Source organism: Sander vitreus, chromosome 2, assembly GCF_031162955.1.
Source record: "Sander vitreus isolate 19-12246 chromosome 2, sanVit1, whole genome shotgun sequence".
NCBI lineage: Eukaryota > Metazoa > Chordata > Actinopteri > Perciformes > Percidae > Sander > Sander vitreus.
The window spans coordinates 28,934,583-29,006,671 of NC_135856.1; the positions used below are offsets into that span (position 1 = coordinate 28,934,583).

The 72,089-nt window shown below is 40.4% G+C and overlaps 1 protein-coding gene and 1 long non-coding RNA gene across 2 annotated transcripts; one reads left to right on the forward strand and one right to left on the reverse strand.

The window, feature by feature from the left end:
* Positions 1–26,205: 26,205 nt before the first annotated feature.
* On the reverse strand, positions 26,206–53,423 carry LOC144530454 (uncharacterized). Its single transcript, XR_013503111.1, has 3 exons — positions 53,347–53,423; positions 27,601–27,696; positions 26,206–26,593 (listed from the first exon to the last, which is right to left on the reverse strand). It is a non-coding gene; the product is annotated as an uncharacterized LOC144530454 (long non-coding RNA).
* A 4,106-nt stretch (positions 53,424–57,529) lies between these two features.
* On the forward strand, positions 57,530–60,064 carry adra2c (adrenoceptor alpha 2C). Its single transcript, XM_078270046.1, has 2 exons — positions 57,530–59,199; positions 59,958–60,064. Exons 1-2 carry the CDS (start codon positions 57,873–57,875, stop codon positions 60,062–60,064), a joined length of 1,434 nt encoding a protein of 477 aa, XP_078126172.1. The 5' UTR covers positions 57,530–57,872.
* Positions 60,065–72,089: the final 12,025 nt, after the last annotated feature.

Sequence of the window (72,089 nt, forward strand, 5' to 3'; positions counted from 1 at the left end):
TCTTTATCAAATACACAAGTGGCAGAGTTATTAGGGACTGCCAAAAGTTGTGTGTTTTGTCATTACAAATATACACAACTTATACAAAGTATTATCATACAAATAGTTTTCTCTTAACTTTAAAACATTTTGTATTTCCAAATCATTCTACAAATATTAGCTAAACTCCCTGTCCCTGATAATATACAGTGTATAGTTGTTACACTGGTTTACATAACTATATACAGTATGTGATACTATTGAGACAGACACACAGCAGTGAAATATTTGCAGAGGTCGGGACTACAATGAGAAACCATACAGCTGACAATGCAGTGTGTTCTCTTGTGCATTGTGACATTTTGATTGTGTGGAAAAAGAAACGCTTAGCCAAAGGATTAAGTGGAGAGTCTCATGATGCCAATGGCTGCTGGCGAAAAAGATGGGCTCACAAAATCAAAAGCATGTTCTGAAAATAGACAAAATGTGTCATCTTTGCCAGGGGAAAAACCTAGAGTTTCTTCATTATACATGTACAGCCTTATGTCCCCGAAGAGCTTGCATCCTACTGTAGATGCTGTTAATTAAAAGAGTCTCCAGCTGATTCCCCTTGGTGAGTGCTAACCTTGCAGCCTGTCCTCTTGACAGCCGTATCTGCAGCGCACACGCCATCTCATGCCAAAACGGTTCTTATGTGTATTTTGACCGTTCTGCATTTTGTCTTTGTGGTGACAAAAAGCTTTTACACATTCGGTAATCAAATGGGCAGTCAAATTCAACATATTATAAGCTGGTGTGTGTGTGTGTGTGTGTGTGTGTGTGTGTGTGTGTGTGTGTTTTCCCTAATGACCTGTGAGTAAGAGAAAGTTCATTCTAATGCTCTGGCTACACGATTACATTACATTACCTGTCTTTCTTTTCTTCCTTATCAAACATGCACACACATACACATAAATACACACACATACACACACATACACACACTGTGGAAAGGATAATCAAGTTTAATGACATTAGACCATGGAAAGATAATGTCTATGGGGGCGTACTGAACTTTTAACAATAAAGCTTCCAACAATGTGTTCCTGTGATTAGTTACTGTGTCATAGGGCTGCTGAGGGAAGGAAATAGTCTATGAAGGGCATGCATACACACATGCTTTTATAGAAGCGCACACACACACACACACACACACACACACACACACACACACACACACACACACACACGTCTGTGCCAGAATGAAGGCTATTATTTCAGCAGACTTATTCAAAGTGTAAACAAGTAAGAAATCAGCTCAGCCTTTCAATTCAGTTTAGATTGATTGTTTGCCAGCTCAGAAACCCTGACACACTCCTGAAGTAAAATACACTAAAAAAAAAAAAAAAAATGCTCCAGGTACCTACACAAGCAGTATTACAGGAAAAAGAAAAGTAATATAGTGGTTCCTTTGCTAGAAAAATGGTGTGAGTGTCTTTAGACAACACTGTTCATGTAGTTTTGATTCTAGTCTATCCTTGTGTTGTGATAACTTGTAGCATAATCATCAGCAGCAGCAGGTGGCAGCTATAGTATGCTACCAGATCATCACCAAATGGCAGACAGACAAAGTTAGCGACTAGCTAATGGTAAAGCACATTTAGCAACTAAACAGCCAGGTATTTCCCTTAGGAGTTGGTGGAGATAATTCCCCTTAAGTCACAATACATGTGCACATGTACTCTATGTATGTCAGACTCCTTTATGAGCAGTATTCTCTCAGCACTGGCAATACTGCAGTCCACAAAAACAAAGTGGGAGAGAATACATTTTCAATATTCATTTCTATGTAAAAGTGATCTCCTATTGTAGGTTTTAATCATTATGGCTTGAAAGCCATGGTCTTTAAAAATAAAATCTTTGACAGAAATATGGTTTATTTTACCACTGTATGCGTTTAAAAATGTAGATGCTATTTAAAATATAATAAATCATTAACAACATGTTAGGAAGGACACAACATGTTGGCTTCTATATCCCTGTAATTTGGCTTTGATCGTGAAAGCTGCAGAACATGTATGTATGTTATCATATAACAACTCAAACTTATTGGCTTCAGGTCATATTCATTCATTCTTCAAAAATGAAAATAGGTTGTGTGTGAAGAAAGTGCCATTGAACATCCGTTATCTAATTTTCAAACATGCACTGGCATCAGTCAGAGAATGAGGCTGTTTATCTTAACTCCGTTTTACATTTCATTGGGTTCCCCCCCCCCCCATAACCAAGATGAGTATAATAAAGAATCAAAATAATGTTATATTCTTCTGGGCCGTTATTATAATCAATCTCTATTTGAAAACGTGTGGGCAGTCTACCTCGTCTAGACTCTTAGCAGCTTCAGTACAGCAGCAACAAACAGAAAGTGGAGAAAGGATTGTGACTGCAGGCAGAAAAATAACCAGAACTGAATCCCGTAAGAGTGCACTTCATCTCGTTACGCTCAACGGTCCATTATGAACATCTATCTATTGTCTCAGAGTAAACAGCGTGGTCTCCAATCATTTCAACCCATCTTATAATAAACAATATGATGGCCAAGGTTAAGTCTGCCATGACCATAGATCATTGTTGTGAGGGGTATGAAAAATATGACTCGTGCTATCTAATGGTTTCGGCTTGATCGATCAATCAAGACACTGTTATGGTGAAAAGGGTACATGTGTAGCTTGTCCGTGTATATTTTCAGAATCTGAGATACAAATAGCGATACATTTAGCTGAGTGATGTTCAACCAGTGTTGTAGTCAAGACCACCTAAACCGAGACCAAGTCATCACCAAGACCAGAGTGTATGGAGACGGAGACAAGACCAAGACTTTGAGGGGTTGAGACAGAGTCAAGACCAAGACTAGACCAGTGCGAGTCCCAAACTACATGACATGATAAAATCTGGAAAATGCTAACCATAGGCACTCCTCAAATTGCTCTGAAAGATCCACACTCCCATAAAAAACACCCACAGAAAACAAAGTAGGTTCTTCTTCATTCACCTCTTGTATTGCCATAAGTGTATAATGAGAAATGCCTTGATAATGGGGTCGATTCATAGGCGAGTCCTTACAGTCCTAACAATAATTGATCTCTTATTAGTATGTTGAAATTATGATGTAGATCCAAGCACAGCAGAAAAATAAGCCCCAGTATGTCAACAATGTCTCCTTGCAAACATATAATTTCCAGCAATGTGTTGTATTTCCCCTAAAAGAACAGATGGTCAAACTGCAAAGGAAGAGAGGAGGCTGTGAGTTAAAACAGCTGTTGATGAGATGTCAGAACGGCACTTCCTATTTATTCAAAATAGGAAGTGCCGTTCGGACATTTTTGGACTCCTCGTCTCTTCAATGTTTTAAACATTTCTGAAGACACATCATAAAACCCACAACTACTGATAGTCCTTCCCTAAGTGCCCTTGTGTATGTTTTTCATATGCGTATACAGTAACTACTTTCAGAAAATACAGACATGGGTTCATTCATTATAAATGCCCATTTTAGTGGATTGTGTGTTGGTAAATCAAATCACAACAGTCAAACTATGACTCCAAAACAAATTCAAGGCCATAAAGCTAATTCAGGAGGCGTCCTTGAGGAGTGTGTTTGTGGCTGTGTCTGACACTTGCCAGTGAACATCTGGGTTTGATTACAACAGTATGAGCCTGTTACTAAGCTTCAATCTTCCCTGCTGCCCTGTGTTCGTGTCTGACTAAAAGTCTGACTGAAAGCTAATATTCATTTGAACATTAATGAGAAATGTGATTCTTACTGGATGGTTTTAGACAGAATAAGGATCTGGCTCAGAGGGCTTGCTCTACTCGCTGTACACAACTAATATCTTTAATTAGGCAGATTTTTTAATGTAAATTTAATTTGAAGCGATGCTAGAGGGATGGCTGTTGGAAAGTCAGTCTGTAGGTCGGTCAGTAGGTCTTTCTGTCAGTTGATCATTCATGGTTCACAGAGGATGAATTCTACAGACTGGTGTTTAGTTATTTATCAGCACTATGGACAAAGGAAAGGGCTTTTTAAACAAGGTACACGTGCACACGCGCACACACGCACACACACACACACACACACACACACACACACACCTGAGGTACTTAACTCTGCCACTTTCCATCTATCTTCACTGTCCTTCATTCCATTACTTTATCTCCACCATCTCGTAAATAGAAGTGGGTTGAGCGTTTTTATCCATTCCTCTTCCATTCCATATGCCTCTAAGTTGTTTCTGCCAAAATTCCCCGCTCATATCGAAGTCCATCTCCACCTACAGAACTCAAGAGGATCCTCTTTCTCTGTCTCTCTATTCCACCATCCCTCTACAACCACCACTCGATTTACCACAGGCTAATACTGGGAGAAAGATGATCCTTCTGTCTCGGTGCAATACCCTTGCTGTACCACCTCTGTGTTTGAGCTAATTCACTTGGTCTGGTGTCTCTCTTCCTGTATGAGACCTTATAGGGAACACCTTTCACTTTTCTATGACTCTTCCCCTTTTACTCAATCCCTCCACGTCTTTCTCCCTGAACATTCCATCCTTTGGCCTTCGCCTATCATATGCTCTGGTGGTCTATGCCCATTGATAACAACTGACGGATAAGGAAGGAATAGAAATATGCCAAACCCGGCTCTCCTTGCTTTGCTCTTTTCCTTGCATTTAGTCTTGTTTTCTCTCATTCCAGCTTATCAGTCGCTCTGATGGTCCATACTGCAGGACCAGAGGGACAGATGTGGTAATGCTGCAAGCCGCTGACATATATATATCTGTGTGTGTGTGTGTGTGTGTGTGTGTGTGTGTGTGTGTGTGTGTGTGTGTGTGTGTGTGAGCTACTCAGGTGAGCTCAGGCCATAAATTAACAACTCAGAATGCAGACGGAGCGGGGATGCAGCTCATCCTGATCCAGTGTTTCTGCTAGAGCAAGGTTAACCCTGTGATTTATGGCCATGTGTGCATGTGTGTGTCTGATGGGGATGGAGTGGACAGGGATGGCCATGCATGTGTGTTTGCTGTAAGAGACTGTGTGGTGGCTCGGTGTTTGTCTGCAATAAGTACAGCGATGGTTGATGGACTACTTTGTGATTGACAGGGAGAGCGAGGGGAGGCTGGGAGTCTGATGGCAGTGTTAAAAACATTGAGCCCTAACCAGCTCTCTGTCTCTTCTTCATCACTCAGCAAACCACCTCTTTCAACCCCTTTTATAAAAATTTCATTTACTTTCGCTTTCTCAGCCCTTGCCTTTGCTCTCTTTCTCTTCTGTCAGCCTGACATTTGGCTGAATAAAATCCAGCTATACTGTATATCAACTGTGCAAATGTGAAATCACTAGTAGACATGCTCTCACATGCATACTATAGTTCTACAAATGAGGAGAACAACAAACATTTCCTAAAAGTAGTCTGACCTAATATAGAAAGTAAAATACGATTTGGAGAGATGGAGGGTGGAAGCCAGAAAAAAAAGTGTGTGGGAAAGTGAAATAAAGAGATCTCTGTGGCTATGAGTGTTTCTACTTTAATCGTGTAAGGGGCAGAGAGAAGCTTGGGAGACACGAATGAACTAGGACAGAATGAGATGGAGAGATAGACAGATGTGGGTGGATGTTGGAGAAAAGACAATAGTAACTACATTAGAAGCCCGGCAGCCCTAGGCACTGGCAATATTGCATTTCCTGCTGAGAAAAACAACATGAAAACAGGCCCACAAAGAAGAGGGAATTCACAGCTCTACCAATACGGAGCTGGTATTCACCGTTAATACCGTTAATAAGACAAACATGCAGCCAAGCACACACGTTTGCAACCCCGCCATGGTTGCATGTGCAGAAACAGAGACAGACCAACACTCACACTGTTTACAAAAAGTAAATCTGCAAAACCCATATTTTCAAGGATTCCAATTGAAGTCATAATAAATGGCAACGCCATACTAACAGGTCTGTTTAGCTGCACCAGTCATTTAAAAGAAATCGATTTTTGGACATCAAGGAGAAGCACATGTAAAACTTATACGGAGGGTGGTGTCAAGGTAGATGGTAGATAAACATAGACAAAAACAGAAACAGTGTGAGGAGTGGTAATTGTGTGCCCTCATTTTTTGGACAGGACATCAAACTATTAGGGGTGGGGGAAAAAATTGATACAGCGTGAAAAGAAGGAAATGGTCAGGGGTACCGCCAGGAATTGGGCCCCCTCTGCGCAGCTGTTGTCACCACATCTCTAGGACCTAACTGTCCCATCAAAAGCTTTACATAACTCTAATTAAAGGCTTGCAACTGTTGCATCTTGTAGTTCAATACTAGTACTAGCACAATATTTACTGCCGGTGATTTGTACATGCATGCAAGTCTAGTATGCAGTTCATTATTTGATGCAAGATTAAAAGCAACCATAAAAAATGTGCTGAAGCCCATCTTTTACAGTCTCAATGTATTTTTATTGTAAAATTTGACAAAATGGAAAATTCTCTTAACAAAATTATTATTATTATTATTATTATTATTAATTATTATTATCATTATTAATGAAAGACAGAGAAATCCCCACAGACTCCCTGCAATGATGCTAACTGGCATGTCATTGAACACAATTTTGCTCACCTTCTTCACTGGGACAGGGAGGGACACAGTAAGGGGGAGACTGGGGTGCTGCTGACTCATCTGTTGTTAAGTCTGCTAAAAGGGGCAGGGACAATGATTTAATATGAATATCTTGCTAAACGTTTCCCTGCACTGATTAAATGGTGATTAAATGTAGGCTAACCCTAGTCTGTAGCTAGCTAGCTTATTTCACTATGGACATTAAGCCAACAGGTTAATACCACTCACAGACTATAGGCTACCTACCTTTCCTTAACTGGGTAACAGTTTGACACCCTTTCCTTTTCCTTTGTCTTTCCTCTCTCTCTTTTCTCTCTTTCCTTTTTTGAAAACCAGATTTTGATTTAACATTACATGGCAACATTGTGGTCACTGTAGTTCTGGCGCATCTACTGACTGTAACTAAACACCGTCACTGAGTGCGCTACGGTAGGACCAAACCATTTCATGCAGATACAGGGGGGTGGTCGGTCAATATGGATGTTTACTTTTTGGTCAATGGGGATATTTAACTTTTACTGCCAAAAACAAGTAAAAACAAAGAGATCATTAATTTTATATTTAATTTATTTTATTTCACGCTTAAGCACATAGTTGTACACTGAACAAGGACTGTGGATTTTGTCCCCCATTAATTACATTGGAATGATGGTTCCAAAGAAACATGAACCTACCCTTGAATTAAAAACAGCAGGGCAATGAGATACCACAAAACTGTTTCAAGACTGACGGTGGATCCAGCTGTGCAAATGTCATCAGTAACCAATTCTGCTTAAGATCTCACTTCTGAAGGATGGATGCTTTTTTTCCCAAAATAAATGAATAATGATAAATATTTTTATTATATATATATATATATATATATATATATATATATATATATATATATATATATATATATATATAATAAATGTTATAAACAATAATTCCTGCTCCTCTGCATCCTTTCCTTCCCCGTTAAAATGAAGTGGCTAAAGAAGCAAGTGAGATAAATGAGGAAACATTTGGGGAAATTGGCATTTAGGGGAACTGGATCAACTAATGGACGGATCAAATGAACCATCCACAACTTGCTAAAGCTTATACTAAAATGAGTATTAGCACAAACCCTAAAGTACAGCTGAGGCCAGTACCAAAGTGGTGGACAGATCAACTGAACTTGCCATGCTTAAAACCAAGCTACTAGCTTAGAAACATACAGTATGAAGAACACAATGACCCACTGAATGAATTAAGAGTTAAGCCGCCTACACATGATAGGCGGCAAAACTGCCTTGCGCTGTCCGTTTCATTGATTTCCTATGGGGAGAGCGGATTTGCGCTCAAAGTTAAAATTATTTCAACTTTGACCTAGTTGCCGCTGACCTTTCGAAAGCGCAACCAATGAGATAACTGCCGTTACCTAGCAACGGGAAATAGCTGCCTTGCCACCTTTGATAACTAGATTAGATTAGCTTTCAATATTTGAATAGTACTCTACAAAGGGTTGAGATAAAGTGTATATACATATGTTCCCACCCACATTTTTATGTACATGTGAGAGTTGTGTGCTGTAGAAGGCTGTGTCTATAATGAATATGACCTTTAACTACTGATTACACCAGTCTGTCTGCATGAGCTGTCTTTGAGTATTAATCCATCACAGTATGTTGGCATACTTGTGTGTTCGAGAGCACGTGTGATGTCGTGCACATCTTATTTTCTTTCACTTCATCGTAAGGAATTCATGAGGAACGTAATTGCAAATGACCCATATATATCATGTTGAGACTTATTTGGCAAAACGAGCAGCTCACATTGTGTTCTTCTTCCTACACATTCAGACCCATGGGGATAATGATTCCTTTTTTACCAGAGAGACAAATGTGTGACCATAGTACATTGTCTGACTTAAAGGCACAACCAGATATACAGCTGACTGCATGTAACGTGCAACACAGCTGCAATTAATGTTATCCAAGGGTTAGTTGGTTAGGAAGATTTATATTTTCTTTTCAGACAGCAGAAACCACAAAGGAATATCTGGCAGCCGGTTCTTTAGAAGAAATGCCTTCCATAAACGCTGATTTATTTACAACATTATGCACCATATTCCACACTTAATGATGGCCTTTGTGAAATATTTGAAAAACAACAGGATGCACTGCAACACTAATGATAGGACATATGCAGGATAGATGTATGATTAGGCACAATGGCTACTGTCATAGGGGATAAAATCACGAGCATGCATCATAAGTTAGGAACTGTCCCTCTAATACCGAGCCAGAACAGGTGCAGTAATTAACATTTGAGCATCTCACAGCACCGGTCACCATCATACACATACACTTTGAAAGGGTTGTTGGTCAATGCTAGTGACTCAATAAAAACTTAGCAAGGTGCTGCAAGTTCCGGTTTTCAAACTTCAACGTGTACTCTGTGTTGGCACAAAACCGCCTGCCCACTGTAATTTCAGGACACTCCAGTTCCCTCCCACTCGCATTTTTTGTAAAACATTTCAGGAAAATGCACATAACAGAGATGTGTTATTATGATGACACTGCTGCAGCTATTGCTGTGGCATCAGATAAAGCAGCTAGAGAGGCAGACCATCAACTTCATCAGCAACCCAAGAGGGTAAGGTTGGATGGACAGTTCAGGCAACCTAAAGCTGCACCTGCCTTGTGAAGACTGCATATGAGTATGAACAGAGGAAGTAAGAGAAAAGTAATAGAGAGAGAGAGAGAGAGAGTAAACATGCTCTGATCAGCAACTGCCCATGAAAGGCTGAAAGGCAAGGAGTTTTCCCACAGAGGAGAACAGTACACGTTTTGTAATGTAATTTATCCAAACTCTATAACATGCTTCTCCGGGCTGCACGTAGGCGAACATGCAGAGGGGTCATTCAGAGACGTACGTGTGTCTGTTTATTTTTATTTTTATAAAGTTTATGTTTTTTTCTTCTTCGTTTTGAAAAAGAATCTTGCTTTATGTGTAACTTAACACCCAAAGGACCACAATGGGCTTTATTGTATTTTTATTTTTCTTTTGACAAATGTACAAAGACATAATACCTTCGTTTCGGTTTTCATTTCGTTTATTTCACACGTCATCATTGTATCATTAAACACAATTTCAGAAGGTACAATGATTATATGTAGGCCTCGTGAAATGGGGAACCACAAATAAGCTACTAAAAGCTTTTCTTCTGCTATGGCTGTGTATATTAGTTCAATAAATGGATGAATCAATCAATCAATCAATCAATGAAGCTTAATACAGTGTTACAGGCATGAGCAGCAGAATTGGGTTCTGCATTTAAAGATAGCGCCTCATTCATTGACCATGATCCAATCTATGAACGTTGCTCATTGAGCCCACATGCCGAAAATGCCTCCGCAGGCTTCCTTACGATTCCATAATTTTGGGCCCATGCAGCATGCACACTAGAGCCCAGCCAAGCCGGTTGAGAGCCAACGGGTCCAAGCCTTCTGACTTCCTGTTCGCTCTACGCACACATGATAGGGATACAAATGATTTACTCTAGTAGATTTCCCAAATGCTATTGGACTGAACAGATTAAATTCTGATAAAACAAGTCATGTCGGGGGTTTTGTGACACAAACATTCTATATATTCCAATACCTACTGCAACAACTACGCCAAAACACAGCCCAGTGCTGCTGCAGACTTGCAGGTGCACATAACCCCCACTGGCTTAAAATAATTTTGTGGCTGTAAAATGAATACGTTTTTTTCTGAGCATCACAAACACCCTGAAAGACTCTTTGATCAAAAGGAAAATTGGAAATAGAAAAGCTGTATGACTTTTTATTTTTATTTTTCATATCCTTCGTTTGTGCAGGGAGCCGGCAGGAGGTCAGTTGGCTCTGCCAGAAACAGACTATAATGACCATGCTCTATGCGCACACAGCATACACACAGAACATACAGTTATCCAGGTCTCTTACAGCATTTTCACACCTATAGTTCGTTTGCTCTGGTCCGAATCAGTTGATGAGTTTGTAAACTTGGAGCGATATTCCCTTGGTTCGGTTTCGTCTCACACATAGAAAAATCCAAGCGTACGATAGTGCGTCATTACAAACCACACTAGAACGTTCACTCCGCTTATTGGTCAGATGTGTCTGGGGCGGGAGCAAGAATGTAAATACAGGAGAGGTCCTGTGTTCTGGACTAGTGATTATTTCTTGCATCTCCATGCACATGTGGCGCCAGGGAAGAGCTTGGGAGTGCTGTAGCTACCCCTAGAATTCCCATAGCACCCCCAAGAAATTGCTATGGTTTATTTATAAAAACATATTTTCGTTAATGTGTAAATACAACAATTTATATTTGAAAAATGAATAAAAACATTAATAAAACAAACCTATTATTTTTAGAATAAAAACATAAAGCCAACACAGGTGATCGTATTCGGCCAATGGGCACAGCCAGGGACGGTGGGGCTGAAAAACAGCCCTGGACTTTCTCCCAAATAGGCCCATCATGCGGCCATTCGTCCCTAGCTGTGCGCGACAGACACTAGCCAGGATACCCTGACACTATGCCACAATACTGTAGCCTATCAGACAAGGTATTCACAGCAAGTAACATCTCAAAACCAATGATGATAATTGGGGTTGTGTTTATTAATGAAGCCTCAGCCTTCAAATAAAAACAAAAAATTTACAATGCCATTACATCTGCATTGAAAATAAAATAGAAATAATGAAATGTCACTGGCTACAGAAACCCCAAATTACACAAACTTGTAATTATAAAACAGTAGAGTATTACTGACAACACTTTCAGAGATAAAGTAGGCTACATGCTGTACCTGAACAAAACAAAAACTGCACTCTGCATTTATGGAAGACAGACAGAAAGTGCAAGCTGGGATTTTTTTCTTAAACTTTTGGTTTAATTTGGTAAATTATTTAGCCCCATTTTAGCACGTTTAGAGTGTTACCAATGCATGCCTGATGTTTTCCCAGTTTAATTCAATACCATAGTCTTCATCCTAGCAGCAAAAGTGAGCTCACTTCAACCTCTTATATACAACAAAGTGAAATCGTGGTCAACCCGCGATTCATTTCTAACGCGTTTAATGTTTCAAATTAATCTAACAGAAATGATTAAACACGTTAAGTTTGACAGCACTAAATGGCATGATAATTTTCATAATCATGATGCACACCCATGTTGATAGCTGACTATGCAATTCGCTAAGATAGGGATAAAGGCAGCCTATTATAATGTGTCCTGCTCCTGGCACTTTCCAGTATTGCTGATGTGAAATGAACTCTGCTGTCTCATAAAGTCTGTGGATGCTCAGGCTCAGCTTCCACTCCAAAGCTCTGTGAGCTTTTTGCATTTTGCTGCATCAGACTCAAGAGACTTGGCCCTCTTTTCTTTGAATTTTTCCCATCCACCTTTCTCCTTACGTTTTCTACTAGCTATGGGCTGGTGATAGCCAGACAAGTAGGCCTACTCTTCTTCCTTAGTTTTTTTGTTTTTTACACGTAGTATATAAGTGATCGTATTAGCGCCCCCTGCTGTTGGCTGTAAATATCGCCGACGGCCATCGGTTGGACCACCGTTCTGGACTTTTCCCGAATGCACAGATTGTCAGTCACCCTGGGCGCAGCACACATTAAACTTTTGACCTTGACTTCCGCAGTAACGTATTTAGAAGAAGAAGAGCGCAATATTTGGTAGCCGTTAGGATTAGCAAAGTAAGTGTAACGTTAGAGGATTGTTTTTTACTCCCTAAATGTCAATGTGTGGAGACTTTACCAAAAACCTGTAAATGAGCCAGAGAGTAATGGTGAACCTGTCACCAACCAGGAAGAAGAAAAGCCGCTGAAGTAAGATAGAGATGAGGAAGGGGAGGCCCTGACCACGGCCCTGATTGCTGCTGAGGATGCTTAAGGCCACAGTGGGTGAGGAGTCATCTAATAGGGTTCCATGCAAGAACTTTACTCTTATCTCTTGTCTCATAGTAGAACATTACAGTGAACATGTGTTTTACAGAACTGTGAATAAATGGATCACTGAATCCAAAGTTATACAGCGCACTGGACATTGGTTTAGCCCAGAAAACGTGTTCGAAACAGGTTCAGCCGTTCGCCCTCAGTGGCTTATTTAGATAGTCACTACAGATATGACTACATCATTTTTACCATGTGTGCAAGTATGAATACTGTGTGAGGATGCGTGCGTGTGCGTTTATGTGTGGCCATATTTGGCCTGTTGCTTTACTTTTCTGTTCCACTGTATGAAAGCTGCAGAAAATGATTGTGTAAACCTGGCTTGTTGGCTGGTATTTAAAATATGTGCGCTGGGCTAATCAGAGTTTTATGGTGCTGTTGTATCGGCAACTTTAGTGCATAAAAAACAAAAATCAATCTCTATCCCTCTCGTTCGCTCGCATAGTAGCCTAAACCGCGGCGGACTTGGGTGCGTATCTGCGCATGTGTGTAGGCTACGTGTGTCAAGGGAAACTCTAAATTTTAGAGCACCCTCACTGAAACGTCACGCAACCCCATAGCACCAGCAAAAGAAAATCCCTGGCGCCGCCACTGTCTCCATGGTCAAACCAGCTCATTTAATTTAAAAAAAATGTCTCCAACTTTAGCAGCAGCTGGCTTGACCACGGAAATATGAGTGATGGTGAGCTTGACTGCTGTCTATATCTGTGAGCGAAACATTGCAAGCTGCTACAGATTGCAAAGCACACCTTATAGTATATAGTAGTATGGTATATAGTATATAGTTGGTGTGGTTCGAGGTTGGATCATGTTTTCACCACAAAGGAACTGCACCAGTTTGATTGAAAGCATACCAAGACCACCTCTTAAAGCAGGTCTTGGTATGCTTGTTCGGTGCGCTTTTGGTGCACACCCGAGTGCGATTGCCCAAACGAACCGCACCAAGGGGAAAAACCAACTCTAGTGCGATTCAACCAAACTAAATAAGGCAGGGGTGAAAGCGTCCTTAATACGTACATGGTCACAAGGTGTGTTATCTAAGTTTGTTGTGTTTTTCATTAATAGGTTAAGTGCTGATAAGATAAATCAAATGGTTAGTCGGTCAACAGAAAATGTAAAGGTCCCATGACATGGTGCTCTTTGGATGCTTTTATATAGACCTAAGTGGTCCCCTAATACTGTATCTGAAGTCTCTTTCCCGAAATTCAGCCTTGGTGCAGAATTACAGCCACTAGAGCCAGTCCCACAATGAGCTTTACTTAGGATGTGCCATTTCTGTGTCTGTAGCTATTGAGGAGGAGAGAGGGAGGAGCAAGGTGGAGGGTGGGGATGTGGCCTTGACCAACTGCCACTTTGCTCGTTTGAAAGCCATGAGCAAGCCTCTCTCATGGGTGGGCCAAATTCTCTGGGCGGGCAAAGCAGAGAAAGGAGAGGTAACCTTCCTCCTTATGACCTCATAAGGAGCAAGTTCCAGATCGGCCCATCTGAGCTTTTATTTTCTCAAAGGCAGAGCAGGATACCCAGGGCTCGGTTTACACCTATCGCCATTTCTAGCCACTGGGGGACCATAGGCAGGCTGGGGGAATGCATATTAATGTTAAAAAACCTCATAAAGTGACATTTTCATGCCATGGGACCTTTAAGAACAGCAATTTTGATAACTGATTAATCATTTAAGTACTTCAAGCAAAAATGGCAAACAGTAGCTTGTTCTAGCTTCTCAGATGTGAGGATATGTTACACTATATTTTATGGACACAGCTATTGATCAATTAATCCACAAAGTAAAAAGTATTTTTATTAATCTAAATAATCAGTTCCAGCCCTATTTCACAAGACATGTTGGATTGCTGGATCTCTTTAGCTTACTCATCCATAATGTGAAAATCTGACTTTTCGGTTTGTGTCAGTTACTGCAATGCTACTGCAAGCAGTGGCAGAAATCTGCCACAGTTGCAATTCCCTGGTTGCAAAGACAGTTTGATAAATGCTAAACTGTCACGATTCCCTTATACCCGTTTAAACATATTTCAGATGAGAGGTTTATTGGCAGGTTCCAGGTAGGTGTACTGCAGAGAGTAAGTTCAGTCCCTCTGTTTGTAAGAGGAATTGATGAAAGAGCATTGTAACAGAGGACCGAACCGAGACAAGGTGGGAGCAGAGAGAAGTTCATTCAGCTAATCAATAATTCCCAAGTGTTACTTCATAATCTTTTCCACTCCATACATCTAGATTGATTGTCTCACAAACACTAAGGGTAATACACAGATAAGGGCCTCCCGGCACACATACACACATGCATGCATGCACACACGCACACATGCTAGCAGGACTTTTTTTTCATGCAAATGGTTTAGAGAGAAGTAGCCGCATTATTGTTATCTTACTCAGCGTGCTCTTCACCTGCGAGGTTGGATAACATCTACTGCTCACGAGGTGCAGGAGTGAAAAACAGCAACTAACGCAGTATCCAATGAGAAGCTATCCATCTGGTTTCACACACTGCTGAGGGATGGTGCAACAGAGGTGTTAATGTTCCATGTCACTCTCAGAGCTTCTCCATGGGAGTCAGGAATAAGCGGCACAGACGGACAGTACAACAACAGAGTCATCAGTGTAGCTGGCTGAAACACAGTCAATTCCAGAAAGCCTCTCAGGGGAAAATATTGTCTGTGGGAATTATTTATTATGGTTAAAAGGAAAAAGTCCACAGTAAAATACTGTAACAAGACAGCTTCTATTGACATAACTCACAATTATTTACATATTACTTACAACGTCTATTTTGTTGACACCCAAATATTTCCAGATGGTAACTGACATATTAAGATCATAAAGATATTTAAATCAACTTGACAGAGTTTTAAAAGGTCACTACATTAAACATGTAAGCATAAACAAAAGGATTTAATAGGCAAAGAAAGTTCAAGAACATAAAACAAAAAAGTAAGTGTAAGGATTTGCTGTCAGGCCTAAAGCTCAAGGACATTTCCACTGGTATTCAGCAGTCATTCAGGGAGAATAATATACCAATTTCCCCACCAACAACAGACTCAACAGATCATTATGCAACTTTGCTCCAAGACATGTTGTTTTGTGAAGGATGGTCTGTGTGCACATTTTGCTTTCTCTCGTCTAGATCCTCACTTTCCTGCTCCTACTGTGGCTATTATTAATACTCCTTGAACCTGCATGTAAAAATCCATCTGGATACAAGTCCAGATAGGCTCCCCAGGGTTTGCTGAAAGTAACTTAGAAGAGACTGAAGTGGACGTAAACAAGGCTGGGTGAAGGACAGTGGAAACGACAAAGATAGATCACAATCTCCCAAAACTCCTGGAATGCAATACATACCACAGAATACCTACATGTAAAAGTATCTGTGGCTTAAACTGTTTTTAGCCACGCTGGAGACATGGCTCAGTCAGCCCACCACTTTGGTCCAGATTGAAATATCTCAGCAACAATTGGATGGATTTCCATGATGTTTTTATAGACATTCGTGGTGCTCAGAGGATGAATCCTAATAACATTGGTGATCCTCTGACTTTTCCTCGAACACTACCCGGAGGTGCACATTGTGGTTTTCGGTGAAATGTCTCAACTATAGGATGGATTGCCATGAAATTTAAAACATGGATTCATTGCAAAAACGTTAGTAATCCCTTAACCTTTCATTTTGCACCACCATCAGGTTACATTTTTGTATTTGTTCTCAATACTCTAAGTTTTTAACTACATACCTGCAAAAGTGAATGACATTCCCATCATCCTCAGCTGTACAAAGTCCCAATTAGCAAATGTTAGCATGCTATCACGCTAAACTCACACGGTGAACAATGTAAGCATACCTGCTTAACAACAGCATGTTAGCATTGTCATTAGCAGCATTTGGCTAAAAGCAAGTGAAGCCTCACAGAGCCGATAGCATGGCTGTAGACTCTTGTTACGTGTATTTTTCACAAATAATGGTAGTATTTCTATAAACGTCTTAGCCAGCCTGGTATCACCAAATAGCATATAAATAACAAGTCAATTTCTTAAAGGAACACACCGACTTATTGGGACTTTAGCTTATTCACCGTAACGCCCAGAGTTAGATAAGTCCATACATACCCTTCTCATCTCTGTGCGCGTTGTAGCTCTTTCCGATGGCTCCACCGGTAGCTTAGCCTAAGCCTACACGCTGTGACTATACAAATCACAACATGTAAATAGGAACATGTTGGTGTTATTTTGTCACTTATTGGGAACAGTAGGCTAGTTGGAACCAATTATCTTCAGGATCCGTGCTAAGCTAAGCTACCGGTGGAGCCATCGGAAAGAGCTACAACGCGCACGGAGATGAGAAGGGTATGTATGGACTAATCTAACTCTGGGGGTTACGGTGAATAAGCTAAAGTCCCAATAAGTTGGCGTGTTCCTTTAAGTCATTTTGCAGGTTATCACAAGGCATTTTTTGCTTTTCGCGTGTCATTTCAGGCCATTTAGTGTACTGACTTTTTTTGTGACATAGTGTAGAGAGCAACACAGTCCGAATAGGGAGGAGGGATGGATCTAACAAACACAGGAGTTTCACCCAGGAGATTGCTGTTTCTGTGCCGCGTCAAAAAACAAAAGTCAACGTTGACTTTTTTTATGCTGACTACTTAACTTTGGTGCGTAACTTAATGTAAGTACATAACAAATGTACTTATTTTAAACCAAACCATGATCTTTTTCTAAACCTGACCAAGTAGTTTTGTTAACATTAATGACGTGTTTAAAACTGACGTGTTGGGAATGAGATTGGGGTGTTAAATGACAAGTGAAAAGCTTAAAATGTGTGACATGACAAGCAAAATATCCAGTGCTATTTGTATGCCTTCCCATGAGATTACATTGTCTCAGCTGAGATTTAGTCCCCATAATAAACCAAAGGCTGTGGTGCTGATGTGCACTTGTTAAAATGGTGCCAGCCAGGGTTTAGTCTGCTCCAGGTAAGTGGAGACCAAACTGTGGTGTTGATGTAATCCTCAGCTTTACAGAATTATAACATCCATCTTCCTAAAAAATCGTTAATGTTGTTGTTTAGATAGAACTTATCTTTAAATTAGAAATATTAGAAAATAGAGGGGGAGCAAAGCACAAGTAAAGGTGCATCGCATTAATGAAAGTGCAGGGGCCTGTTTACAGAGCAAAAAGGTGCATATATGTTACTATATATTACTAAAACTATGATGGTAAAATCTAAACCTCTCTCAAATCTTAAAAACTTAATTAGCTGCACATAAACTTGCTGCACAGATGCGTTAAACTGCATGGTCCAAGGGTTTTACTGTATCTATCTAAGGTTGTGGCTGTTCGCCTGTTGCCATTAGCAACCTATTTCATCCTGCCGCTAAAGACCAAAAGGCAATAATGCTTTCAGAGCTGTAAACAAACTATGATTTTCCAACCCACCTGCTGAAACAATTCTCCCATGGCCACTATCCTGACAAACACACAGACACACACACACACACACACACACACACACACACACACACACACACCTCAGCGCTGACTGTAATGATTAATAGATTGCAATTGGTAAATTACTTGTTAAATGTGAAATCACACGCATGTGGTCAGATGGGAAGACAGAGCCAAAGACTCACTCACACATGGAACAGCCTGTTGGTTACAGTGGAGTGGTTATTTATGTGATGACCAAATCCCCCCCCAAAAAATGTTTTAATTGCAGTATCTTCTTATGCATTTCTTATTGTGGGGTTGTATTTAGTACATGGAGGTATGTTGACATTGCTTAAGACCTGTGCACCTTGCTGGATGTAAATGTTTCCATTTCTCTATGATTGTATGTCCTCGTTTAGCAGCTTTATCACAGTGGGGTTTGCCACAGACCAGTAACTGACACAGTCATTTTGATGTGACAAGAACATAAAACTGAACTGTATACCTGTCTGCCAAACACACCAACTCAGACAGACATATCCTGATCCATACACACACACACACACACACACACACACACACACACACACACACACACACACACACAGATGTGTGAAGCTGCAATAGCTGTGTTGTTCATATGGGACCTGGGTAACAAGGAAACGATCAGTCTGGGATTTTAGATTCCGACATCTGGGGACGAACCTACAGTCTATAGGACGAACAGACCAAACACCCTACCATGAGGATCATAACAATGACCTCTCCACAGACTGATGTGTGTGTGGGTGACAGGTGCCACCAATCACACTGTGAATGAATAAGAGAAACACAAAAAGGGGCAAGGGTGGAATGAAAGTGAAAAAGAGAATGAGAGAGTGGTTGAGAAACCAATGAAAACATGGACATGGGAATATAAAGAACGCAGAGTTTATAAGGCAGCAGATGGACCATTACTACACTCTCAAGGATCGATGATGCAATAACCTAGCAAACAATCCCCACATCTAAAATATGGGCCTGTGTGTGTGTGCGTGTGTGTGTCTGCTGTTACCCACATGTTTAAGTGTGTGTAAAAGGGGTTATGTTGTCCTTTCCATTCCAAGAGCTCTTAAAATCTTAGAGCTTTTACAATCAATTTACAATAAAATGCATTTCAGCTCTTTCTGACATTTAGGACTTGTAATGTGGCACTGTTGGTTCATGTAAAAACACAAACTATTTTAAAATCAATCTTACTCGTAATTGTACTTTAACTTAAAGATAATTAAAGGGAGTTTTTGACCACTTAGAGCACTATGGGGCAATGTCTCCATGAGTGGGTTCCCGTTTTGTTTATATCGTGCAACAGTTTGCGAGCACATAGGTGATGCAATTCATATCCAGCTGATGGTATAATGCTATTCTTCTGTCCCACAGTTGGTGGTGGTAATGTGCCAACTAGTCAGTAATCTGGTACAGTGCTGGGATAAAGCCATGTCCCTCCCTTACTTCTATCGCCGCTATCTATTCTATCTATAGCAAAGGCACTGTTGCTGCATCGAGGGCTTAGCGCTGCCCAGGATAGTTGTGATTGGTTTAAAGAAATACAGAGTGTTTTATTCTCCTATCCCAGAATAGATAACCGTGTAGCCACACTATACTCCACCCCAGACACAGCGCTGTGGAGATAGGTTTACCAATGTGAGACTTACTCTGCAGTGATGAAGAAGACTGCGAGCAAGCAACTATGGATGTAAACAATGCACACATTTTTTATGCATCCAAGCAATGTGAACAGAGAAGAACAATAAAACCTGTCCTTAGTGTTTACACATGGTACCCCCAACGCTAGCCTTGTAGTCACATCATTTAAGCATATATTGTCACCTAATTCATTTATCACATAATTAAGCCCATCTTGAACTTCTGTATTAATGCATTTGGCAGCTAGTGTTGCACTTCACTTAACAAGGAGTCACATCTGGTTCGTGCTTTAACGGCCCTGAATACAACACTCACTCACTCACACACACACACACACACACACACACACACACACACACACACACACACACACACACACACACACACACACACACACACACACACACACACACACACACACACACACACACCGTGGCCAAAGTGGAAAACACTGTCATTGTTACTAATGCCACATACTTTATAAAAGCTGTTCTCAGTAAGATAAATACAATTATGCAACAGGCAAATAGCCTTCCTAATTATGGCTTTACATCTGGCTAACTAGCAGCTGGCTACAGTATATGGGCTGTGTAATGCATGTAATTATAGAGAAATCGAAAGAGAGGGTGAGAGAGCTTGTGGTTAATTTCTCTGATGTAAAATATCATTATTTTTGATCCGATATAGTTCACTTCTATTTAGAATCAATAGGTATCAATTCTAACCCACTGTCAATTAGTGTTGACAGTGTGCAGGAGCCCAATACTGTCTTTTTTTATATTCTATCAATGCCAGTAATTGGGCCTTAAAGGCTTCCTGTCTGCAACCAAGTGATTGTGTGTGTAGCTATTTATGTGTATTTGTGAGGCAGAATCAAACTGTAGGTGTGTGTGAGTTTGGTTTTGCTTGCAGAAATCAAGGACAACTGCATGAAGAATAAAAATTAGTGCATTCTGTATATGTGTGGGAGTGACTGGGTATGTGCATGTGATTTAGTATGGCTGTGCATGTGCGTTTTTGTATAATCTTCATTTCATTATGTGCAACTGTGACTTAATTAGCCATGCCATGCTCATCTCCAGCATCGACAGGCTGCGACCACAGTTCAAATCCATCAGGATGTCGACTGTAGGAAGTGTTTGTGTGTGTGTCCATTTTTCATTGTGTGTGGAGGGATCACCTCATGGTTACAAGTTTTTTTTTACAATGTGGTCCAGTTCGAAAGTAAAGATTACCATAGTGTCAGCGTTATTTGCATGACAGCTGACTACACAAAGCCAAACAACCCTGATCTGGCCCATCTAGTTTCATTAATGTTGAAGTGGTCTGTCCACCTATTTATTTACATGTAATGTGAATAGACCTTTGCTGGTCATTCCCAAGTTGTTTTGTAAAGAAGTGCTGCAATTTAGCTTTATAGTCTTTCCACTTTCCCTTCAAGAGGAATGTTTTAGTAAAGCAGCGTTTACCTTTCTTTATCACAAAACTGTGCAGCCCAGATAGGTCTGGTCCATCTGTGACTTCTGAACCTTGGATACTGCTTTGGCATGGCCCACTTTTCAGTTGCTCAGGAGCAGAGATCAAAGATGTGAACCTGGTGAAAAAAGCAGAATGAGAGCTTGTTGAGTGCTGCCATCCATACTGTAGGTGCCTTCTTATAAGTAAAATGCATCACAAAATGACAAAATGGGAAAGGAAGTTAAATCGAACTGGTAGTTTTTCCCTTCCAGAAAGCCAGGTAGTACACAATTTGTTGGACCGCTTTTCTTTAATCATTTGACCTATATGGTCTTTTAAAGATGATTAACACCTTCCTCGGCCACTAAGGGGCAGGAAAACATGAACACAAGATGACAGATGCACAACTATAACATATTTTCATCTCATAAATATGTTATGTCTAACGTTTTAGCCAACAACTGACTACTCATGGTGTGTTCACAACAAACGCAAAGCAAACTTTTTCGCTTGGTGTGATTACATACAAAGTCCATGCAAAGACACAAATAGATGCGAATTCATGCCGCACGATGCAAATGACCTGCACAAGTTGGGTTTCTTGCCACCTGATGAATGCAAGTCTTTCAGTTCTGCTTTGGTAACTGCTCAATGTTAGCCTTTATTCAGCGGCTAGTCGCTAACATTGTCTATCTACTGTCTGGTGCTGGGAAGGTTGTAAACAGTTGTTTTATCAAAGTGTTTTGGGTGGAAATATATACCTATGGAGATTGATGAAATAGTTGAAATCAATGAAACCCTGTGCTATGAAAGATTTACCCTGTATATCAAAAATATGAATCCATGTAGGAGTAAGTAAGTGTTTTGTATCTTTCCGGTAAGCTTGCATCACTTACCATGGAGATGCACTCCCAGAAGTGATTAAGTTATAGCCTAGGGTGGACTTACTCTTTAGGAGAATTTTATAAAAGTTCTCTAATTAAGCAGAACATGTTTCAAACTTCAGTGTCTATAACTTCAGAGGAAGACTGTTAGGGCCAGAAGACATCTCCTCTGACAGAGGATGCAGAACTCCCCTCCTATAGTTTTCTGATTTCATGTCTTTGGGGTATTGTGAGGCTTCTGATCCATAAACATCGGAAACATCATCACCCATATCAACAGGAGTGTTTTTCCCGAATCTCATCTCATCTCAACAGTGTAGCTGGTTATTGACTCAATTTAGAAAAAAACAACCAAAACACCATACATTTACCACCGAGATTGAAATTGTAAATCACACATTATGCCATCATGTTCACACAGAAATCACTGCCATACAAAATGCTAAACTTAAATCTCTAGTTAGTCATTACTCACAGACACAGACTTTAGCTGGTGCATTGTTCAAATGGCTCAACATGACGAGAAATCAAAACAACAAATCAGGGCAGAGAGGAAAAGATTAGATCTCCTGTTTGGGACATTAATGAATAAAAAACACAGCAGAGAGGGAAAGAGAGAGAATGGTAAGAGGAGCAGGATGAAAGCAAAAGGGAGAATAAACACCTCTTGACATCGGCTGCGTTTCATTAGTTTTTTAACATGCCCTCCTTCACTTCCCCATTAGCCCTTGGTATGACCTCATAGCGAAATGAACACACCTGTCCTCGTCCATCGGATTCTATCCCGGGTTTGGTCAGGTTCGGTCTTAATTTCTATCATTTTACATGGGCTCGGGCTTGCGCTCCAGGTTGCGTGATAAATGAGCGGTCAGGTGATGCATTTCGATTAGCGTGTAAATGGATGCTGAGGAAGTGAAACAGAGGCTGGCCTCTGGAGGACTTATTTTATTTCTTTGTTCCAACTTCCAAGTGACCTATAGCCTACGTTAGTCATGAATAAATTATGTTAAAAAATGTATATATGACTCATTCTTGACGAAAGACAAAAGAGCTCTATGCGTGCGGCACAGTCTCTTTTTTTCTTTCTCTCCCTTTTCCTCTGAGTGGTGCTTGTCCGCTAATCACTGCTGATAGACGGCCTTTTGTACAGTCGGCTGTAAACGGGTTCGGGCTTTTAAAAAGCTGTCAGTCAAAATGTAGCCTACCTGTCGGGCTCAAGCCTTTTCGAGCCGAACTTTTAAGAACCAATTACAGCTCTAGTTCATTCTATGTCTGCTTAGGTCATGCAGTTTCTTATATACTTTGTACAGTAGGCCTATTTCTTTTATGAAAGGTACATTACAAATATTATTTATAAAAAGTATTATACATCATTTTTTACAAATCATAAATACCTGCAGACTCATTTCAATGATGCTTGTTAATCAGCTGCATACGTTTCAGATTTAGAAATTTGTGATCTGTATCATGATTGATCATGTTTACATCTGGCAAAAACAGAATATCTTCTATGCATTTACAGATAATGTTGGAATTAAAGAAATCACACATACAACTATCTAGTAAATAAAACGTATAAAGTAAATTGACATTAGTTATATTACATGTTTCAGTAAAATATCAAGCTAACAATGAGGAAACTAAAAAGTTGAAATGTATTTATTCATCTTCTCCTTCTTTGGTGGTCAGCAACAGGAGTTTTAGCGGTTGTACATTACTGCCACCTAACCATGGATGTATTTTCTTGCACCAAATGCATAACTGAAATGCATTGTGGGTGAAATCCACCTCTGGAGTGATCATCGTTTGTTCACTCACTCCCTTAGCCGTGTCGAACTCATCAAGTTATGAGGTGACGAGGGCATGATGAACCACTATTGAAAGGTAGCCATTATATGCCATTTTGCCCACTTTAAAAAGTGTCCAAAAAAGTGTCCAAAAACAAATCTGGGTTGTGACAAAAAAACAGAATTTCCTAGAAATACATTAAATTCTAATGCAGTCCTGTCTCATTAAAATCAGTCCAGTCTAGTCCAGACAGTTTGTCAAAACCTCCCAAATCACCTCCCATCACACTGAGCTCAGCATACTTGAATCCAGTAGAACTAAGCATGGACACACACATAAACACACTTACACACATTTGCATATGTGAAAACATACCGTTGAGGGTTATAAACTTGGCACAAAAAGTAAGTAAATGTGTGTTTGGTAGATTATTTCTCTGTGGTAACAATGCTTTTTGGCAATAAATCTTATACCATTGGAAAGCCTGTTTAGTTCTCTTTCAAATGGTGCCCCATTTGAAAGGAACATGCATTTGTGGGATGAGCAGCAGTGCTGAGTATGTGGGTTGCGCCCATGAAAAATTTGTCAAATCTTCTCTGCCAATGCCAAACAGCTTATTCTGCCGTTGACCTGTTTGGTGTTTGTGGATTGGATGATTCAAGTTTGAAGAAACAAGACATATTGGCAGTAAAGCTCATCTGCTAACCCTGACGGCCACACACCTCCAAAAATATGAACTAAGCTCAACACACTTACCTGAGACTCTACACCCGACTGTCCCTGGTCTCCCTGAGTCTCTACACCTGACTGTCCCTGGTCTCCCTGTTCCTCAGTTCTTTCTGTCTCCTTTGCCAGTGACATAGTGACGTTATTATTTCCATAAGCACCCATTCTTATAAAGATGTTACCAAATTGTCTTGATATGAGGACTTATTGTACTTACTTGGCGTTTTGGTGTAAGCCTACTGAAAAAGCATATTTTTTATTAAAAAAGCTTTTTTTATTGAATCAAGAGAAACACTGAAAGAAGGATAATGGTACAGTCTCCATGCTACACTAATGATGGTATAAAGGCTTTCCTCTGTGAACACATGTCCTCTACGAGTATAATTGTGGCTGTATTATTTGTGTCCTCTTCAAAAATTGCTCTTCAGAAATGTTATGTTTATTGTCCCCCCCTACTGTTAGATCAGACTTACGCCCATGATACAAATACAGAAGTGCACCAGGACAGCACTCAGTTCCCTGCAAAACAACCTGATCCTGGAGCCAGACTTGGATTTCACCAGGATAGAATGGCACCATTTTTTACATCCTCAGTAATTATGGACACAATTATGGACACAATGGTAGCAGATCTTTTAATGGTAGAGTCTTGATCTGCACCCTCCTCCATTAAAGGACAATTCCGGCGCAAAACGAACTGAGGGTTCGCTCTCTGGGAAATGTTTTCATGCTAATTGAATGTGTTTGTAGTTGAAAGATGCTTAGCGGGGACCGCTGATTAGCTTACAACACTAGTATTCGGGGCACAGGGAAAGTAAAAACAAATCGCTATTTATACCACTAAAAAGGCTCACAATATCACCAAACAACAATAGCATAATGAGGGTCCCTAAATGTTAACTGAAGCATTGAGAACTTTGTAAGTGTACAGACAGTTTATTGAACGAAATGCTGCAGGAGCTCGCGTGAAAGGGCTACGAGAGAGAGAAAGCTACCGTAGTCAATGCCGCAACACAGCCTCGCACTTCGGGGAAACTGGTGGTGTACCTGTGACATTGCGAAGCTATGGCCACCGAACAGGAGTGTCTGTGTTGCACGGAGGGGACCTGTTGCACGGAATGTTTTGTATAGTCTGAAGATTTCTCCTCTCTGATAAACAGGGCTGTACTTGAAACTTTTTTTCCATGTCCCGAAAATAAATTGAGACGGCGACCCAGACTGGAGGGGACTAGATGGACAGTTATCCACTGAGTAAGTACACTAGACAAGTCGTGCAGAGTGCGATTATTTCAGATATATTGAGCAAATTGCTTTTGATTTTAGTTTGCATTGCCAGCTGTAAGTCATGACTGGTTTTCAAGACGGCGGCGTCATGTGAACATGAACACGAGTGTCTTTATAAACTCTTTTCAATAAACTGTCTGTACTTACAAAGTTCTCAATGTTTCGGTTAACATTTAGGGACCCTCATTATGCTACCGTTGAAGTGTGGTGATATTTTGAGCCTTTTTAGTGGTATAAATAGTGATTTGTTTTTACGTTCCCTGTGCCCCTGAATACTAACGTTGTAAGCTAATCAGCGGTCCGCGCTAGCTTGTTTCAAGCTACAAACACATTCAATTAGCATGAAAACATGTCTCAGAGAACGACAGAGTGGGTACACATCTTAACTATAATTGAGAAACCGTATTTCTGTAAACACGACGCCACAACAAAAGGGTTAGGGTTAGGTATGTAAAAACAAAAAAAGTATATGCAAATTAAAATAGATCTTTCGCTCAGCTGTGTGAAATTGTCAAATCATTGCTATCCCATCACATTGTTGTACAATGCCTACAACATTGTCCCATCTTGCACAGCAAAAACCCATCTGTGGGGCACCTCTCCATACAAAACATGGAATCTTTTCTTCAACTGTCCTCGAGGATGGAATGGCACCATGGTTACAGCCTCACTGTCAGCAATGATGGACACAATGGCAGCAGGTCTCTTAATGGTAGAGTCTTGGTCTGCACCCTCCTGGAAAATATGCCCAAAAATATACTATTACAACTTTGTCTCTACTCTGTTATTGACACAGCCGTTTTCATTTCTAGATATATCATTTGTTTTGTATAAATATCTCATATAAAAAAAAAATATATATATATATATATATTTTTTTTTTTTATATATATATATATATATATATATATATATATATATTTATATATATATATATATATATATATTTTTTTTTTATATATATATTTCTCTGATTCACTGCGTTGTTCTATCGCCACTGGGCGCTCTATCTTCGGTGTCTCTGTTGCGCGACCATATAACGTTAGCGTGCTTTCGTGCAGTTGTTGAGCCACCGTCTAAAACTGCAATTTCGACCCTCTGTTTGTAACATAAAAATAAAATGGATTATGGATAATTTTATTTCTATAGTTTATTGCTGACTTTACTAGTTGAATTCTCTATTGGCTGTTGAAACAGGAGACGTTTGATGCAATAATGTTATAGCGGTGGACGGAGGGTTGTAATGGCTGAATTAATTGCACTCAGGAAATGTAGGAGGCACGCGCAGTTTCAACCTAAATTTTAAAACTCCTTGTTGTATCTTTTAAGTCTTATGAAGATTTTGACAAGTATGCCATTTACACTGTAGACTGAAACGTAACATTTGCAAGCCACTTGCATGGCTTAAAAATATATGGCTTTAAAATAAATGTATTTGCAAATTAAAATAGATTTGACTCAGCTGTGTAACATTGTACAATGCCTATAACATTGTCCCATCTTGCATATGCAGCAAAAACATGTGGCTGTGGAGCTCTCTTTCTTTGTCCAATTCCCCTTACAAATACACACATGTTAACTACCCAACAAGTGAGGAAAAACATTTCTGTAATGTCCCCCAGTAACACATTATAGGAAATTTGACATTTTCTTTTTTTTTTGTTTTTTTGGGGGGAAATTTGACATTTTCAATGAAATGCCCAGCCTACTATTGCTTGCCAATGTAAAGTATATCAACCCACCTTGCATGTGTAGAACAGCTCTGTGTCATCTTCTTGCAGCAGCAGTTGTAGACACCGGAGAACTGCTATCCGGTCAACATTGATATCTTGTGTTTGCTGTAGTGAAAAAGAAAAATGTGAAACACGTGAAAATACCAACTATATACTGTATATTAACACTTAGCTGCAGACTTTACTGTTCTGATTTTTCTGTGTCCCAAATATAGTCCGATACAATACAAAAATAAATAAATAAAAGTCCAATACAATACTAATATCTAAATGTAAAGTAGGGATGCACCGAAATTTTGGCAACTGAGATTAATTGGCTGAAAAATACCAACAAAAAAAGCACTTGCTGTGTTCATGAAAAGTGAAAAGACTGAATACATTTGACCGTTTTTGATGAAGTAATTAAATAGCAACCAGTGTAGAGTGAGAGGTGCACGTGACAAAGCAGGGAAGCTACTTTTCATAAAGTAGAACCTGCCACTTTTTCTTCTAGGACCATTATTAATTTGTTGTGGAGCCATTCAGTTTTTTGCATTCTTTTCAATGCCCTTGTGTAGGCGTACATAGTACATAAGTAAAAATATTTTTATTTGACCAATTTATTTTAAGTTATATTGTGCTTGGTATGTCTGCTGGAATGTGCAATTATTTTAAAATTTTAAAGTTTTGTAATTGATTTTTACTTTGAGAAGACAAAATAGTAACGGTACATGACTAATTTAGAAATAGGTGAAAACATTGGCATAATAAATAAAAAAAATAAAAGGCGACAGGCCACGTTCGGTTATTCTGTTATTCTGTTTTTTTCATTATATTGGGCTTCGGCCAAGAATTTCAATTTCAAAGCATCCCTATTGTTATATATCTGACACTGAAATTATGTAGCTGTAGCCAGGGGCGTAGGAATGAGTTTAACATTGGGGGGGACACATATCGGAAACCTGACAGATCCGTTAATGGTTTGAACAGAATATGTCATAAATTAACTACACTGCAAAACATTCACCAACATACTTTATTCTACTAAAAAGATACAGTTGTAAAGATAAAGGAAAACACATTTTGAATGGCAGTAATTAACTGATAAATATCAAATCAATTCTTTAATTGCTTTAATCATCCAGTTTTGTAGATTAATAAATAACATATATTGATCAACATTTGAATTCAAATTTTCTGAATACATTATCTTTTCTTAGCTGTATCTTAAGCCTCAATGAACAGACACAGATACATGCAAAGGTAGTGTGATATCCTTCCACATTTCCACTAACTAACTGGTGTGTGAAGGTAAAGGTAAACAAAAAAAGACATTAGAATGGATGTAATGAACTGATTCTGAACTGAATCTCAATTCCTATGTAGTTTCCTGTCACAAATAAAAAAAACTGTACAGTCCTGCATTCAATAATTGCATGCTGTGATTTTTTCAGTGACAAACGATCCATAGAGTTTCTTGAAATAGACTTTCCCCGATAATACAAAGAAATGCATCTTATCTCACTTTTGCCTCTAAAGCTGAAAGGTTTACAGGGAATTGGCCTTGTTGTTTGGTGCATTCAATTAACATATTGAGGAAATGAAAATACAGGCAAAGCACTGCAACAGTCAAGAACATATCGAATAGAAAAATTGCACTAAAAATATGAAAAAGATACTTTAAAAATACCATACCATAACAAATATGTACAGTATAGCTGTGTCAGAATGAGAAAGCTGTATAGTCTTGTGCAGGATGTAGGCTACTACATTGTTGGAATACTCTTTAGCAAAGCAAGATGTGACCTAATATTTCTATTACACATCAACCTGTGTCCGTAGTACACACGTAACGTGCAATACAGACAGAAGTAGTCATAGTACCGTAGCCAGGATGGGACGATTCGAGACACTACTGGTATGTGTGGTCTTACATCGAAAACAGTAGCCAGGGGTGTTTTAAAGCATGTGATATACATTATAGAAGTCTTAAGAGTGAGGTTGGTAGGATGGCCCAAAGGACTTTGACACTGAAGGCAGGGATTTGCTTCCCGTTTCCTCCCCACAATTACCTCTGACAACCTCTGACAAAAGTTTTCCATTTTTTTGGCATTAGGACTTCCTGCAATTTCATAATCCCCTAAGTAATTTTTAGGGGGGAAACAATCAAATAACTATTCAAAATGGCAATACACAGAATAATGAATGATCAAAGTATACATTAGTATATGGATTTGCTGCATGTGCTAATTTGTGATATCCCACTAATTTGCTAAAACACCATCGATCCCACCGTGCACACAGCGTCTGTCTCCAGAAAGGAGAGAAGACGGCTGGAGAAATTCACAAGTTCATGAAAGAGTAGTATCTGTCTCGTGAACACCTTTACACAATCACACATTCACAATTACCGACCTGACTCTTAGCAAACAAGCGATTGTGCCCGCTTTAGAAAGTTAAATAGTCGCAAGTTTGCGGTAAAAAGCAGTTGGGTTGTCGAGGTCAAAACACTATATGTAGCAGCTGTGAATCAAATAAACGTATTATAAATAATGTTATGTCATTTTTTACTCTTAAACTGAATGTTTGCTGCTTCAATCCAGGTGAGTATTGAAAAGTATTTTCCGCGACTGAAAAAGGCACGTGTTGAGGATGAGGACCAGCCTGAAAACAGAACTGAAACAGAGCTGAACAGTCCCACCAGTGTAATGAGTTATGTTATATATATATATATATATATATATATATATATATATATATATATATATATAAATGTATGTATATATAAATATTATTGCTCATTTTTAGACAGAATTTCATTCTGGATCTGTGGACTGATGTAGTCTTTCTGGGACCTCTGCAACCATTTGGCTAAAAGGACATCATCCTCTGCCTTGTCTTTCAAGAGTTGATCAAAATTACTGTTTTCATCCTCATGTCCTCTCAAGGCCTGTCCCTGTCGTGCCAAATATGTGATTGAACTCACAATTTTACCCAGACATTGCCTGTTGTCTGCTTGTTGATTTGCCAAAGCACTGGACAACTGTGCATTTACAGGACGATTTTCTTGTGCAGTCACAGAGACAGCATGGCGGTGTGTATGACTACTTTCATGTGCTTTAAATTTTTCAATAGCTTTTTTTTTCCAATTTTTGAATCCAGAAGTGATAAAGGCGGGTTCTGATTTTACAGCAAATGTTGTGAGTTTGTCCTGGTAAATTCTCATGCAATAAAAACACAAAACCCCCTTCTGCACTGCATCATAATGGAGCCAGGGAAAGTCCTTGTACCACCACTCTTGGAAGGAGAGAGTTCTGTTAGACAGAAATTGAGTGTCAATTAATTTTGGGTGTGGCTGATATGATTCTGTCCTCTGTCCCCTGACTTCAGTGTCTCTCAGCTGTCTGTCCCTGCTCTGAACACCCTAAAAGGAAAACAGTCACAATGTCACACAATGCGACAAGACTGCAGTTACAACAAGCACCCCAACCCTAACCCTTTAAGGTTAGGTGAATAAGGTATAGAAAAATACTGATGGGAAAGCTAGTGCAATATTAAAATCATGTTTGTTATATTATTGTTTAAGTTAAACCGTGTTCACTTCTTATCATGATCAACAAACTAAAATCACCTCACCCTTCATATAACACCTACCTGCAACTCTGCAGTGCTGGCTCTCCCTGCATCACTCTCACCACTGTTAGTTTCCAGCTGAACTTCATCTGATCTCTAATATGAAAGCAGTGGAAATGAATAAGGTATAGAAAAATACTGATGGGAATGTCAAGAACAAGCAAAAAAACAAACGGACAGACTTACTCCTTTCTAGATGTGGGAGATGTGTAACGTTACTCGTTTTCAAGTTACATAGGTTAAGTTAATAGAAAAATCACGTTCTTTTACAATCATCTTAAATACTGTTTTTAGCGTCAAATCGCTTTTGTCCATTACGTTACTGGAAAGTCCGCCATATTTTCGCCAGCCAACGTTGGTTAGTAACGTTAATAGTAACGTTTGCCTAGCAAGAGTGTACTAGTTAGCTAGCTAGATGTTGAATCACAACATCAGCTTAACATCAACAAGTCTAACGTTAGACAGAAAATATAATTATCCTCCTGGACAAAATTATTACCAACTCACATTTCCTTTCTTTCTTTTCTTCCCCATGAGAAAGAAATCACTTAAACTGAGCCGCTGCTGTCTTTTCATCTTAACTTCTGACAACCTGTCGCCACTCGCCAGCTTCAGACCTCCGCTTCCCAAACAGTCTGAGCCGTTGGCGATATTATGAATCCCACAATGGCCACGCCAAGACCCGCCCTTCAATAGCATTCACACACTACTATTGGCCAGGCGTCCATGCTTACATGTACAGGTCCTATCCCCTGACCAATCCCCTAACCCCGTGCCCATAGTGGGATTTCTAATTTTGCGGGCTGTTGAGGGGGCGGGCCGGTGACAAGACGCTGTGTTGCTCTTTAAAAATAAAAGCATGCGAGTTAAAGATTTCAAAATCAAATATTTTTTTCCTCCGCGGTATAATTTTTGGGTGGGACAAATGCGACTGTCTCCAATATTGGAGGGGACACGTCCCCCCCGTCCCCCCCCGGTTCCTACGCCCTTGTACATAGGCCTACCTTAACATTTCTAGTCAAGACAAAGTTTAGCTTGCTAGCAACTTACAACACGGGGCACACTATTGTTTGTGGCTAAGAAAGTAACTGTAGCAATAAAGACTAATCAATTTAAAACATAATTATTGTAACCTTACCATTTCAACGACACGCGAACCTCTCCAGCAGAATCCACAGCGTTTGAGTCTGGCAGGGCGCCGAAATGACCAACGGACGTTAACGTAAGTGTCCTGCTGATTGGCTTTGATTGGCTGGTAGCGGCTGGATCAAACTCAAATCAAACTCGTCAGCCTCCTCGGTTACATATTTTGGGCGCCTGAAACTTGAACTTTAGAAGAATCTGCATATTTCCTTACAAAAAAAATCCATATTTCCTAACATTATGTTACAAAGTATTCCTAATAAATGACATGAACATGTACATTGTATTACGTTTTGGTAGTTGATAAGTTTGTAGATTCATTTAGATTATGTTTTTTATGCAGGTTGTTCTTAATTCTAATCACATTATTTTTCAATAAAATTGATAATTGATAAAAAAAAAAATAAAAAAAAAATTCACAGAAAATACCTCCTCATATGCACACGCACCTTTTCTGGCCATCATTCTTATCATCTCAACCTCATGCAGCCCACTGTTCTTTGGATTTTGGCTACATTCACATATTTATTTATTCCAGTTATACAATTATTTTTGACCTATTCATAACCTGCCAGTTGAATCTTAAACTTAAACAGCTAATTAGCTGCATCTGAGGCACAGTGTGAAGTTGTCTGTGAGTTAGGCTATCGCCATGTGCAATCACGCCAATCGGTCCCAAAACATCAGTTAGAGAGTAAATACGGTAAACATATTCTTTGTAAATCTTGACAATTATTCCCTGCAAGAACCAAGCAGGCCCATCTTGTGCACGATCCAAATTTTCTTCAAAACTATACATTTTCAGTGCGTGGTTGCTAGCACCAAGTTTGTTGTTGTTTCTTGTAGTGAAGGAATTTTGACAACTGAAACACACACAGAGCGGAAGGTGAGGGGCAAAGCCTGACATCACGTCCCGGACGTTAGGCTTTATCCTGAAAATGTACTTACGTTGATCCAAACTAGAATCCAATCTTTTTCAGCTAATATTTGGGCCACTATCATATTGTCCTAAATACATATCTGATTTTGTGCAATGTGGCCAATGTTACCCACCCGTCCATTTACAGCCACAACCCAAGTCCTTGCTGCGAGAGTCTTGTCAAGAGACGCTAACAGATGTAGTTAAACTAGCCCTTGAAATCTTGAAATTCCGGATGCAATCTGTTTCAGTGAAGCCATTCATGGTACAGTCCCACCACTCCTGGCTCCAACTCTCCAGACACACACCTCAGACGCAGCAGCCATTGCTCCACAAAAAGTTATAATTAAAAATGTTGGCTCCCTTTCTCCTCATCCTCATTATCATCTGATCACAAATTTGCTGGCTTCCACTGCACATGAACTTATGAATTAAATCGTAAACGCTGACTTCAGTGGTCTCCATGTTTACTTCCTTACAAAAAAGTGCTGCATGCTACGGGTTTCTTATTGTGTCACTTCAGGACTATGACTGCTTGTGTGAACTTGCAGTGTAAACAAGTGCTGGTTGTGCTCAGGTGCATCAGTATTGAAATTTGAATCCATTCATCCATTTTATAACTTTTTTTCAGCAAGCTAGCTTTCACCCATTATATCTAGAATACCAATAATAATAATACCTGCTGGTAGCAGGGCCAACCTGTGGCAGTCTCCTCCCCTCAGTTTTGTCCTCTTCAGCTAAACTTGTCTTTCTGTGCTGGAGACCAGAGTGAAAGCTCTATTTTAAGGGTCTTTATGTGGTTTGGAGTTTGGTTTCATTCCTGTTTTCCTGTTTGTACTTTCAGATGAGTCTTATTTTACCATTTACTTATCACTTTCAATCATTTTGGAGCTCTGCTTTTACTGCTAAAGCATACCAAACCTCTCCTGCTGTTGCAGCTACACATTGAAAGCTTTACACTGGTGAACTGGGGGGACTGAGCTTTTATTATGAAAAAAGTTATATGAAAAAAAAAAACCTATGAGGTAATAACATGATTTGATGTTGAATTATTTTATTGACACAGTGGCACCAGTATTGTGATAGTGTTGTATTTCTGAGCCAGAGTTACTGTATTCCTTTTTTTCTCTTTCTGGCAGTTGCACCTTATGTCAGTTTATGCCTGAATGATGTGTTCATATATACTGTATGTGTGTGTGTGTGTGTGTGTGTGTGTGTGTGTGTGTGTGTGTGTGTGTATGGTAAAAATGCTGACTGTTTTTTGGACACTCAGTATAGCTCAGCTATCTGTAAAACTTTGAAACCTATTTTTAATTAAATAAATAAAAAGTAAATAGCTGCATTTTGAGAAACATTTAACTTTTTATAGGGGTATTTTTTCTTTTATGGTTAAACACAATGTGTATAATAGAAGCCATTAAGCTCTGTCATTTGTGCACTGATGCTTTTACCGTGGGCAAAATATTTTTATATTGTAGTAAGTGGCCAGTGATTCCCGGTACAAATTTTCAGTATATTTACTGCTTTGTTTTTTTAACAATACAAGGGAAAAATAAGTTTGAATTCATAACTCTTTACATGTCATACTGTTCATGGACTTGCTGTAACCCGACACTATGATTCCCGAACAAGTCCTGAAAGGATGGTTTACAATTCAAAATATAATCCAAAATTCATAGCATAACTGCAACTCATGTTGTAATTATTGTGTTTTTGTTGTGTTAAGTGACCACAATGTTTTTATTTAGTTGAACAAGAAAGTAACTGCTTGTCAAATACACATTAAACAACTGGTGAATTCAACAACTACTTAAATGTAAACCTAATGCACAAATTCTATGCTGTTCATTGAGCTCAACAATATATGCCATTTTAACACTAAATATGAATGTTGTATCAAATCAAACATAACACAAATTGTATGTATCCTTTCTATTCAAACAAAGAAATGGAAGTTGTTCTCAACCTTTAAATTTAACGTTGCTTTGACTAGTTAAAACTTAATTATGTGTACTAAAACATAATACGTTGGTGAAAACACAAAACATTGTGGCAGTTTTATGGTAAAACGGCACAAAATGTTTGTGTTCAGCATAACTCTGGAACTCATGTTGTAATTATGTGTTTTTAGTGTGTAAATTGAACGTCAAATGAACATTAAACAACTGAGTAGATATTTTTACACCAATTTGTAAGTTCAAACAACTAATAAAATGTAAACCTAATGCACAAATTCTATGCTGTCCATTGAGCTTAAGAATATATGCCATTTTAACACTAAATATTAATGTTGTATCAAATCAAACATTATAACACAAATTTTATGTGTCCCTTCTATTCAAACATTTTAAGTTAGACAAACAAAGAAATGGAAGTTGTTCTCAACCTTTAAATTTAACGTTGGTTTGACTAGTTAAAACTTAATTATGTGTACTAAAACACAATACGTTGGTTTCATGTTAAAACGGCACAAAATGTTTGTGTTCAGCATAACTGTGGAACTCATGTTGTTATTATGTGTTTTTGTTGTGTTAAGTGAACACAATATTTTCATTTTATTGAACATGAAAGTGACTGCTTGTCATATGAACATAAAAACATTGAGTACATATTTTGACAACCATTTTTTAGGTTTATTTAACTATCAAAATATATGCTAAGTGCACAGTATATGTGTTTTTAATTGGCCTTGAACTAATTAAGTGATGTTGATGTTATACATTTTAGTAGAATGAACTCAAAAGTAAGAAATTGTTGACTTAACATAAAAAAAATTATGTCAACCTCACATGGGATGATTTTTTTGTGTCAAATGAACATAAAGTTTTGATGTTGTTTTGACAATCCTGAACATTTGTGTGGACGTAACATTACAATTTTCTGTCATGGATGGATTGGGGTTTACAGTGTAGGTTTCTTCTGGGACAGAGGATATATATTTAACTGATCAGCCACTTAACTTCATATTGAGCAAAACACAACTGTAGATCTTCAATATTAACCCTAATGTCAGTTCACACACATAACCGCCTACTTACTACATACCTGTCACTACCCGATGTGACTGTGAGTCTAGTGCAGATCCTAACGTACAGCATGCAGTGGACCAAACCACTGTGAGGCAAGGGAGGGGGAACTCAAAATGTTTAAAACTTAAAAAGCATTTTTTGGGGTTTGTATTGTTTTACTACTTACACACATATTTTAAGTATACATCATTATGTTATTTACAATACACAGCATTGTTTTAATGATATGTCTGGGGGGGGGACCCTTAGATGGGGGGGGGGGGGGGGGGGTCTTGACCCTCCCCCGACCCTCCTGGGATTTACGCCCTTGTTTGGCATTGGCAGAGAAGATTTGGCAAATTTTTCATGGGCGCAACCCAAATACTCAATATTTGAAAGGGAACTAAACAGGCTTTCCAACAGTATAAGATTTATTACCAAAAAGCATTGTTAGGGACTGTTCATTATTTATTTAAGGGGCCACCGGAGGAGTTTTGGGACCTTTAGCCAAAAAAGACATGACCCTCCCTTCGCCAGTAAAAAAAATTCTATGACCCTCCAAAACAATTTGGAAAAAAGGCATGACCCTCCCCCAGAAATGTATCAATTCCTTCTGTACTGGTTTGCACTTGGCAAATATACAGATTCCCATTGTTTTTTAACAGCCATGACATATGAGACTAAACCTCTGCATTCTCATCTGACGCATTACACTCCTCTGTTATGGTGTGGTGGCCATTTCAGTAGAGTTACTCACTAACGCTGTGGAAACACAATAAGCATGGAAACTAAATGCACACTTCCTGCATTACTGCATTACTTCAAATACTAAGTTACTTCTCTAGTAAACTAGTATTCACTTAAAATAAAACAATAAAATATTGAGACCATTCAGCAAGGCACTCTGGGTAACATTCAACACACAGACTGGTTGCTATGGACTCGTCACTAGGCTTCATCCACTTCGCCGTTTAAACAAAGTGGAATAAACGTATAAAAGTCCAAATCTACACAAAACCCGCAATTAATTAGTAAGCTGACATCAAATGTGGCATTTAGGAAACCTTTATTGCAACCTTGGCACGGTAAGATGTCCAGACTAGCAACAGTCATTTTCGTTTTTTACGTCCTGCTGCTGCCATTGTCAGCCAGGAAATACTTTTTTTTACTAAAGCAGTATATGAAATCAGATGTATTACCTACCACCATTTAGTTGTTTTGTGTTATTTAAGATATTTATAAAATAGCTGATCATGTCAGACCTAATTATTCCACTCATTTTTTAAACAATGCAATTATCCATTTCAGCCACCAGGGGGCAGCTCCCCCTGCCCCACAGCAAACTCATGGGTCAGACCCATCTGGTAGCGAAGGAGGGCAGAGACTGAGAGCTACATGGAAAAATATGCACCAAACAAGCCACTTTGAAATGTTGCTGTTTCATGAATACAAAAGTTGGGTGACCCCCCTCTGGACTGACAAATGTTGGATGACTCTCCCCTCAGCAAAGAATAAAAAGACATGACCCTCCCCTATTTTCCTCCGGTGGTCCATTCCATAAATACCGAACGGTCCCTTACCACAGAGAAATAATCTACCAAACGCAAATTTCCTTACTTTTTGTGCTAAGTTTAGAAGAAGAAAGCTCCCCCACCACAGATGAAACCAACAGGAATTTGCTTTGACACAAGCTGTTTAATGCTTGTATCTCTCACTCTGTGGTATTCATTTTAACTGCGTGAAACTAATTCCTACGCACACATGCACATATACATACACACACACACACACACACACACACACACACACACACACACACACACACACACACACACACACAAACCATACATTATTCACTGAGGGCAGTAGGCATGATCGGGCAGAGAGGCTGAGATGTCACTGCTCCAGCTGAAAAACCACACTGACACCACGAAGGCAAAGCCTGTATTCAAATCAGCTGGCACTGTCACCGCCTGTCCACAGTGCAGACTTAAAAGGGCTTAGAAGCAGACAGTCTGCAGATAGGGACTACTTTCCAAACTTAAAGAAGATTCAACGGCTTTGGTTTTCTATTGAATAAAGCATTTTTCCTGCAAAACTGGGATAAAGGCAAGGTTAGTGGAGAGCAGGTCACAAACATACATATCCAGCAAAAGCACAAATGCACACATACACATACAGTACACACACACACACACACACACACACACACACACACACACACACACACACACACACACACATACTGTATACACACACATACTGTATACACACACTGAAACACAACTTTCACAGCTTGGAAGATATTGCAGTCTTAGCTGCAAATAGACAAAGTGGGGGAAAGAGAAGTTATGAAGATGCAGGACAGACAGGGCAGAACAAAATGGTTTCATCATGCAATGCCCAGTTTGTAAGATATGAGAGAAATAGTAACACAACACAAGGTGACAATGTGTCAGAATAATGTCTCCAGTCATCATCAAACGTAAACATATTTATCACATGATATTGAAAGATAAACTGCACTTAAAGCTATTTTGGATAAACTCTTCAACCAGGACAACAAATTAATTCACTTTTCCTGTCTTTCTGCCTGCATCCGCTTCAAGATACTAGTACTTGCATACAGGGCCACGAACGGATCAGCCCCAGCTTACATCCAGGACATAGTCAGACCCTATACCCCAACCTGCCCACTCTGCTCTAGATCAGCCAACCAGCTTGCTGCCCCCTCACAACGAGGGACAACTAATCACTCAACGAAATCCCGACTGTTGTCCTGGCTCCTAAATGGTAAAATGAGCTCCCTATTGACATTAGGACGGCCGAAAGCCTACGCATGTTCCGACGAAGGCTAAAAACACACCTCTTCCGACTGCAAAAAAAAGTTATATTATAATTTATTTAATATTTTTTATATATATATATATTCTTAAAGGGGTGATATAATGATTTTATAAGGTATTTCACACTGTTCCTTAAGGTCTCCTAATAGGGTATGTAACATTGGTTGGGCTGAAAATGGCCAGGGTGCTGTTCTATGGGCCCTAATGCAATGATTGCATTAGGGCAATTAATGCTAATTGAAATGACTGGTTTTCTACCTTATATGGTATGCTCATGAATATTTAGATGAGCTGCGCACTGATTGGTTGAGTGAAGCACGCACACACAAACACACACACACACACACACACACACACACACACACACACTGCACAGAAATGTTATATATTGTTCTTCTGCTATTTCACTACTAAATTCATTCTGAGACTTTTTTATGCGAGAAATCAACTATGTAGAGGTCAAATATGGGCTGTTTTACGAAAATTGATGGCTAATTGCAAATTTTGTCCGACTATGTGTCGGAGTTCAGGAGCTCCGCAGGCTAACGTGACAGTGGCCGGTGCTGCCTGGGTTGCTGCCTAGCTGCCTGGGTTGGACAAAATTAGCAATTGTCCATTGATTTTCGTAAAAAGGCACATATTTCACCTCTACATAGTTGATTTCTCGCATAAAAAACTCTCAGAAGTGAATTTAGTGATGAAATAGCAGACGAACAATGTATAACATTTCTGAGATCTGCGCGACCTAGATTCACAAGACAAACCGGTCCCAGATCAGTGGCCTATGTAAATGTTGGGGCATGACAAAGGTACAAGGATTAGCCAAATAAGGTACAGCCACCGAGTTGACGTCAACTTTTAGCTTTGTTGAGATTTGCCCGTTTTCAGCAGCAGTTTCAAATTGTGAGATTTGCATGGGAAAGTGGTGCCAATGGGACAGTGAGGTTCTCTGTATGTCCTTTTTACCCACCAAACTGTCGTAATTCAACTATGACAAGGTAAACTCGGTTTTGCATTCTATCACCTCTTTAAAGCTGCACTTTCATATGGCTCTTTGTAGTTTTGCTTATTTAATGCTAATGTACTTGCACTTACTACTTGTTGTCTGGAGTTTGCACCTTCAAGGTTGAAAGCACTTAATTGGAAGTCGCTTTGGATAAATCCGTCAGCTAAATGACATGTAATGTAATGTAATGTAATTTAATGTATTGATTGGATCGGATTGTTCTACCATTGGGGTGGTTTACTTTGCCAGCTGAAAAGTTTGGCTCTGTGGAGCTCTGGGCGGGTTATGAGGGGGTGCCTGCAGGTGATTTACAGCTGTCTTGACTTGGATTTATTTTTATGTCCACATTACACTGTTTTTCTTCTAGACAGTCTAAAGTTGAGGGGCATTGACTCACAGGAGAATGTACCAGATTTATTACAGTATATTATTAGGCACACATGATGCACTTAACTCTTAGGTGTTTTGATTCCATCAGCAAATCAAAACTAATGATGACTTCTCATGGCCAAACCATCATCTCTTCTGTCATTAGTACTTATACCAATTTGTCTATCTCTGTAGGCTAATCTGTGACCTTGGCGAGTGACACCTCACAGATGGCAATTTTACACCAATGGCAAGTCAATCTGGTGTGCAGATCATGATGCAACACCTCGTCCATTGATGTCATGCTTTGTCTGGGGTTGTAAGTTTTTTAACACATTCCTGCTGCGCTTGACGCTCGAGTTGTATGCAAATCTGCCAGTTTGGCCCAACTGTCACTCGGATGGACAATAATGGCTGGTCTTTGCCAGACCAGCCAGTGCACAGCCACGCATCTCAAGCAAGGCGGCCCTTACAGAATAATTGGACAGTCAACCTTTCTCGAGACAGTTGCATAATCTAAAGAGTTGTGTCTCTGCACTGTTAACAGTGTGTTGTGCTAAAACAGATATGTGTTGTGAGGCTGAAAAAGGATCATAGTGGCCATTCTGGAGCATCATTTTTGGAAAAGCTATTTGATTTGTGTTTACAAGCCCATTTGTTAATTAAAGTGGCTATATGTAACTTTCAGTTTGTGTTGATGAGCAGCCGCTTTGGACAAAAGCGGTACCACACCTTTTTTTAGATCAATTTTTTATTATTTTTATATTTTTGAACATACAGAACAGACAAACACAATTGAACAAGAACAAAAACCATCTCCCACCCCCCACGCTCTGCGGTCTCGAGGAAAACAAAACCAAACAAATAAGCAAAAACAAAAACAGAAATCACACCTTGCCTAGTCACTCTCCTCTAATTTTTGTGATGCTGAGGTCTTTAGGACTGATACTTGTGCTGCTGCGTTTTTCCATAGATCAAAAGTCGATGATTTGGCTTTGTTAATCCTTGCTGTAGAGAGCTCAAGCATAACTATGTCTAGAAAATACGGCAACCACTGTTTTATACAAAGCGAGTGGGTGGGGAGCCAGCGCTGAGCTATAATTTTCTTGGTTGCAGTTGAGCCAGCTAGCCAAACTTTCTTCTGTCTCCCAAGCAGATGTAGATTAGAGTCATTCATTAAGTAACAAAACAATCGGGTCAGTAGGAATTCGACATCCTATCACATCAGATATTATTGATGTTGTTTTATTCCAGAACTCATGCACCTGTTCACACTCCCAGACCATGTGTAGGAAAGTTCCAGTTTGTTCAGGTTGACAGAACATGCAATAGGGAGTGGGAATGACTTTAGCGATGTATCTCTTCTGAGGAGTCCAGTATGTCCTATGACATATGTTGAAGTGGATCTGCTGGTGATTTGGGTTTTTGGAACAATGGAAAATGTTCCAAACTGTCTCCCAATTAATTGCATTCCCATTTCCTTGCTATTGGGAGTTCTCCTATGGATACTTGCATCAGTTTAGCATAGATCTGGGATGCTAATCCTCTCACAGGAAAATCAACAAACCATTTAATAACTAGGTGCGGCTCAAGACTGTTTCCCTATGGCACTCCATAACATTTTAGGGCTGCTCTTAAGCGCAGATACAAGAAGAAGGATGTCCTGGGGACCTCAAAACTAGGTCTTAGGTCTTCAAAACTCAACGTACTTTTCTCATTGAATAGCTGGTTTACAGTATAAATGCCTCTGTCACTCCACTGCTTACAAGCAAAGGGTTTGTTACCAGACAAGTGTGTATTGTGCCAAATTGGGGTGTCCAGATGCCACTTGTTGGTGTAGCATAGTTGCTCCTCCACCTGTTTTAAAGTTAGTCAATGTGTTGGTGATAATAGGGCCATAGGCTAGCATACACTTTTTTGGACACACACCTGCAAAGGCAAGGTCTTGCAGTCTTCGACTTCCAGTGAGGTTTTGCTCTATTTCTCTCCATGGGACTGTAGATGAGGGGTCCGTCCACACTCCCGTAGCTGAAAGGCTCTGTGATACACTTCAAGGTTGGGGAGGGCCAAGCCTCCCGTGTTTGTGGTACGTTGCCGGGTAGAGTATTTTAGCTTAGGTTGTTTATTATTCCAAATATATTGCCGAATTAAGGTATCAATTTTCTTCCAGAAATGTATCGGTGGGGGTAAGGGGATTGTAGTGGCAATCTTTTCTCAATGCACTTTACCACCAATATTAAGCAGTCCTTCCTACAGAATATCAGTTATACTGTTATACGTACATCATACTACACAATATAAAACTATATACGTAAACTGTTAACATTCTCAAACTGCTCACATTGCTTATGTGGTTGTTTATAGGTCTGTCCAGTATGTTAGTCTTAGTCTCCACACTGACTTGTCTCACTGTACCACTGGAATCTGGTAATGTCTTTATCACTCGACCCATACTCCAGGAGTTGCGAGGGGCGGATTCATCCATTATCAGTACAATATCTCCTGGTGCAAAGTTCCTCTGTGGTGTGAGACACTTTTGTCTCTCCTGAAGGAGTGTCAAATATTCTCTTGTCCATCTAGTCCAAAAGAGATTGGCTATATACTGTATCTGTCTCCATCGACGCCGTGCATACTGATCGTCTTTGTCAAAGACTCCTGGTGGGATATTGGGTCGTGTTCTCATAAGCAACAGGTGATTAGGTGTTAAGGCTTCGACATCATTAGTGTCGTCTGATGAGTGGGTTATCGGCCTGCTATTGATGATGGCCTCAACTTCGCACATGACAGTTTGGAGTCCTTCATCATCTAGAGTCTGTTGCCGTAACACAGAGTTCAATACTTTCCTTACAGTGCGGATTTGCCTTTCCCATATGCCACCTTGATGTGAGGCTGCCGGGGTGTTGAAAATCCACTTAATACCCTTTTCTGTCATGGTGTTCTGTATTTTTGTCTGATCCAGGTTTTCCAATGCTTTATGCAGTTCCTTTTCCGCTGCGACAAAGTTTGTTCCATTGTCTGAGCGTATAATATTTACTTGTCCTCTTCTGCATATAAACCTGCGTATGGCGTTGATGCAGGAGTCTGTATCCAGGCTGTGAGCAATCTCAAGGTGCACATCTCTTACTGTGAGACAAGTGAAAATTACACCATATCGTTTAACAAGGCTCCTTCCACGTTTAATCTCAAATGGCCCGAAGAAGTCAACCCCCACGTTGGTAAAGGGTGGCTGATCAGGTAGTAGTCTGTCTTCAGGCAGGTTGGCCATCTTTTGACTTCCAACCTTAGCATTGAGCCTTCTGCACATAATGCACTTTGAAATAATCCTCCTTACAGCTGAATTAACTTGAGGGATCCAGTATTTTTCTCGCAGTTCTGCCAACATATAGTTGCGACCACAATGTCCAATTTCTTGGTGGATGTGTTGCAGTATGAGGTTGGCTATGGGTGAACTTTTAGAGAGGATGGCTGGATGTTTAGCCTCTTGTGGCATTACAGCTTTATTAAGGCGGCTTCCAACTCTCAGTATACCGTCTTGCAACATGAGGTCAAGTTTGTAGATCTGACTCTTTTTCTTGACCGGAGCATGTTTACTTAGAGTTGCTGACTTATCTGTACTAACTCTTTTTCTGCTTCAACTAGCTCTTCAAGTGACAACGGATGTTGCTGGAATGTTGATTTGAACTTCATGTTCTGTGCAATGAGTTTGTTCTGGTTTTCAGGACTGTTCTCAGACTGACTGACTGTTGTTTCAAGCTCCTTTCTCTTATTTTTCAGTAGCATTAGTGTCTCTTTTAGTCTGAGAAACCGTGCAACAGCCCTTTTTAGTCATTACCATGTCGAGTAGTAAGCAGTAAGCTTGTTGATTGCGTCATAGTTCTCTTGTGTGCCGGTCATGATCACTCGAGCACATGTTTTGATTTCTGGGTCAACTTTTATCCAGTTGTTTTGGCCACTCACTTTCAGGTTCCAGCAAGAAATCTGGACCATGTATCCAGACTTTGTTCTGCAGGAATTTCCTCACTTTGACTCCTCGAGAGCGGATTTAGCTCTGAGTTCACATAGTGCCACTGGGTAGGATGAGAATGATCCCTTATTGTAGTGACTCTGTTTGCTACAAAGGTTTTGAAGCGAGCACTTTCATTTGAAAGATATCTGAGCACCGTAGTGCTATCAGTCCAGAAGACAGATTCCTGCAATAGAATCTTAAGCTCCTGTTTCAACATTCTGTCCATTTTTACTGCCACGACTGCTGCCGTCAGTTCCAGTCTTGGTATTGTGACGTGTTTTAAGGGAGTCACTCTTGATTTTCCGATGAGGAGGGAACATTGTTTCTTGTTTTCATGGCTGGTAAGCAATATGTATGAAGCAGTAGCATATCCATCCTCACTAGCATCAGCAAAATGATGCAACTGTGCTGATTGTTCGGATCCTAACTCTTCTGTTTTGATACATCTGGGTATGCTGAACTCTGCCAAACTTTCCAAATCTGCTAACCATTCATGCCATCTTTTTGCATGTTCACCTTCAATCTCCTCGTCCCAACCATGTTTCTCTTTGCACAGGTCGCGCAAGATGAGTTTTGCTGGCAATATGAGTGGTGCTAAGAAGCCGAGGGGGTCAAAGACAGAACTCACTGTGGACAGGATGCCACGTCTGGTGACAGGCTTGTTTTGCATGTTTATCTGGAAGCTGAACTCGTCAGTTTCTGTGCACCATTGCACACCAAGTGCACGCTCCATTGGGAGGGTATTGTGGCTCATGTCCAGATCTTTAACTTCAGGTGCTCTTTCGTTGACTGGAATAGATGCCAAGACCCTCTTACTGTTACTCACCCACTTGGTGAGACGGAAACCTCCCCTGGCACATAAGGCTGTGAGTTCTTGCACCAGGCTGATTGCTTTCTCACTTGTTTCCACTGCTTTAAGGCAATCATCAACATAAAAGTGTCTTAGCACAGTGTCAACTGCCTCTGCACTCATAATCTCTTTTGCATCATCTGCAGTTTTTCTCAGTGCGTAGGAGGCGCAACTGGGTGAAGACATAGCACCAAAGAGGTGTACATTCATCCTGAACACTTCTGCGTCATGGTTAAGGTCACCAGTTGGCCACCACAGAAACCGCAGTAGATCTGCGTCTTCCTTCGGGATCCTCACCTGGTAAAACATAGACTCCACATCCGCCATCAGCGCGACTGGATGCTCTCTGAACCTCAATAGGACACCAATGAGGTTGTTAGTGAGGTCTGGTCCTTGGAGTAACTGTTTATTTAGTGAGACACCCTGGTATGTAGCCGTACAATCAAAGACCACTCGCATTTTCTTCTTCTTGGGGTGATACACTCCATTGATCACCCATCCCAGGGCGGTCTTAACTGCGTATGGCCCCTTTCCATCACTATTTATGACTTGCCATGGCTCAATGGCTTTTGGAACGTTGGCACCAATAAGCATTCCCACTTCTGCTTTAATGCGTGGCAGGCGTACTCCTTTCAGATACTGCCATTGTGCAATATCTTCCTGTTGTGGAATGTTGTCTTTTTTCACTGGTATGTGGCTGTGTGTAAACACCTTTGGGAGTTCAATGTATGTGTTTTCTTCAAGACCACACACCTCAAGATCTGAGAGGACAACACTCTTCATTAACTTGTGACTATCGGAGTCGTCTTGAGCCATTGTGTCAAGAAGGAACTGGGTGCTCTTTCCTTTGAGATTTAGTTTCCTTTGAAGGTCTTCAGTGCAAAATGTTGCTGTACTACCAGGATCTATAAAAGTGTATGTTTCCACATATCTCTCACTCTTTCTAGACTTGAGCTTAACTGGTACAACAGCGAGTTCACATTCCACGTCTCCAGCCCCAGTGTTTCCACATATCTCTTGACCCAACGACACATAGGCACTAGACACTAGGTCGTTCTCTGTGTTGTTTTCTTCCGTCTTTTCTGAACTACTGTTATCCTCTGTCTTGACATGAAGTATGTCTGGATGAGACTGGGAACAAATCTGACACTTGAGCCTCTTTTTGCAAGTTTTACTAAGGTGCCCAAAGGTAAGGCATCCGAAACACAGGCCTCTAGATTTTCCATCTGTTCCATGTTTGTCAGCTCTTTAATTGTATTGCAGACAGAAAGAGCATGATTCTTCTGGCAAAACAGGCAGGGTTTGTGAAAGGCTGTTACAACACCTTTTACAGGGCTGTTTTTTCTTGCTGTTGCCTCCATGGTTGTGTCCTGTACACCTGTAGCAAATGTGTTTTCTCTTCGTCCGGTCTTCCTGAGATTTTTCTCTTTTGTCTCCTTTTCTTTACCTTTGGTGGTTTGCGAACCTTCTACAACATCTCCAAAAAGAGGGTCCAAAGCTACTTTGGCTTGCCGATCAATGAAGTGGACTAGGTGAGAAAACCTTGCTCGTCCTCTTCCTGCCTCACGGACCTCAAATGCAGTTGTTCTGCACCTCTCTCTTATCCGATAGGGAAGCTTTGAAATAACAACACGCATATTAGTAGGGTTATCCATTTCTTCCATGAATTCAATATCATTCATCGTATTCCTACAACCAATCAGGAAAAGAGCATAGGCGCTCATTGCTTTACCATCTTCTGGTTTAATCTGAGGCCATTCAAAGCTTTATCCATGTAAGCATTTGCTATCTTCAACTCATCACCATATTGCCTCTGGAGTAACTTTCTGGCCTCCTGGTAGCCTCTGTCAGGTGACATATGCTCACAGCTACAAACAAGCTCCTGCGGCTCCCCACTGGTATACTGCTCCAAGTAGTACAACTTGTCCTGATAACTGTCAGTTTTGTTATCCACGGCATGATCAAAGGCCCTGATGAAGGATTTGTAAGTGAGAGGGTCTCCTTTAAAAACTGGAATGTTTTTAGAAGGGAGATAGGACCTCGTGTGTTGCTTTAAAAGCATCTCAGTAATAGCATTTTGCTTCTGCATGATTTCAAACTTTCAGTGCTTGTTACATGTGTGTGTCTATTGCCACAAGGTTCACTTTGTTGTGTGTCTGGTGAAGACTGTGCCAACAAGCCAGGAACATATGATTCTTGTCCTCCAGCAGCAGCATTTGAGGTCAGCAAAGCACCATCACTCTTTTCTTTAGGTCTACTTTGTGGGCGCATCCATGGTACATCATTATGAGTACTTCATTTAACACGCTCATATTCCTTAAACACCTCAAGCTTTGCGTTAGACTCTGCAATAGCTGTATCAAGTTCAAGCTGTTCCATTTTAGCCTTCAGCTGCAGCTTTTCAATCTCCAGCGCTTGCTTCTTTTTTAAAGCTGCTGAACGCGCCAACAAGGCAGCATGCTCTGCCTCTTCTTTCCTCCGTGCTGAGGACCCAGTTGTTAATGATGAAGTTAAGTAACTGAAGTTTTCTTTTTACTATGTCGACTGCTTTTAGCAACTTCAGATATGCTGTCTTCTGCCTGGATGTCATCCTGACAAATCTTGCCTTCTGGGTTCTCGCTTATAGTTTTAACTTCACTAGCCTTACTTCTATCTGTTGACCTTTTCCGCATTACAGCACACCAGTTTTCAGTGTTTTCAACAAAGTCTTTCACAGGTGCTGTTCTTGGTTCATACCCATTATGCTGATCAGCTTGTCCTTCGTCTTCATCCATTAATGCAACGACTGCAGCATTGATATCTTCAAACTCACAATATGCTTTGTGAAAACTATTGTGAAGCATCTCTTCCACTACGTCCACATTTGAACCATCAAGCTTCAAATTTTCGATGTGTTTCATCATGCCTGTAAGTTGAGATAATTTACCTCTTCTGGATCCAATAAGCCTGCTTATTTTATCATCCATTGCTTGTTGTGTGGGCTTTGGCGCCCTCTTTTGGTCAGACTCTTCCATGACCACAGCACAAACCACTCGACTCAGATTTAGCTCAAAACAGCGCGTCCTCCAAAGAAAAACCAATGTCCAACTGTGTTTTCACAAGCACATCAAGTTTCACAAACAGCTGATATCCAAAATCTGTCCCAATGAAATGCATCCACATCTGCGCTGCGCAGCTCCGACATGATACAACAAGCACGTGCTTAACGAGTTAATTAAGGCAGACTGACCGACTCCAGTGCGTTAGCTTTCCTTGTGCTAGCTTACTTAGCAGTTGAAATCGTGTTGCAAAGCATCCATAGACTTACTTTCTTCCGCTATGATGGCTTGCGTTAATTCCTCATCCATCCAGAAATGGCTTTATCCACATTAGTCCGTTCTTCTTTCCATCGAGAACTGAGTTTTTTGACTCACATGTAGCGGCAATCTTTTCTCATTGCACTTTACCACCACTATTAAGCAGTCCTCTTGGCTTTTAAGCTCGACACACAAGAATCTTCGGAGGCAGTAACTTCTGTTCATGAAAAAACTTTACTAAAATAGTAAAGACAAAGTTACAAGATTCTTCTCTATTGTATGGTCAAAAAACTGTATAGCTCCGTGGGCTGCTTAACCTAGTCTGCCCAGGAGGCGGTAATGTCATCACCTGTATACTTAAAGGAGCATTACAAACTGTTTTAAAGGAAAACTACTAAAACTAAAGTATCAATATGGCTCTTACAGGGATCATTGTACTTAAGAAATTCACACGAGAAACTATGTTAATTTTAACAACAGCAATCCTGGAGCGTAGTGATGCCGGCAGCGCAGACCAATTGGCCAGATCCCTTTGAGCACTATTTAATATAGTTTCATAGTTGTCCTGGACAACTCGCTGTAGGGATGCATGTATGGTGATGCCCAAATATGTAATTTTGCTTTGGGTTGGTATTGTAACACTAATGGCTGATGTCACATGCCTGTTGTTCAATAAAAGAAGGTTAGATTTATTCCAGTTAATTTTATAGCCGGAGATTGAACCAAATTCGTTATATCTGCTATATACTTATCTATCGAATAGAGTCCTCAAGATCAGCAATGTACAACAAAATATTGTCTACAAATAATGATATTGAGCTGCTACTGGATTTCATCTGGATATTACAGATTTAATTCAGTTTCTGGGTGACTGGACTACCAAACGCCGCTGCCCTGACAGAGCTCCAGAGCCTGCAGCTCGCTGCTCTCCCTCCCTTCTTCCTGCTAAATGGCCGGTGTATGTGAGTGAGAGCGCGGTCAGTGAGCTTGTTACACCTGCAATCTCTTACCACAGGTTCCAGTTAATATAACTATATAATATATAAACTTATAATGGATATGTGTGTTGAGTTATTTAAACAAACGATCGGTGAGCTGGATGGAGCTCTATCAATGATAGCAAAAAATGCATTAAATTGAAATCGGACAAAAGTGTTAGCTAAGCTTTGTAAGACCTTAGGGTAGCTGTGATATACATGCTCTTACATACATCATTCATACATACATGATCTTTTCCAATAGGATTGAATGGGACACATAGCCTAGCTAGCAGCTCCTCCCTAACGAGACCCCTCAAATTCACAAAAATGCCAAAAGAAAAGAAGAGGCAGTTTTAGTTCTTTTAGGAACTTCTGGCACTGTGTCGGATCTGGGTTGCAGGAGGACTCATACAACTTTGAGTAAAAGGATTGAAAAGTGGCGCTGATATCCTTAGGATTTGTTGCGATACCTCGGTCTGTGCGGATGCTGTTGATAGAAGCTGGATTCGCTTTGTTTTAATTTCAGAGCAAGCAATTTGCTTGGTTTACAGCTGTTAAAATAGTAATTTTGCCTCACTCTGTGCATTATGAACTCAGTTCTCCTTCTTAGCAGATCATTCAGCTCTGTTTGATTTTTGACTACAAGAGTTTGCGTAGATTTAGAAAAACAAGTCTTAAGAGATTGCTCTAACAATTTACAGCGTTCTTCCAACTCCGCTATCCTTGCCTCTCTTTTCCTCTTCAAATTGACCGCGAAGGAAGGAATTTATTAATTGATATAAATTCAGCCAGTTTGGTTCTACATTCTGTATCAAAAGCTGTGTTCTGGAGAAGGGAATTATTAAATTGCCATCTCCTAGATCTTTCTCCTAACCTATCACAATGGAATGTGGTTATCAATGCATTGTGATCAGACAGAATTGCTTGTCCTATTGCTATCGTGTGGAACATTGTCTTAAGCTCACTGGAGCACAACATATAATCAATGCGGGAGTGGGTGAGGTGGCGTGTGGAAAATAAGGTGTAATCCTTGCTAGTAGGATTGTGCATCCTCCATATATCTGTAAGATGGAGGGATTCCACAATTGCTTTAAACATGTCTGATATGCGTTTTTGGGCTTTTGTGTGATTGACCCCTGATCTATCCTGATTTAAATCAAGTACTGCATTCATGTCTCCCCCTATGATTAGTGAATATTCGTTGAGAGAGAGCAATTCATTGGTTAGGCGTGGAGAAAAAACTTTCACCATATGTAGCCAGTGCATGTACCGTAACAAAGGATATTTTCCTACTCCTTATTGTGGTACATATATACGATATCCTGCCTGATAAGTCTTTACTGCTTTTGTTTACAGTAAGTGCACATTTCTGTGACAGCAACACGATGGAGCCCTTGGTTTTGGTGTCGTCACTAGATGAGGCAGCAACCTTAAAGTATTTACTTTGTAGACGATTTACATCTCTTTTACGTAAATGTGACTCCTGTATAAGCGCCACGTCTAAGATTTTCCTTCTTAAATAGTCCAGGAATTTAGCTTTTTTGATCGGCCCGTTTAGCCCCCTAGTGTTGACTGAGAGGATTGAGAGCTCAGCCATCTTCAAAATTTACACACATACGTGTCTCGAGTACCCTACCGGATTTTGCCAACAAATCTGTAGCAAAGGGTGAACTGTTAGCTCTGAGCAAGGTGTGACAAAAACATAAAAAGTTAAATAAATCCACTAACGCTCTGAGCCCGCAGACCCCCTCCCCTATTTGTAAGATGCGTGACCACATCAAATGCAGTTTGCGCAAAACTGCAGCTCAAAACTGTCACAGGTTAAATTGAAACAGGTCTAGTGAATTCTTTAAACAAGAACAATATTATAAGCACCTTAGAACTAGGTCTCAACCAGCTGTTAAGTTCGGAGGGGGCGACCTCCACTTCTAATTCCAGCCAGAAAACACCCGGCTCCGCGGCTGCAACGAAGGCTAACTCTCTCCCTCCGTGGATCGCTCCCAGGGCAGGCAGGCGACTAAATGAGTCTGAGTCGCGTTCAGCGTGTAGTTTGTGTTGAGTCCCTTCAGGCACCCGAAGCCGCTGTATCGTGAATGTGACGCAGTCAGATTGCTCCGGCTCAAATACCATAATTTCCTGCATCTCAGGTTCTGCCTCGATGTGTTGCTGCGAGGCATTAATTTCCACCAACACTCCTTTCACTGCGTTGTAGATCACTGATTCAAGCACACTTAGCTGCCTCTCCAAAATCTGAGCAATAAAGTCCTCCATGTTAGAACGCGTTCACATCAGTTGCTCCATTAGCTAATGTTCCATTAGCCGCCGCCATGCTAACAAATTTCTCTTAACAAGTAAATAGTTTAGGCGACAGCGAGACCCGCTTTTTTGTGCCTGCAGGCGTTTTACTGAGTCACCGTGATAACAGACAAAACGGTTTGGCGTCGAAGAAAAAGTAATAGACGGTAATAGATGGTTATTTAAAGCGTAACTCTCGCCAAAATGCAACCTAGGGTCTTTTTGTGAATGTACCTGAGTCAAACTTTCATTTAAAAGCATATTTAGGACGGAATCGACACTTTTAAGATTTACTGTATTTTCGTTTTTTGGTCAAATGGCCTTTTGAATGGGAGTGCTAAGGGGCACTTTTATGCTAGCCTCAAAATAGCTATTTTTAAAACACTAAGAAGGCTTGACACAACATGAAACTTTGCTTGAAGTATCACCAGGGGCTCTACACCTTAACAAAAGCATTGACAACATTGTTTGTGTACCCAGAGTTTACTAAAAAGAAAGGTTTTGAGCAACTCATGTTAGCAGTTCTTTACGCTATCTGCCATTTTCCCAGTCAAAAATAGGCGATCTCCGAATGCGAATGAACGGACTCCATAGGAGGAAATGTCATTTCTATATGAGGCTCCTTTTTCAACAACAAGGTCAATATTGTGTTTCACTAACGACAAAACAACGAATTATCCGTGCATTTATATGGAACTAAGCTTTTGGAGCTTTCCATCTTTACTCTCCTCCCTTGACTATTTTTGACTGGCTCGATAGATGGCAACCAGAGGAACAACAGCTACAGTGAGTTGCTCAAAACCTTTCTTTTTAGTAAACTCTGTGTACACAAACAATGTTGTCAGTGCTTTCGTTAAGGTGTAGAGCTCATACTTCGAGCCAAGTTTCATGTTGTGTCAAGCCTTCTTGTGTTTTAAAAATAGCTATTTTGAGGCTAGCATAAAAGTGCCTCTAGCACTCCCATTCAAAAGGCCATTTGACCGAAAAACAAGAATACGGTAAATCTTAAAAGTGGCGATTCTGTCCAAAATATGCTTTTAAACGAAAGTTTGACTCGGGTACATTTACAAAAAGACCCTAGGTTGCATTTTGGCGAGAGTTACGCTTTAATGAAATACGGATGTGAGTGTGGGAGCCTCAGTCTCTTGCAACCACTGTTCACTGTGTCACGAGCCAAAGCATTAAGAGTTTGTTACTTTTATCAACCAACAATTTATGTAGCGCATTTCATGAAACCCACGGACACTTTACACAAGTAACGTTACACGGGGACAAGGGAAAAGAAAATAGTAGGCCAACACAAACATGGAGTAAAAGGAATAAAACGTCTACGCTAAATGGAAGGGGGGCGTAATTTAATGTAGGCAACTGACATGCAACCACATTGTTAAGTTCTTTTATGAATGAAATAGACATATTACATACCTGAGGGCCAATTCAGGGTGGGTTTTGAATCATTTACAATCCCGTAATTGTCTCCATATGTTGATAGCCCGAGTGTGACTCACGTTATTGCTCGTTGTCTTTCACTTTCCCTTTTTGTTGTTCTTTGTTTAATTTCCTTCTTCCCTGTGATGTCCTGCCCCAGTATCAGCCATAACTACAACAGATAACTTCATTTAAGACCATTGTATGAAAAATAACAGAGATTCAGAAATATTAAAAAGTTACATATAGTCACTTTAAAGATGACGTCACTGATGATTCATTGGAAAAGATACTGACCTTGAATTATGCAGAATACATAAGCTTTACTGGAGAAGACTTTGATTAGAACTGTTGTATTCATCTGAAGTGATCACAACATACTGAAAGGAATAGATCCTTTAAACAGCCTCGTCCATCTGTTTCACTTGTCTTTCATGCTCCATTAACCACACGATTATTTTTGCGCTATCAGCCACATTTTCAAAGTAGCATGCCAAACTATCGACAGAGAGATTCTCAAAATCCCTCTTCACATTCAGCAGCCTTGGGCAGATTCATTTAGAATTTGACAGAGCAAAAGGAGTTCTGTATCGACTATTATTGAAAGCAACAACAACAATGTAACAACAATGAATGTAGTGTTTGAAAGACATATCTTGGCAAAACAGAATAATCTCAGCAAAAGATCATGTTATTTGTCTATTGAGTCTAATGTCTCCATTAAAAGAGTGCACGTTCAAAACTCAGCAAAAAATGCATTCTTAAAGGCAGATTTTAATGACCGCAAAATAATAACTCATCGAGAGACTTCACAACATTCACAAGGTTAGTACCCCCAAACAATTAAGCCGTCGGTCCAGTCTGTGCACATTATTTGCAAGTTCATATAGAGGGCACAATTGAAATTCAACCCGCATGTCTTTCCAAAGTTAAAACAGAAAGCAAAGAAATCTCCTATTTCTTTGGTTTAAAATACATCCTACTTGACATCCAGCTGCCTGTTTCACAAATATGCCAAGGTCACTGTGGGTGTGCTGGCAAGACTCTGGAGGCAGTGTAAGGTTGAGAAAGACAAATCCGTCAGATAGTTATGACTTAAAATACAGCTCCCTCTGGCCTCTGGTAGCGCTGACAATCCCACACTCGCACATGATAAAAATGTATGATATTTAGTAAACAAGGGAAAAAATATTGATGAACAATACATATAGAAGGTGTGAAAATGTATAGATTAACCAAGCCAACATCCAGAGAAGGTTTGAAAAAAGAAAAAGTCATTACAATTTAAAAGGAACAGAGATATTCAAAAAACCGAGATACAGACCCAAACTGAGGGATTGTTCCATCACAGTGAAAGGAATTTTATAGTTTATGGTTTACAGTTTATGGAACAATCTCAACAGTGAAACCAAATAATCTAAACCAAACATAATATAAAAAATAACAATTAAAGCAAATATTTTGAGTAAATATAGTGAAATGTGTTCAGTTTTGTTATAATATAATAGTTTGGATTAGCTGAAAAGATAATAGATTCTTTTAGAAAAAGAGATATGGTGAGCTAAGTAATAAACCAACATTATGTTTCATTGAAATAAATTAAGGATGAAGGTTACAAACATAGGAAAATCTCCTGCATTTTAAAGCAGTTTAAGGAATCAAATCAACATTTGCATTGGTCTTATATTACTGTTTTTCCTACAAGGTAATTTGTCACAGAAAGACACTAGATAAGAAGGCCCTGTTCTGTTCTGTGATGCTTGCAAGAGAGACACTCCCTTGGGCTAGACGTTGCTCCCCTGGACTATTTGTTCCTGGCTCTATAGTTGTCTGACCAGGTAGCACTGCCATTTGTCAATTTCAACAGCTGGTGCCATACCTCCCTTTCCTGTGAAAATTAGAAGTGGCTGTAGTTACTGGTTACAGCTTTGATTTCTATGGGGAATAAGCTACGTTAGCATGTGGCTGACTTCATATTCTGTGCTCACTTTCTTCATGCATGCACACTATGTGTATGTTAGGAGTTCATAAGCAGGAGGTAGATGGTGGTAGCTATTATGAGGAGCTGATTGTGTGTTGAAGTGTAATAACCGGAATGGTCCCTGTATTGGATTTCAACGGGCCACAAAAGACATGGTCCCGTTACCTTGTGAGAACACATCAGGTGTTATTAAGTTTTCAAAGCTCTATTAGGGGAATCATATTAGGATCAAATTACTTCTCCCTTCCCCCATTTAATAGAAAGCTCTGGGCATGTCCTTCAGTTCCACAAATGCTGCAGTGTAGACCTTAAATAAAAGTGCAGATGACTGCAAACTTACAACCGCTTTTTTTACAAGGAGCCAAGAAGGGACACGCTTTGTGTAAGTGAACCAGTATGACAAAGAATGCAACAGCACAAAAAGGAGGAAAATTAAGTATGCCACTAGTTTTAAAAAGAGCAAAAAAAGTACAAAGCCTTGATTTACAGAGATAAAAGTAATGAGAACATGTCTTCATGACACCCAAAAGCTGGCTTCTGGCTAGTTCTGAACCAGGAAGAGACAACTTATTCCCTTCAGAGTAGAGCACAATGTTGGAAACAAGAAATGGGCTTGGTAATAGCTGAGATCGCTCACTAGTGCCCCAATTATATGGACATAGCAGTTGCCCAGGGACACGACTTAATGACTACAATAAGGCTCGTCTGTCTGTTCAAAATCAGCTTAGAGTGCATCCACGCTGACCTACAGCATCACTCTAGCCTTAGTTCAATTTAAACATGTAGCATGAGAAGGAGCTGGGTGTTTTGGGGATGGGTGGGGGGACAAGTTAGAGGCTGTCCGCCGGGCTGACTCCGTTTCCCATCGACCACGACCCCCTGAGTCCTCCTCATTCCACCTCATAGCCTTGATGAGGATCAATTTGGGCTTGAGCATTTCTTGCGGCAGCGGTTGCTCTTTAATTCAGCATGGCTGAAGACTGGTCAATAAGCACACTGGTCCAGGATCTTCAGGCTGTATGCCAAAGGGGAGACAGGCTTTCTCCAAGCGGCAGCACCACCCAGATCAGAGAGGGTTGATGGGAGAACACAAGGTGAGACCGAAAACGTTGTTTTTGAGGTAAGTGTGCATGCACACGTGTCCGCATGGGGACTAAAAAAACAAATTAATAGAGACAAGATGACCTGGAAGTCATAGTTATGGATGATTCATCCCCATATTGCCTGATAAAGCCCACACAGGAGATGAACTCATTATTCATATGCCCCACTCTATTCTGTATGCATTCACATTGCTTTCCATGCAGATGATTTAGCACCCTCGATTTCCCCAAAAGCTGATTCTCAGCTCCAACAGAACATGACAACTGCACAGTGTAATCCTCTAATCTCCTTATCAACACAATTGCCACAACACAAACACACTAACTGACAATGGCAGGGAAATGATCAAAGTTTCCCCTGCGAGGTTAAACAGACTATTTCCATATTCAGAACCTAGCGTGTTCTATAATGGAATATCTATTCAACTGATGGCTGTGTGGATATATTAGCCTACATTTGTGAGTGTGTGTGTGTGTGTGTGTGTGTGTGTGTGTGTGTGTGTGTGTGTGTGTGTGTGTGTGTGTGTGTGTGGGTGGGTGGGGGGGGGTCCCTCCGGGGCTGGCTGTTACAACACTGACCCCCAGTGTGCGCACATTAGGACAGAGCAGAGCGTGTTTTCCTTGGTGCGGGACTCCGCCGCTGTCCGTTAGTCTGTGCGTTCTGACAGCAATGTGACCTCCCCTTAACAGCTCCTGCTGCTGACTTTTTCTATTAAAATGGACGTGATGCATGCTCTTCATACTGAGACAGACCTTCAAAAGTCAAATCAGCAGAGAGTCGCTGATCCCATACATCTGACAATGCAGATAAAGTGGACAAGAAACAACGGCTCCAGCAGCAGCAGCAGTCTGATCCTATTACCAAATAAATGATCAACTATATATAACAGTTTAATATAGTAGCATATATTTTCCTTGCTTATTTTACCGTTTTCGACTGTCCTCCAATAGTCGCCCTTATTTATCAGCTCTCAGCGGCGGAGCGGGTCCTTGCTAGTTTTTGCTAACGTAAAAAAAAAAGACACGTGGTTGTTACAAACCTCTCTCAGGACACAGCGGGGACGCGGAGGTGGAGAGATGCGGGCGCACTCGGGATGGGAGAGGACGCGTTGAGGAGGCAGCCCGCTCTCTAACTATGGACATTCTGTCTTCTAGTTTTTGGAATAAGGACTTAAAAGACTTTGCATATGCATATTGCGTTGTCTCTCTTCTTCTCCCTCTCCCTCTGTGTCTCTCTCTCTCTTTCCAAAGAAGAGACTTGCATGCAGGAGGTGGAAGATCGCAGGTGAGGAGAGGAGAAAAATGCAATTTGCAGCAGATTTCTGTAGTTAAATATATGCTGATATCCTAATGGGATATGTCTACAGATTATTTCCGCACATTTTATTTTTTTTAAAAGAGATACCTTGACAAAAAAAAAAAAAAAAAAAAGACTCAAAATGGATTTCTTGAATAGCTCCAGCCTGGAGGACGGGATACAGGCAGAAAATATCTCCTCTAATTCTACCTCTCAGAGCCAGTACAGCCAGCTCGCTATCTGGGCTCTGGCCGGACTTGTCAGCTTTCTGATTTTGTTTACAATAGTCGGGAACGTCTTGGTTGTTATCGCCGTTTTAACGAGCAGAGCTCTGAAGCCACCTCAGAATCTTTTTCTCGTCTCCCTTGCCAGTGCGGACATACTGGTGGCCACCCTGGTCATGCCCTTTTCTCTGGCAAATGAACTCATGGGCTACTGGTTTTTTGGCAAAATTTGGTGTGACATCTACCTGGCTCTGGACGTTTTATTCTGCACCTCTTCTATTGTTCACCTGTGCGCTATTAGTTTGGACAGGTACTGGTCAGTGACACAGGCGGTCGAGTATAACTTGAAGAGAACGCCTAAAAGAGTGAAAGGGATGATTGTGGTGGTGTGGCTGATCTCAGCTGTCATCTCTTTTCCACCGCTGATATCAATGGACAGGAGCAGCAGCGAGGCCAGTCCCCAGTGTATCCTGAATGATGAGACCTGGTACATCCTCTACTCCAGTCTTGGCTCTTTCTTTGCCCCCTGTGTCATCATGATCCTGGTCTATATTCGGATCTACCAAGTAGCAAAGACCAGGACCAGAACTATGTCAGAGAAGAAGAGGGACGTGGACTCGCCGCTGGAGAATGGGATGGACCAAGCCGAAGCAGGCCGAGGAGGGTCATTAAAGTCCAACCGGGACGGGAGCACGAAAGAGCAGGACCGCGAGAATGGACACTGCAAAGAGCAGGCAGTCCGATCCCCTCTGGCCAACGAGCCTAAACACCCACCGACAGACCACGACGACGACTTCGACGACAGCAGCTCTTCAGACGGGAAACCTAAGAAGAGTTCCAGTTCCTCCAAACATCGCCGTGACGACATAAAAGACAGGAAGTCCAGCCGGAAAAGCAGCTCCGCCTCTAAATACTCCAGCAGGAAGTCGCGTGCCAGTTCCAAGTCTATGGAGCTGTTCTCGTCTCGCCGTAAACGCCGGAGCACCGTCAATCGGAAGAAAGTCTCCGCCGCTCGGGAGAAGCGCTTCACCTTCGTCCTCGCCGTTGTCATGGGCGTTTTCGTCGTTTGCTGGTTCCCGTTCTTTTTCTCCTACAGCTTGTATGGAATCTGCCGGGAGCCGTGCAAGATCCCCGAGACGCTGTTTAAGTTCTTTTTTTGGATTGGCTACTGTAACAGCTCGCTAAACCCAGTCATCTACACCATCTTCAACCAGGACTTCCGCAGAGCCTTCCAGAAGATCCTCTGTAAGTCATGGAAACGCTCTTTCTAAATGCTCCCTGCATGAATAGGGTTGTAATAGACATTTTAGCCTGCAGAAAAATGTAAACTGTTCTGAGCTGTGGGAAGAAGTGCTGGCCTGGGGGTTACTTTCAGGGATTGCACTAGAAATGAAGGGATGATTGAACTAGATTGAAGTGCAGAAAATGGGTATGAATACAAGGAGGCAGCTTTTGGACTCTGATGTGGGCTTTGGCTCATTTCCCCCTCCTCATTGACTTCTTCTCCCTTCACTGATATACATTAAACTTACTCATAACAGTTCCTGTGATGCATGCACGCAGCACCTAGGACTTCCAGTGGCTGCACTTGGATGAACTTTACAGGAGGCGAAGGGTTTACAGACACACTTGATTTATAATGCAACCTCATTCACTGAATATAATGCGAAGGCCTCGACAATCTCCACACAACCGTTGCTTGTGATATTAGATAGGGGGCGTCTATCTTCTCTCTCTGTCTCTTACTCCCCCTTTTTTCTCTACCTTTCTATCACGTCACTCTCTCAACACGAGGACCAATGGGACGAAGGGGCTTCTTGCTTACTGTTTCAGTAGCAAAACAGTTTCACTAAAAAAAAAAGAGCAAAAAAAAAAGCAACAACAAAAAGTGTTTGTGTGGGACTCAAAAGTGTCTGAACTGCGAGCTGCATTGGAAACTTTTTATCAGGAGGTGTGTTTTTTTGTGTGTGAACTTGTACATGTACATGTGGCTCTGGTTACAGTGGCACGTACAATAGATTGGCATCACGAGCAATTTACTCTCCCAGCCATGTGTTCGCATCTTCCACTCCCCTCTGAGAAAAAAGATGGAATACAGAGGCACTGTTGAGGTGTTTGTGTGTGTGTGTGTGCGTGTGTGCGTGCGTGCGTGCGTGCGTGCGTGCGTGCGTGCGTGTGTGGAAGAGCAAGACAGGGCAAAGTACAACAGTGAGAGTTTACCGCATTTTATCCAAACTGCTAGTTAGTGATTGTCTGTATGTGTGTGTGTGTGTGTGTGTGTGTGTGTGTGTGTGTGTGTGTGTGTGTGTGTGTGTGTGTGCTTTCTTAAATGGCCTGATTTCTATGGTCAAGTGTCTTTCTATTCTCCACCACCCTATTTTCTGTCACACATCTTTTCTCTACCTTACAGCCAGAAAAAGCACTTGGCTACAGAAAAAGCAAAACACCTTATCACTCTGTTCTGTCTGGTGACACACACACACACACACACACACACACACACACACACACACACAAAACGACTTATACAGTCAATATTTCATCTTTACATTTTAAGCATTTACAGCCAGAAGGGCTAATGCTTTTTTTTTTTCTTCTTCCCTTGTGTAAATAATTGAAGAAAGTACAGAATTATTATGTGGTGCCTCATAATCACACGTGTATCAATATGATAAAAAATGTATTGTTTGTATAATGAACAACGCTTTCAAAGTTTTTCATGTGACACCAACCTCTGTCCTTTTCTAAAAGAGCAAGTGTTTACCTCTATGCTTTGAGCACATTCATACGATCAAATAAAGAGATTACTAACTGTCATTTGAAAATTGAAAGAGTGCATGACTGCATTCTTCATCACTGTTTATTCTTGTATGTACTTTTTTTTTTTTTTACTCTTGTGCCACTGTTGTTTTATTTATTACACTGTAAGCTGCTGTTGTTCAGGCCCGGGAGCGTCAATCCACTCAAAGAATGTAAAATAAATGGAAATTACATTCACGCTTTAACATATTTCCAGTGCCGGACATACAAATTCAAGGTTAGCTTACTGTTCTTCTATAGTTTGACTTTAAATGCTGCCTAATACACACCTGCTAGACATGTGGGAAACCATAATCATGTGTTGAATTCACAAACAATGTCAGCACTGAGTTTATCACAGCTGCAACGTTTTGTTCATAGATGTTTGTCAGGCTTCAAATTCAAGTGGCGCTAAAGCCTGCAACAACCAATCAAAACTGTATTTTGTATTTTTTTTAAATTGTGGAGTAGCTAAGCTAATTGAAATACAATTAAAATAAATAAGTGTAACTTGTAACCTTCCAGCTATGATAGTATAATGTACTATGTAGTATATGATGTGTTTTTTAAGGTGGCTAAAATATGTTTTGCTGCGTCCCCCGTCCACAGCAGTACATTGCTCAGCTTTTGGAAAATTTGGAAAAAGGCCGGGTGGTGCTGATAAATGGGTACTTAAGCTGAGCTGACCACTGAACTACACCATAATTAATCAAACATCCCTAGAATGAGACAATGAATACATTTCAAGATCCTAGAATACAATAGAAAACATGGACTGGTTGTTGTCTTGTTATGTCACGTCCCCCCTCGAAACTGTTGTTTTAAATTGTACAATAATCCCGACCGATGAAAATCTATGACCAAAACATTGTAGTTCAATACACTCTTTCTAATGATTTAGATTCACTAGAGCTTGGATTTGACTGTACAAAGGTGTGAGAATCTTTTGTAAATGAAGCTCAAAACAGAAAGTACTCAGATGACATCGCTGAGCTGCTTCCTAGACAGGCTGAACGGACACTTTACGGTGTACACACTAATGTGATCAAAGTCAGAATCAGACTCAAAACTATGACTTGTAAGGCTTCTGTATGATTGTTTGTTCTCCCTGCTCGTTTCTTTCACATCACACAAAAAAGATTCAGAAAACATCAGAAATCATGTATTGTCTGCCCAGACTTTGATTTTCACAGTAGAAACTATTTTCTCCTGTTCAGAGACAGCCTGGAGACCCTGCAGCCAATCGTAGGTGCAAACAATATCTTTTCTTTTCTGCTAGTGCATCATGTATATGTCCTCCAGAGATGTAACCATTTTGTGTATTGACCACACTACATACAGTACCCAGGGATGCTTTCACAGAGCCTGATGGGGGGGTTAGGAACAAGCAGCGTGGTTGCATCAAATTAAATCAAGAGCCCCAGTTTCAATGTTGTTCATCATGAAATGTCTCCACTTCTAACAAGCACTGATACGAATTACTGGAGAACTGCTACAATACAGAAAATCCTTCTGTTCTTTCTGAAATGAAGAACTCTGGTCGATCCATTAAGAGGAGACAGCTGCCTGAGCTTTTACTGATATGTAGTATGTGTACACGCACTTAAGTGTGTGCTGGGAAGCACTACTCACTAGATCTACCTATCCTTTTAGAGGTCAGATTTTAGTATGAGTTTACCAGGAATCGCGAATATTTTCCACTGACCCAGACGAGGTATATAAAGCACCCTTGCTCTCTCTGCCTGCATCATGCATTTATTTATCCCCTAAAAGCTGACTCAAGTCGCCTCCATGACGAAGCAGAACGGATTGTAATTGCCGCCCCTGCCTCGTCAAAGTGTTTATGGCTTGCTGTCTCAGCGGGTCGGAAACTCACGCTGCTGCTGCAGATCTGAAGCAGAACCCTTCAGATAATACTAAAAAATGCACCAATGGAGATGCACTCTGTCATACCTCATGTCACCTTTTAAATCAGATCTTTGAAGATGCTCCCGGGCTTATTAAAGGGCAAAGAAGATGAACTAAATACATGTTTTCTTCACCACCAGCGCGTATATTCATTTAATTTACCTTATTTATTTAAGAGCATAAGAGCTTGACTATACTTTAAAGATTTTGCTGCTCAGATTAGACATGACCACTTCAACAAAAACATGATCAAAGTGGAATAATATTTATGAACTGAGCTTTAACAGCATCATTCCATAAATCTTTAAAGTCCTTAACCATGTTGCCTTCTGCTGTTGTCGGCAACGGCGATGTCTTCAACTCAGCCTGACCTCCCCAAATCCCTCGTCTTCTCTGCCTCTTTCACACGTCGTAACTAATTTCAGCAGATCTGCCTGAGTGCTCTGTGGGCGGGAAGTTGCAAATCAAGACAGGCCAGATTGTAAAGCGTTTCATGTTTGTGCAGTATGTTGCGGTAACTCCTGAGAGGTTTTAAAGCCAAATTCCCTGAGATATATAACAGTTAACTTCACCAGTTTTCCTCTGCGGCTCACCCACTGAAACCATCTTCATTTCCTCCACCTGTAACCTTCATCTTCCTCCTCATTTTCCTTTTCCTCAGGGTTATGGATTTAAAGCAACCACAGAAAAACCCAATTTTGCAAAGAAGGCATACAATATACATTGTGGAAAATTAAGCTGGACCTTCTACTGCGTTTGCAATAAACTACCAGCATTACAGGGATAGTTCCACATTTTGAGAAAACAGTTTCTTATCAATCTCCAATCTCAGGTGATAAGATCAATACCACTTTAATGTCTGCGCATCAAGTGTGGAGCTGGAGCCAGGAGCGGAGAAGCTCAGTTTAGCATCAAGCCTGGAAACAGAAGGAAAAAGATAACGTGGCTCTCTAAAGCTCATTGATTAACACTTTATTCTCTTTCTTTTATCTTTACACTAGCAGCAGTCTTGTCATCACTGTGAAATTGCTAAGCAAACAGTGAAGATGCTGCACAGCAGCGCTGGACCGATGAAAAAACAAGAAATAGTTACAGCACCTAAAACTACAACTTGTCATTTTTACGTTTGTGAGCTTTAGAGGTGTAGGTGTAAATTTGACATTTGGAGGCTAGCTGTTAACATCCATCTTTTAGTTTTAATACTAAGCTAAGACTGACTCCTGGCTATAGCTTTATACCTAACATCTTCTCATCCAACTCTCGGCAAGAAAGCATATTTCATATCAGCCCTTGGTTTTAAAGAGTAAGAACAGTTCCCCCTCTCAGGTCCAAAACCTCAAGCTGCTTTTCTTATAGAAAACCTTTAAAAAACACAGTTAGAAGTGTGCAAGGCTATCAGCATGGGAGATGTGCAACTAAGACAGTGAATTAAAACACCAACAGTCACTTCTCTTTCTCTATTGTCTGTCTGCCAGGGCCAGATAAAGGGCTCTGTAATGGATTTCACTAAATGTCATGTTTATTATCTTAAAGCAAAGATTTTGTAGCGTACACCATGCCATTTGTCATGCTTTCCATCAGTGTTTCTGCCCTGTTACAACATTAGACACGCAAGTATTTGATTAATACAATAGAAAGTCCAGAACGGATTATGTTTCAGCGGTGAGAGAAGATAAGTCAAAAGAGAGACGCCAAGCAGTTGCAGGGGGAAAAAAATAATTCCCTAATCAATCACTGTGTCCTTTTGTTTCCTCAGGCTTCTCCGTACCTCTTCTCTCTTCCCAGCAAGAATGGAAAAGCAGAGGACTCCATCTTTCACACACCATCTGCCATCAGTCTCACACTGCTCACGCCATCTCAACCTCTGTTTTTCACCCTTTTTCTCTGTCTTCTCCAGTCAGTCGATCTATATCTTCTACTCAGTCTGACAGCAGCCTTCCATTCTGTGAGCCTTTGCTTCGTTTACATTATAGAGTGGGAGTGGAGTACACAAACACACAGGCTGGAGTAAATACCCTTCCAGGTCCTAGTTTTGGTACATCAGGACTGGTTTTTATCAGGCTTACCGTCTAATAAAGCCACTCTTAACAACATTTCTTTAGCCGAATCAGTGCTCGTTGGTTTAATTAAATGCTTATTAAATGCAAATTAAGGCAAAAGAGAAGTCGTCTGTGAATTGCATTTTAACAATGGAGTTGTCGATGGGTTTTTCACGGAGGAATAACACCTTCTACTTTCTAACCAGATGGTCACCTCGGATAGATTGTCCCCCTATTGCTTCAGCATTCACAAGCTGCTCCTCACTCACAACCTGCAACCAGCATTAAAGCCAAAAAGTTGTATGCACTAACCATAACTAAAGGAAAACTTCTGTTTTATTGAATCGACATGTAAAAACTCAAGGTGTCTTTTCCACCTTCATGGCCAGAAGTAAATGTATTTGGCTAAAACTTTATTTTCTGGACTAAAATAAAGTGCAGAGAAAAGGTATGGCAACTCAAACTAACAGCGGTATTATGAAAGAGGGGAAAGGCTGATGGAGGAAGTGAATAAGAGGTGATTATTTATTTACTTGCATTTTTGTTTCAGAGTCTAAAAGCTTAAGTCTGCGAGGCTGTACTTTGCTAATTGCTAACGTCAGCAGTATGTTCACCGTGGTCACCATCTTAGTTTCAACATCTGCTAGTAGTTATTACAATTCATATGAGGAGAACATACATATCCGGACCAAATGTCATGCCAGTCCATCTAATTGATGATGAGACATCATACTCAAAACTACAAATGTCAATTCATTTCTGACGTTTTTAGCACTTTTCAGATGTTGTCTATTTTGTAAAATGTATTACTATGAAGCTAAATGTATTTTAATGTATTTCCTTCTTTTATGCCCTCTTAAACATGTAAGATGTCCTTGTGTATCTGGAAAGGCGTCCGCCAAATAAAATGTATTATTATTATTATTATTATTATTATTATTAAAAGTGAACCTCATGGTGGTGCTACAGGAGGAGTAACAGGATCACCAAAGTCAGTAGGATTCATCAACTGGGAACCACAAATGTCTGTACAAAATGACCATCCATCTCATAATCGTTGAGATATTTAAGTTTGGACCAAAGTGGTGGAATGACCGGCTGACCAACAGACCGACATTGCATCGAAAGAGCCATGCTGCTAACATTGCTAAAGAAATTTGAGAATCCATGTATGGTAGTTCAAGGACACATTTCTCTTTTGACAAAAGCTGTGTATAAAGTATACAGTATTTATCTTTGTCAAAAGCCAGGAGCTTTATCATGGGATGATCGTGGCTCTATATTTCATCCGAGTATTTCATTTATGAATGTCTTTCTCATGCTCTGATGTCTGGTTAAGCTGCTCCCATCCAGCAGCCGTACACCCTGAGGGTCAGTTGTTCATTCCCTGTTCCTGCTTTCTGGTCTGCTCTATCCATCCATCTCATCCCCCTCCGTCACCATTCCTCTCTATCTGTCATCAATAAATTATGCAGGAAATGAAAAGTGACTTGGATTTCTTTGAACAAAGCAAACAGAGGGAAGGGTGTCTATTGGGGATGATGCAGGTTTGATGGGAGAATCTTCTCTTAACTTTTTTTAAATGCACACTTGACTTTGAGGGAGAAGATAAGTGAAAATAATGTGCTTTTTTTACCATAATCTTTATCTGTTGACACATAGAAAGTCACATTTTACTTGATATTAAATTTGGATTTTTTTTTTTAAAGAACACGTCATTTGCAAATTATAATTACCACACCCAAATGAGACTACCCACCCAAATCATTAGCCTCCAAATTATGTGTTCATTAAAAGTTCATTTTACCAAAGGGTTTCTGCAAATTAAACCTGATGCTTCCTGTAAATAAGGGTACAATCAATACACTCTGAGAGCCTCAACTCCATTTGTACTAGATAAAGATCAGCCGTCTTTCACTTTTATTATTTTCGAGTGTACATTCTGTTGGTGCACAATGTAATATGCACAGTGAAGGCTAAACAGGTTGTCCTTCCTCAATGGTACAATAATGTCTCTAAATGACTGTGTTAATGTATCTTCATTGTATTGAGGACACGTATTGTGGTCATTCCTCTTCCATGTTTCCATTCACTGACCCACAACATTGATTGGGTTAGGGATAGGCGTCTCACACATTTAATGTAGTTTAAATTATGCATTTGAGCAAAATGACTGGGAGATTACTGCTTAACGTAATCAGGACAGTATTCAACTCAAGGGATCCCACACAGGCACGAGGGAGGAAAATATGTTGTATTTAATCTACATTTAATCCATAAAATAAACTACAAGGAGTTTTTAACTGGTTATGAAACAGTCTTAATTTAATACTGATGCCTCCATATGACTTACGAGACCATCAGCGAGAAGACTGGCTATTTCTATATAGTCATTCTTAATGCATGTCCCCAGGTCTGATTCAGACAAAACAATTTACGGCATGCAGACAGGAATCTACGTTTAAATTTTCCTAGGCAAAGTTCTGCAATGAGTCGTACGCTAGCCAGTTAAACGGAAGCAGGAAGAGATTTTTCTTTAGAGAATTTTATTTTTGATGTCATATTTTGTAATTATGGCTGATACTGGGGCAGGGTCAGCAAAGCTAAAAAGAAAAGAATTGACTGAAGAACAAAATACCGAAAGAGACAGTGATAGAGCACGGGCGAAAACACGAGTCAACCTTGGTTGGCCATTCAACAGATGGAGAGAGTTGCAGGATTCAAAACCAATCCTAAATTGGCCCTCTTCCTCCTAGACAGGTAATACGTCTATTTTATTTATGAAATACATTGCAAGACATCAATGTATGAATTTACGTTGTTGGCTAAAACAAAGCTAATTAACTGGCTTATAATGTAACACTTTCTGTTGGCCTTGCTACTGAGCTATATCTTGCTGTTTGCTTATTATTATGAAGACAACATTACAAGGGAATGTTGATAACTTTAATAACGCAACTGGCATGACAGCACAGGTGTCAACACACAGTTATTTGAACCAACATTGTAGCGAATAAATATGAGACCAAACACAGCAATGATCTACTACATAATTAATGATACATGAAGACCTGACTCACCTTTTAAGTAACGAGATGTAACCCTAACCCTGTCTTTTAACCTAACTCAACCTTCATAGGTAGCTAGCTGCTAACTTAAGTGATAAAACTAGCGTAGAATGCCAGTTTCGTTTCTGTGACTAGGGTCGCAGAAATGCGGCCCTACGACTATGTCGTGTCTGGATGGTAACCCTAGATTTGCGAAAACCCGCTGAGAATCTTGCAAGACTTGCTGCCCGATGACCTATCCTAACCTCAGCAATTTAAGGTCAATGCTTAATGTTAACCATCTCGCGAGACTTTTGCAGATCTCGGGTTACCATCTAAACACGATCCTGAAACTGCAGCTTCCTCCATTGCAGGAACATAGTATACTGTAGATTGGATTGGCGCCTGCGCCCTGTGACCTACCCTTAGTAGAGTTTAGATTCTCTGCCCGAGCCCAATCCAAGGGCCGGGTCGTTATTTTCCACCACTATCCCCGGGCTGGGCGGGCTGGGCCGGGCCCTTGATCAAGCATTTGTGTTTTTTTTAATCATTACTTTATTAGCCTAATTGGGTGGGGAGAAAGCTATGCCATAATTAAATATATTATCTATATAGGCTATATTTAGGCCAAAGTAACAAATGTGTCCAAAAACTTACACAAGTTGGACTACAGTTACAAAATGCAACACGTGTCATGCGCGGAGTCTCCTCCTCTCGCACACATCACACCGGGGCTGCTGGGCTGTATGGTGTAGCTTAAGTGCAACATGGAGCTTGAGGATGTAAAGAAAAAAAGAAAAACAGGAGAATTACCTATGAGCAAGTTTGGAGGAAAGTCGGAGGTATGGAACCATTTTAAATAAGTCATGGGCAGTGACAACATATGTGTCGGCTTTGTCGAGTGCATTAAGTGCGGCACGCTGCTCGCCTATGACAGCGAATAAAACGGGGACTTGGATGATGAACAGACACATGAAGCAGGCTCACTGTGGCAGAAAAGATGATAGTCAGCCTCCAACATCCTCTTTTGTTACTTCTCCAAGCATGAGGGCGAAGCAAGCCCTCACAGAGAAATGCGTTGAATTGTAGTTGAGAACGTCAGTTATAACGGCCCACGTATTAAAAAAGTGTCAGGTTTAAATCGGGTTCGGGCTCATAATTACAGTTAATGTGTCGGGCTGGGCCGGTCTCGGACACAACGTGCACAGGCTCGGGTTGGGTCGGGCTTGATTTTTTGGGCCAGATCTAAGCTCTAACCCTTAGTACACTGCTCAAATGGATGGCATAATGGTATCCAGCTGGCATAAACCATTATACATATAAAACACCACATTTTGTATGCAAAACAGACTGCATGAAAAATGCAGTAATAAGATGAATCATGAATATTATGCAGAGGATAGAATGAATAACAATCACCTCATTCCAGTTGCCCTTTCCACTTAACTGCAGCATGCAGAGCCAAGTCCATTGAGAGAGCAGGAGTGACAAAGTTAGAGACGGGACAGAGTCATTACAGCCTGAAATCTGGCAGGAGGCTGAGGTCCATCAGGACCAAAACCTCATGTCACAAGGACAGTTTTTTCCCCTCCGCCATTAGCCTTATTAACAAGGCCCGGAAACCACGCTGACTTTCTCCACACCCCACCTCTGGCTCTACATGCCACTTGTATTTAATCTGCCATTACTTAATTCTTACTCTCTTACTTTTAATACATTCTGTGTGTGTGTATATATATATACATATATTTATACTTACATTGTTTGTTCTGTTTAACCTGTTTGTTTAACTTATTTTAGAGAATGTGTGACATGCACCTACAACACCAAAACAAATTCCTTACACAAGTTGTGTAAAAAACGTACTTGGCAATAAAGCTTTTCTGATTCTGATTCTGATTATTCCACCCTGAAGCTTACAGGGGAGGGAAACTGCCATGTGAGCACAATAGTCTGCGTTATGATTTCCCTATTAGCATTTCCTAGCCTCGTATGAGCACATCAGGAAAGATAGTCGCATATATATTCACAAAAACCTCAGCAAGTAAAGGGGCTGGACACAAAGACTAAAGCAATGAGGGACATAAAGGTGTCCTCACAGTGGAATTAAAGCTCCCCTGTGAGATCCGCTTCATTGGTAACTTTACGATGGGATTTGGTGATCATGATATTTGTGGTTGCTTTTTATTTATACCTCTCATTTCTTTTATATGGTTGAAACATTGATAGTAAAGCCTATTTCACAGGGGGAGCTTTGATTTCACAGCGTAGACAACTTCCATGTTATATTACAAACATATCTCCAGTTCTATCAGTTTCCTGTTATCTCTCAGTGTCAAACACTGTGTTCAATCAGATACACCAACTCGTAAATACCATAACAATCTAATAATTTGTGGCATGTTAGCTCTGTTTACTACATTTGTAGAAATTATACATCTAAGATGTATGATATAGAGCTCTCTCTCTGCTTTGTTTACTCCTTTTGAAGTGCTTAGACAGATAACTGTGTATTTAAAAATAACCCGTTGCTCTCTGTAAATCTTTATAGTGATGTTACTGTGTTCCTTTTTCAGAGATGAACTTGAGTTGACACAGGCTAAGCTTAATGCATGGGGGAAAAAAGCTAAATAATCATCCTATCTATCTCTTTTGATTAGCAATGCTTTGCAATTTAATCCCTCTCTGCGTTATGGGCCTCGGAGTGTTTGCAATAAAGCAGTGTGTCATTAAGTGAAGCAATCTGCATTTATTAGCCTGTTAATCTCCCTAATTAATTTGACTCTTGGGTAAACAGCTGTATATAGACAGTCTCTTGAGGAAAAATCTTAGAATGGCTACACATACACACTCACACAGACAGTGCCCATACTTACACACACTTACTTGCACACAAACACTTGCAGAGACACAAATTCCTCCACATTAACACATTGACATTCACTCCCTTATCTATCTACCTATATATTGTGTGTGTGTGTGTGTGTGTGTGTGTGTGTGTGTGTGTGTGTGTGTGTGTGTGTGTGTGTGTGTGTGTGTGTGTGTGTGTGTGTGTGTGTTCTTGTTTAACTATATTCGTGGGGTCCAAAAACCGGAAATACAGTATACTTGTGGGGTCCGGACAGCTTTGTGGGGCCAAAATGCTGGACCCCTTAACTTCAAAGAGCTGTTTGAGGGTTAAGACTTGGTTTTAGGATTAGGGTTAGAATTAGGTTATGGTTAGGGTGAGGGTAAGGGGTAAGTTTAGGCATTTAGTTGTGATGGTTAAGGTTAGGGTAAGGAGCTAGGGAATGCATTATGTCAATGGCGGGTCCCCACAAAGATAGTGAAACGCACTGTGTGTGTGTGTGTGTGTGTGTGTGTGTGTGTGTGTGTGTGTGTGCGCGTGCGCGCTCTCAATTTAAATCCTTAGACAACTAAACTTAGACAATGCTTGGATTAAGACAACAACCAGACAGACAACTTTACAGCTAATGATTCTAATATTATTAATTCTAATAAATATCTGTAAGCCATCCTAGCAGCGTGGCTCTAGTGATGTCAAAGCTTCAGTGAGCATGTATGCTCGGACTTAAAGTGAAGAGATGCAGATGACTCATGGTGTGTGATGCCTATGTTTCTTTTTTTTTCATAAAGAATACATCCCACAGATCCTCAACTCAGGTGTGGGTCTCACTCACTAACAACACAACGCAGAGCAACAAGAGCAGAAAGCAGTCTGCCACACATGTTAGCATGCTGAAGGTTTTTTTTAAAATAAACATCTGTAACATGCCACAATCACTATAATAATAAATAACCACAAGCAAAATAGCCGTCACCCTGACGCAGAAGTTTGGCTCAGTGTGGGTTTGTACTGTGTGTGAGCAACTCGTTCGGGCTTAGTGGGTGTTGTGTGCTTTGTGCTACTGGGTTAGCTCGCTGGACAAGAGTCTGCCGCTCAGCAGTGGCTAGTGGGTGTGTGCTCATGACTCGTTCCTTGACTCCAACGTCTGGAGCAGTGGCTCTTATAAGTTAACCTGGCTCTTATGCACAACTGCGCATGCACCATACACAGTGTTGGGGAGTAACGGAATACACGTACCGGCGTTACGTATTCAGAATACAAATTATGAGTAACTGTATGCCGTTACAGTTACAATTTAAATAGTTGGTATTTAGAATACATTTACATTGTTGAAATCAATGGATTACATGACGATACGTCTCTGTTTCACGGGTTTATTCACTCTCGCAACTCCATGCATTTTCCCAAAAGCCCCAATATGAAAAGAAAAAAATTTGCTATTTGCATGATCATTGATAGAGGTAAAGATGGAGCCGGAACCGGCACAACAGAGCC

Excerpts from the sequence above, each read along its gene's own strand:
- adra2c (XM_078270046.1), top strand. The coding sequence starts at position 57,873 with ATGGATTTCTTGAATAGCTCCAGCCTGGAGGACGGGATACAGGCAGAA. Across the intron at positions 59,200-59,957 it reads AGCCTTCCAGAAGATCCTCT|TGGCACGTACAATAGATTGG; the intron begins GTAAGTCATGGA and ends CTCTGGTTACAG.